Consider the following 72,089-nt stretch of genomic DNA (forward strand, 5'->3'; position numbering starts at 1 on the left):
GGCGCTCCGTAAATCCTAACCCTAATCGCACGGCCCGGCGGATGATCAGTTCCTGAGCATGGAAACACTGCCGGAGCCGCTTCGTTTGCTTCCAGGGTATTAACAGCCACCACGAGAAAGGCTTCCATCCATGAGCTGCTTTCTGCTGCCTGAAACACAATGAAATCCCTTTGCAGCAGCCGAAAAAAAGTGTCGAGACATCTGTTCAGACAGATGTGCGTTTATAATTTTTTAATTAAACCAAGTCTTCTCTTTTTTGCATCAAATGGATAGATTCTTCTTTTGAATTACTTGATAACACCATTTCTTAAAGAACACAGTTGCTTAGGTAGTCAACCATACAGTGAGGTAGAGAGACTTGCTGTTACTGTCTGCAACACAATAACCAGTCTTCATAAGCATCTGCTTGTGTATAAATATATATTTATTAACATTTCAGTTTCCTAATGCATTACACAGCCCTCTTGCCTTCATAGATGATACTTTACAGGATAATGTTTTCCTCTTTCCAGAATGAAGCAAAAGGGTGATACATAGAATATACAAATCGTGCTTCAAGATAATTTGATATGTTGTAGCACACCTTGGACATACACTGATACCACATTTTCATTATCAGTTTTAGAATCTCAAGGGTGCATTCTCCATTGCTCTTTGATGTTCTGCTTCCTAGAAAAAGAAAAAAAATAGCAATTAAATTAAATTAAAACCCAAAACAACAACAAAACAAGCACATAAAAAATATCATCATTCCTCGCTGTCTCCAGGTAGATAGAGTGTCAAGCACTTCACACAGCTTTTCAGATGGCTGAGTTGCAGATTCCCCCTCCCCCCCCAAACCAGTCTCCATCTTGTCAATCGACTCCCAAATGGTAAAACGTTTGAGCATTCAACAGACATACCTGGCTATCACCACCTTTGACATTCAACAGGTCACCTACTCATATGGAAATTAACCCCCCCCCTTCTTGCAGCCACAGCTACACCATCCGAATTTCCACACTAGGAAAACTTTGGGGGTTGGGGAGGCACAGAAGGGTGGAGGGGGGATGGAGGGGTGTTTATTTAAGGAAATTTCATTACACCAGTGCAGAGGCAAATTTGGACTCTGCGTTATTACAGAGGGGACCTCAAATTATTTAGTAATTTCCCCTTTCTCATTTAATCAGCCTTAGTGACACAAAATGCAGAACCCCTCCTCTGAAAAGGCCCCCCGACATTGATTTTCCCCCCTCAGACATAAATTGGAGCCCAAACATTTCAGACCACAGGCACTCTTCCATCACCAGAGCTGGACAGAGCAGAGCTCGAAAGAGCACGAATGCACAGGGCAGGAATTGACAGGATGGGAGAGGACGGGACAGGACAGGGCAGAATGCTTTCAACACCTTGTTGAAAATGAGAAAAAAACCCCAACAAGTACTAAAAGGAAAACCCAACAAACTTCTTGTCTTTAACTTTGTTTTTAACTTGATAGTTCGATGCAGGCCATGTTCCCTCCTAAACTGGCAGTATGGCAATGGGGCAGGAGCAGATGTGGCAAGAAGAGCTGGGGCAAGGTCACCTGTGTAGCAAAAGATGAACAGTTCAGGGGGAAGCAGCTTCGTGTGGAAATACACTGCGGGGCCGAAATGCACCAGCACAGAGTCCAGCACACATTTGACACAGTGCCCCCCTCATCTCTATCAATCGTCACGAGACTTTTTGCCTCCCCGGCCGACACCTAAGAGCATTTTAAGACAGCTCCACGATTCCTTCACATCACCAGAAATTTACTGCCAAAAGCAGACAAAACCGGCGAGCGGCAGCCCGTGACAGGACGGGGCTCAAACTCCCCGCCGGCTCCCCCCCTGCCGCTTCCGGGTTGGGGGGGTCGCTCGATCGCTCGCTCGCTCCCGGAGGCGGGCGGCGCGGCGGAGCGACCGCAGCCGGCGCCCCCCCGCCGGGCTGGAGTTCCGCGCCCTGCCCGCCGGCTCCGCCAACAGCGGCGGCAGAGGCGGCAGGAGCGGAGGCGGCGGCTCCGCACCCGGCGAGAGGCAACCGCGCGGCAGCAGCGCCGCCATCACCCCGGAAGCGGCGCGGCATCACGCGCCGGCTGTGACGATTCCCCAGCCCCCAAAGCGGCACCGCAGCCGCACAGAGCCCCAGTGCCCGCGCTGTGCCCGCAGCCGCAGCCCCGTGCTCTGCACCCGGGAACGGCCGCGAGTCAACAGAGAGCTCGGCTCCGATGCCGGTGTCTCTGCCTGCCTGCCTGTCTGTGTGTGTGAATGCACACACGAGGGCAGGGACCGCCGCGGTCCCGAGCTGTGTCCGCAGCGCACACACTGACTGTAAAACCCCTCCCGATTTGCACCCTCATCCCCTCACAGCCCCTCAGCTTGGCTTTCACATGACAAAGAATCTGGTAGAGAGAGATGGCAGAAAAAACAGCGGGTGTCCAAGCTCAAGGAAGCTGCAGATGTCCAACAGTAAGCTTGCAGACTTCCACCCTTCAAACAGCATCCTCAAATACGCGGGGGGAAGGGTGAAGATGGCTTCTCGACAGCCGACATTCTGGGAAGCACCATCATCACTCAGACACCCAAACCAGTATGCCCTGCTAAGTCAGGCGCCTTTACAGATACGACAATCTCACCAGTAATGACCACAAAGCATTCAAAAGTAGAACTTGAAATACATTACTGAGCAAGTCTCCTCAAAATTTAAACTCCTCGCTAGTTCAGAACTCACTTCTCCAGCTCTCTGCCAAAAGCAGCATTCTCCATTTCAGCTCAACTATTTTTGAGAAATCTAACAACCTGAAATACAAACCTAAAGCTTTGTCACCTGCCTCACAAGAGAAGTCAATATTGTTTTTTAAGACAAGAAGGGAAATGGGATCAAGTTATGTATGCTGGTATGTTTCTCATACCTTGAGAAACCACCCTGAGTAACAGAGGGAATGTGGTGTTCATTTGCCATGTCTTGATTCTTTTGTTCTTCTCTTGAAGAAGGACAGAAATAGACCTGGGGGCAGGTTCAAGAGCTGTCGTTCAGCTTGCAGTATAGCAATGAGAGATCCCAGCTTAGTAGCTGGAAGGGCCAGGGCTAAGCAGGGAATGCTGATTCAAACCCAGGCATCAGCTAACTACGGGCGGGAAGCCCTGAGGCTTTCGCAATTGCTGCCTGGAATCGCTGGAAATTGGCTGGGGGAAGTGATAGGCACAATCCTGATAAAAAGAGACAGTGCTTTTAAAATGATTAAAACCCAGGACCCTGATAAGAAGGATGCAGAAGCTATGATGAGGAATCAAGGAGAACGAGAAGAAAAAATGGAAAACTGAAAGAGATTCCATACTGTTTGCCTCCACCTCCCCCTCCCAAACCATTTCCATCTTGTCAATCGACTCCCAAGTGGCTGTCTGAAGAGCACAAAGGAAGAAAATTCACCCCAATATAATCCATTCAGGTAAAACATTTGGGCTATCACCACCTTTGACATTCAACAGGTCACCTACTCATATGGAAATTAACCCCCCCCCCTTCTTGCAGCCACAGCTACACCATCCGAATTTCCACACTAGGAAAACTTTGGGGGTTGGGGAGGCACAGAAGGTGGAGGGGGGATGGAGGGGTGTCTATTTAAGGAAATTTCATCACACCAGTGCAGAGGCAAATTTGGACTCTGCGTTATTACAGAGGGGACCTCAAATTATTTAGTAATTTCCCCTTTCTCATTCAGTCAGCCTTACTGACACAAAATGCAGAACCCCTCCTCTGAAAAGGCCCTTTACAATTTAAAGCCAAGCCTTCCTTAAAAAGATACAACAGTACAAATGTGACATCAAAGACTGTCGGGAAACAGCCTCCCAGTTAATGCTGCTTTTTTAAAGCGACATACTGCATCATGAGCCACGAACTGGAAAACAAATCACAAGCACCTCAGCTACCAGCTTGCTTACTCTCCTGAAATGCACCATTATAAAGGACTGAGACAAGATACACGGAGTCATAGAAGCACTGACCGATTTTCATCAGCCCTGGAGTTTAGCCACAACTTGATGAAAATTGATCACCTGGCACACATTGTGCTCTTGTGCTTGCAAAAGCCTCTGAAACAAGAGCTGCAAGCTGCGGAAGGAAAAATTCTTACTGCAAAACACACAAGTTTTTAGCCCATCAGAACCATTTACCAGACACTGGCTGATCTCTCAGAACTGGAGCCTCAACAACTCAGCACTGGATACCTCAGTGGTCAGACTCGTGTCATAACGCTGATGCTAAAAAGCCACAAACTTGTGGTTGAGACAAAAAAACCCAAACCAACAAAACAACAACAACAAAAACAAAAAAACAAAACAACAACCAAACAAAAAAACAAACACCGTGTGCCACAGCATCTATTTCTTATGTACAGGCTTTCCCAGTCTTTCTCAATACTTGAAAGAGTACCTGAAGAAACACCACAAAAGTTCCTCTCCACTTTCAGAAGTCAAAGAGTTGAAAGAATTTTCAGAACTTGAAAAGCACTTTTATTTAGCTGGAGAGGAGTGTGATATGTGACAACACTTAGTGAGAAATTATTGCAAGGGCTTCTCGGACTCAAGCAGAGACTCAGGCAGCCTCAGATGTCTCCTCCAGGGCTCAGCAGACATTGATTTTTCCGCCCTCAGACATAAATTGGAGCCCAAATATTTCAGACCAAAGGCACTGTTCCATCACCAGAGCTGGGCAGAGCAGGGCAGGAATGGAGAGGAAAGGAATGGACAGGAAGGAAAAGGCAAAGGGACAAGGGACAAGGGACAAGGGACAAGGGACAAGGGACAAGGGAAAGTGCAGAAACAGGAAAGAGGAAAGTGCAGAAACAGGAAAGAGGAAAGGGCAGGGAAGGAAAGAGGAAAGGGCAGGGAAGGAAAGAGGAAAGGGCAGGGAAGGAAAGAGGAAAGGGCAGGGAAGGAAAGGGCAGGGAAGGAAAGGGCAGGGAAGGATCGGGCAGGGAAGGATCGGGCAGGGAAGGATCGGGCAGGGAAGGATCGGGCAGGGAAGGATCGGGCAGGGAAGGATCGGGCAGGGCATGGGAAGGGCATGGGAAGGGCATGGGAAGGGCATGGGAAGGGCATGGGAAGGGCATGGGAAGGGCATGGGAAGGGCATGGGAAGGGCAGGGAAGGGCAGTCTCTAGCCAACAATCTGGCTAAAATTTTGCTTAACAAAAAGCTCTGATGTTCGACCCCTCCAGGACACACCCATTATCTAAATAGGACTCCAAAATTCCAGATAAAAGGGCTTAAATAAAAAACATAGTGTGACAACTGAAAACTTGTGCTGGCCCTAACCCTCACGTGGAAACCTACCCACAGACCCACCAACAGTCTGGCTACCACTTTTGTTTTTGTACCACATACCTCCAATATCTGACCCCTCGGCCGCCCCCCCGACGTTTCGCAAGATGGCTCCAAGATTCACCATAAATGGGCCTAAATAAAAAAGGAAAAAAGTGACAACTGAAAACTTGTGCTGGCCCAAACCCCCACGAGGAACCCTACCCACAGCACCACCAGCAATCAGGCTGCAACTCTGCTATAGTACAGAAACCCTCAAATGTTCCACCTCTCGACAGCACCCCCTCTCTATCTAAATATGGCTCCAAAATTCCTTATAAATGGGCTCCGAATAAACATCCATCGTGTGACCACTGGTAAAAAGGTTTGCTGGCCCTAACCCCCACAAGGAAACCTACCCACAGCACCACCAACAGTCCAGCTACAACTCTGCTTTACTATCAAAAACCTCAAGTGTTCGACCCCTCAGCCACGCCACCAGCGCCGAAAAAAAGGGAAAAGAGGAAAAAAGGAAGGGGAAAACAAGAATAATCCCAAAATAAAAGCGCCTCGCAGCGTCCCTGTCACCCCCTGGCCCCCGCAGGACCCATTTAACCCCCCCTCAGCGCCCCCAGCAGTCACCGGCGCCACCCAAGTGCAGCTCCAGCCCTCCCACGCCCCTCTCCCAGTCGCTGCCCGAGTCAGGCATCTCCCCTTAAAACTGAACGTCTGCAAAAAATAAAGCAAGCACCTCCGGAACCGGGTTCACGGCTCGTCTTTATTGGAGTCCAGCAGCTGACAGGTACCCACCGTACTACACAGATGACCTCCACCTTTCCCTCCCCTCTCCTCAGCGCCAGGATCTTGCCCCGTCTCCAATACCACCCACCTCAAACCCCCCGCCCCCCCCCTCATCCCCCCAGAAAAAAAAAAACACCCCTCAGGCTACAGACCCCAGCATCACTGCGAGAAGACTCAGATACAGTCCTAAAAGTCAGTCCCCTCCGTGGCCAACACACAGCCGCCCGCCCCCCAAATCTAGCCTCCTCCCCAGTTTCTTCTCCCCTTCTCACATTTCTTTACCTGTCTGGCTCATACCTTTTCACCAAGGTACCAGAACCGGGCATGTGGGGAAAAAAGAGGGGAGAGAGAGACGTACATCAAATGGCATCACTGACACAGCTGACAAAATAAAGCTTTTCTAGGCAGCACCTGATGCAGCACAAATCAGCCGCAGCCAGAGCAGAGGCTGTGGCTGAGGGTTTTGAGGGAAAAGATACTACAGTTTCTTTCCTGTGCCTGTGCCGTACAGCTGGATTCTTCTTTACAGTCTCGAGCAAACCTCCTCCTTCAGCAGAAGATGATCTCTGGTTTTTAAATAGTGTCCTGGTTTGGGATAGGAGAAAAAGGTAAGTTTCTGTCTTGTACTGCTGCTTTCAGCTAAGACTCTTTTAAGTAGCTGGACTTGCTGAAATTAACAGCAAGTTTCCCAGGCAGTGCCTGCTTCTAGGACTGGCAACACTCGATGTTTAGAGTTACAGCTAGAGGTTTTTCCCTCCACCTAAGTGCACTGAGCTGGCAGGCTCCTAAGAGATGAAGCACTTACCTTCAGTTGACCCATCTGAGCTGCAGACCTCCTGCAGAACCCAAAGCCTCATTATTAAGTACTCACCCTGCGTGCCTGGAGTCGCAGTTTTCCAAAGAAGTGAGGGCCTTTGGCGCAGAGAAGGCAGCAGCGGTGCTGGGCTTTGCAAACAGGTAGCGTGGCTGAGATTCTCGGGGTTTCCAGCGTTTCCACTCCTCATAGAAGCCCTTGGGAACTGGGCCTCCAGACCAGCATGGGTGAGCCTGGCAAACCTGCCGCTGAGAGCATGGGAAGGTTAGCAAGGCTGAGGAACAAAGATAAATAACTCACCAGGTGCTGCTACTCGGTACTCGCCCTTTTTAAATACCATGGTATTTATTGAGATGATTCCCTAGCACTGCACTCCCAGGCACCAGATATACATCTATGTGCAGCTCTTGCAAGTGCAGAATTACAGAACCTCCTCCCACCCCTCCAAGCTCCGCGCAGCAAGTTCCTCGCCCTGGAGGAACCAGCGAGCAGGAGCCGGCGATAGGACGGGGCTGCTCCCCTCCAACCCCGAAACTCCCTGCCGGCCCCGGGACAGCGCTCGGTACCGGAGCGGAAAGGCCCCACTCACCGTACCCGCCGCTTCCGCCCTCCTCCTCGCCCCGGAAGTGGGAGCCGCGGCGGAGCGACCCCAGCCCGCCGGCCGGGCTGCAGTTCCGGGCTGCAGTTCCGCGCTCCGCCCGGCGGCTCCGCTAAGGAAGGCAGGGGCAGCTCTGAACCGGGCGACACTGAACCGCGCGGCACCTCCATGACTCCGGAAGCACCGCTGCGTCACGTCGCGCGGTTACCCGACTTCCCCGTATCCCGGATGGGTGACTTCATCTGGCGCTGCTGCGCATGCGCAAACCTGGAATGCCAGCACTGCAGCACCGAGCTGCAATGTCAACGTTTTGCCACCAGGCGGCGCAGGGTGAATGGAGCACGCAGCTGTCCGGGAGCGACGGGAGATGGAACGTGGGAGAGTGGTGGTCAGGGGCAGGAAATGACTCTAATACTGTCGAGATACACACATATTAACTTCACTTCTTATACATCTCCAATCTCTGGTTCACTTCTTAACTTCTCCGCCCTTCTCCTTTTTGTACCCACGCAGATAGCGGTGCAGCGCTGCTTTTCATTATTTTTATTTATAACCGCCATAAGTGCTACTGGCATCTGGGGAAAAATCGTAGCTCACTGTATGCCCATGCGCACTGGCACGCCCTGTTACTCCGGATTTAGTACACGAGCGTTACAGCCTTAAGGATCCAGGAGCCACGGAGTGGAAACGGACGCGCATCTCCGCGGCCGCCCAGCGCTGTTTCGCCGGTGTGGCTTCGCCTGGCGATTCGATTTTTCGCCACCGGATAGCGTACGGAGCCCCGCTAAAAAAAGTAAATAGGAAAATAAAATTAAAGCTCGCGCGCGGCCGCATCCTTTTTTGTTTGTTTTTTTTCTCTAAGCATCAGACTCAGGGCGCTGCGCTGCAGTTGACCAGCCGCTCATCTATCACGCGCAGCAACGGCTCAGAGCGCACAGAAAGCACCGGCGAGGCGAGGGCAACGGGCTGGGGCAAAGGGACAAGTCCGAGGAGCTCGGGGCAAAGACACAAACGCTGCCAAGGTGGAACCACGGGCGGGGAAGCTGCAGCAGGGCTGGAGGACTGACATGCTATAGAGAAAGCGTTCGGAAGAATGACGGCGGCATTTCCATCTTCCCCCGTCGCACTTATCACTGCGCATGCGCTCCCAGCCTAGGCGCAGCGGTAAGTGTCGAGTTGTCCGGTCTGTAGCGAACACAGGAGCTCCGATCTTCTCTGGGTGCTGTCAGCATCACAGTTTTTAATTTGGCCCAGGACGAGATGATGCAGCACTCAACACTGCAGCTTATTCCCCTCAGCGCGCTGCCCCGCAGTCCTGGAGCTTCCCTCCCTAGGGGTATCTGCGCTTAGCCCTGAGCATCAAGTACAGCGAAAACAGCGGGAACCGGGAACCCCCCCCAGCCCGGGACAGAACGTGATGCAGGCACAGGACAGCAGCACCAGCAGACACCACAAACACACGCTTGCACGGACACTTCTGTGAACACACAAATGCTCTGTGCTGACACAATCACTCTTGTGTGGACCCACCAGGGCTTGCACAGATGGGTATCTCACAGCACAGGTACAGACTACGACAACTCCTGCCTGCTGCCAGCCTCGGCCATACTGTATCGGGAGTGTCTGGAGTGCCCAGGGCAGGCAGCTGAGACCGGAAGCATTCTCCTCTCTAGTCAACTCAGACCTTCTGCTACTCACTCATTCCACCCCAGCATTCACCTGTCACTCCTTCATTCACACTGGAGCTTACCAAGGCAGAAAGGACAACCAAGTGAAAATTCACTTGCACTGAATTTGTACACAAAATGCAATTACAGGAAAAAAAAATCAAGTCAGCCTTTGATTAGGCTATCAGAGCTCACACTTACAACTAAATGTATTGATTGTACAAGAAATACTGTCTGCTTCTTCCGTATGATGTTTTATTAGGATATGCCAACTAACTCTGAAAGGATTAAACACAACTTTTATTATAAATCTGAATTAACTTTCTTCAGAAATGAGTTGTAATCATTTTCACATAGGCCTTAACCTTCACTTTTTAAATAAATGTTGCAGAGCTGTATCTCAACTAATTGCTGCAATGATACTTATGTGTGTTGGTACCAAATATCCAATGCCTAAGGTTACCAGAAATGTGCTATTTCCTTAGCATTCCTTTTTTGTTGTTTTGTTTTTGTTTGGTGGTTTTTTGTTTGTTTGAGTCTTGCTGGCAACAGGCTACCCCATGTAACACTAGTGAACTCTCAATCATGCGAGTGTGTTTCAGTTAAGGCATTCCCTCTCTTCCACAGGTTAGTTTTACATCCTGTAACAATAAACTAAAGTATTTCAACATACTGCACTCATTGCAGATACATTATTACTGTTGTAATTTAAAAAGCTAACAAATATTTATAGCAAATATAATTTCATTACATGTATCACAATTTATCGTACCACCATTCATATAAAGCACTTAAATCCAAAATGGTCAGAAATACTCTTAAATATCTGCATAAGAATTTACAAAGATTAGTCAAGATATGCCACAGACTACAGCTCTCTAAGTTTTCAAGTGTTAAGTTCTGGTAGATATCCATGTCTAAATAAAATGGACAATACCAGTGGAGATGCATACCTCTATTGTCTTTATTTATAAAGAAGTGACAACACTAGAAAACACATTGATAACCAGTGCTTTGAACAGTGAAGGAGTGATCTAAAAAAGTCTGATTAAACAGAACAACCTTAGATCTTTATCAAGTTGTGTGTCTGCCAGGAATGCTGAAATGCAACTTTATACCTGCAATATTCCACATAATAATATCAAATATAATCTCCAATTTCCAAATTGGTACATAAAAAAAGCCACCACTAACTCTAGATATTAGAAGACCACTGCAAGTTCTTATTGCTTTTTGAGTAAAATAATAATCTTCAAATAAATGAAAACTCAAATAACCTCTACAGTATCTTGCTCAACCCCCTGTTCATTTACTAACACTGGAAGCAATCAGTTCTTGTACGATGTGGCAACCGAGGCATTTAAAAACCCCCAAACAAAACCTATTTAATACATGGACATCCCCACCCTCCCTTCCCACCCTCACCCTGAAACCCACTTTAACCATTTAGTGCCAGTAGAAGAGCAAAACTCAAAAGACAAAATCAGAAATCTGACTACAGTAAGAAGGAAATATAAAGGAAAATATAGCTTCCTTGAATGTTCAAAATCTGGCATCTTCCAAAACAAAGCACATCATCCTCATCATTTTAAAAAGGTAAGTTGCTTTATGCATATCAAATCCTCACACATGCTGAGTAGTTCTCAAATTCACAGAGTTCCACTGTGCAGCAGCTGATTTTGAATTCAACAATGCTTTAAAAATTACAGTAATATTCAATGCGCTTTTACTGAGGGGAAAAAAGGGAAAAAAAAGCATGTTGATGACTTCCTTGCCAGATCAGCATTTCTGCAGCAATTCCATTTGCTTCTTGCAGCATGAAAGTTCTTCAGCAGCATCAGTCTTCAGAATCATCCTCAGAAGCTGCTGGAACAACACAGTATAATCATAAACCTTGACAAGGGACTGTAAAATTAAAGCACTTCACAATGAGTAGTGGAAATTAAGCTAATTTTATACTGAAGAGCAGACTCTAATACCCGCCCAAACCTCATGTAGTTACATAGCTTAATTCTGAAACGCATCTTGTGTCTGAAAAGTAAATTCTTTTCAAACTGAAACTCCAGTGTCCTCCTGCTGTTCTTCCTCAAAATAAAAGGAAGAAAAATTAATTATGCCAGAGATTCAGCTTTCATGTAGTTTTTACAGTGGACAGTTCCAACAGTAGTCAGAGGAGAATATATTCAATCCATGACAGCAGCACCCAACAAAAGGGAAACTACTCAAAAAGTTAACCATTTGGATACTAAAGTATCTGGAAAGGTTCTGCAGTCTAAACAGACAGAAAGACCAAAGAAAAAACAATGCATTTTGCTCAATGCAATTAAGTCAGGCCTAATTGAAATCAGCTCCTCTATCAACCTCCACTCTTTCAGAATATACAAAATGAATATAAACCACACATATTTATAGGTTTTTGTGTTGCAAGGTAAATTCAAAGACAAACTTGCACTCATCAGCTATGATTTAACAAGTCAATACACACACCAGCAATATGTTTGTAAAGCATTATCTTGACTAAGAAATTTTTTCCGTGCCCTCAAGCAAACTCTGGAGTCCAAGAAGTCATTACACTTGAGTAATTTGTTCCACCTCTGAACACAGAGAGGTCTGTTTCCTCACTTCTGCAGTTCTTAGAATGCAACTACAGTAGCATCAACAATAGACTTAGAATTCAGCATCCCTCATCTGCATGTTAGATAAAGCATGAATTAAATGCACATCAAATTACTGTGTACAATAGCACTCATGAAGTTTCTTTTTTGTTTTAAACAGGATGCATGGAACTTCAGAAGAAATCCTGACTCCAGTCCACCACTGCGTGCTCTAAATGCAGAAATAATCCTCTGCTCCTTGAACTAGAACTTACAGACACAGACACACACACACCATTCCTTATTGTGCTCCAAATGCATACATTCTATACAGTGAAAATTCTTATACAAACTTTGAATGTTAACAGAGATTCACAGGCACGCTAGGGAAAAAAGGTAGATCCATTACCCTTTTATGACCTGTTCATTATATCCAGAAACAATACTTAGATTCAGCATATATTTACCAGAAGTTAGCATATAGTTTTTAATTTAAGCACAATAAAGAAGCCATTAGGTGAGAAGTAAGCTAGTTCTTTGCCAAAATTGACAACAGTTAAATTTCATTCTTGAAGTTCACAAGGAGTCTTGAAGTCTACACAAGGAGTGTAGACAACCATTCAATCAAAATACAGAAGAGGAAATGGCAAGAAAAGTACAGTCATTTAAGAGCAATGAAATTCAACTTCAAGCGTTTCTTTTCTACCAGGCCTCTCATCTAAAATGCTACCACCTCAAGGTCAGCACCAATAACCAAGCTGTAATTAATAAGGAATCTTATTATCACTTGTAGAAAATATTTCCATGGTTCAAACAACTCTATGCCTGTTGGTAAATTCATCATGGACAATTAAAAACAGCTCTCTCTCAGAATAATTCTACGGATAACGGAAAAAGCACTGCTGGATAAAGTCAAGTTTTCAGCAATTAGGTTTGGTATTATGAATCTTGGCAAGGAGGATTGTACTCATTTAACTTTTGAGTTGACCTAATGGGAGGGGAGGGGAAGAGGGGAAGCACCTACTTTCAATATCTTCCATATGTGCCTGAAGAGTTCTTGCAAGGTTAATAAACTAGAAACAAGGCAGAAAGAAAGTAGTTTAAAAGTTGCAAAGTTATCTGCAGAAATTTGCAACAAGTTAGCAAAGTTTTCTTCACTTTTTATATCCCAAAGCTTCATCCCAGAAGTTGTTTATCCTAACCCATTTCCCCAACTTAAAAAAATCAATTCAAATTTAATTTAAATCCCCACACATTAGACTTCAAACGGTTATTTGAGCTTTCACTCTATGTCAAACGTTTCTAATAGCAGTTAGTAGAATCATTTTCATGTTCTACAGTCTGTAAAACATCAATTTTGAAAGTAGCACACATAATCAAGTGCCAGTTTTCATTAAACTGTTCCTACATAATAATAAAAACATCTGTAAGGACTGCATTAGCTGGATACACTTCACTATTAATGTGGCAAAGCAGAGCCCTCTGACTGAGGTTAATGAAAAATGCATAAATACACTTAGAGAGTTTAACTGTAAATAAAAAGTTGAAGAGCAGGATTACAGTTGGACAATAGTGGTTATGTTAGAAGTATAGGCTATCAAAACCCAAAGCCACAATCCCCAAGAATACAAATTCCTTAGGCAACTTGCAAAGTCTCAGCCAATTGTTTTTTTCCTGTCAGTCAGCATCTACACCACTGTTTCAGTAACAGTCCAGATGCTGAGACACAGCAAATATAAAGAAATAGAATATAATGCTACAGTTTCCATAGCTCAGCTGTATACACTGATGCTCTGGCTGGTTTAAAGTGCAGCATCACACACTGCACTTCAATGCTGCCTCTGAAGAAAAGTCTGTAAAAATGTCTTATTTCTGCAATGCCTGTAAATATTTTTTATGTATCTACAATTTTAGCAGCGAAAACTGGACATTTTGTTTGTGGATCATAGACTACAAGCTTGACATTCTGTGTACAGAGAAGAGAATATCACTGAGAATATCACAGAATATCAATACAGAGAAGAGAATCACTGCTCTAATATAGTAAGAGAATAGACCACAGTCATGCCTCTACCCCAAAGGCCTAGTACTGGCTAGCTAACATTCCAGTAAGCACTGAACAAGCTTGATATTCTCAATTCTTTATATGTAATTAAAAAAACCCACATCTTTTCAGAAGTTTAGTTTTCATAGAGCACCGAATCATCCTCTAGTGTCAAATCAACCATACACCATTTCTGAATTAATCACTATGCAGGAGTAACTCTGTGTGATCTCTTATTGGTATAATGTGTGCTTACTTCATTTCTAAGCCACACTACTTAAATTACAAGAATCCAGTCAAATACAACTAACAAGAGCTTTGACTAATGCCAGAAAACCAAACTAGTAGTAGCTAGTCAGTTTCAGGATGCAATATACAAAGTATGTATTAGCGTGAGAAACAGCAGACAAACACTGCAAGGTCTAGACGTCTGCAATGTAGACAGGCATCATGAGAAAAATTCATCAAGTGAAACAGTCCAACATTCCTAACTGCATGTTTTGTAAAACAGGATGCTCACCTTCCCGTTTTGCATAAATTCACAAGAACACACATGCGAAACAATGAATTACCAACAACTCTGATAAAAATGATTTTGCAACGCAGTAACTGCAATAAAGCAACACCCTGAGTTTCACACTAAACAGGGTGTTACTGCATTGCCAAACCCATGCCATTTTAGACCTGTACAAGCAATTTGTGCCAAAAAACAACTGTATACTTACTCTGACTCGTGTGCTGGCCTCACTTGCAGTTCCCAACATATCAGAAAAGCGCTGCTCACATAAGTGTAACAACACTACAAGGTAGAGACCAGAGCTGATAAATTCATAGTCTGCCTTATAAGAGATCAAAAGAAACATTCAGAAGGTCAGTGACAGGTCTGCATATACAACGCAAGAAGTAGAAAAAGAATTAAATTTTACTAAAAACATTCTGTGTAACACTAAAACAATTTTAAGTACTGAAAAACTATTCATACTTCCAGATCTTCCCACCCACCCCAGATCTAACATGTTATCCTTGAAGAAAAATAGAAAAAGTTCTACAAAAAAAACCAAATGTCAGTCACCATGATTAGTTCACAGGAAGGAATCTGAAAAATGAAGTCTTACACCGCTCTGGGAAATAAAAATAAAATAAAAAACTGTGCCAGTTTCTTTTCAGTGGTCTCAATGCTTTACAGATAATAAAACAAAGGGAAATACTTTAACAACTTTTTACAATGTTTTAAGTATGTTGAGGAATTATTTTCCTTTTTTAAGATAAAATTTCCAAATGCTACTGAACTTAGAGTCAATTTAAGAAAAAGTTTCAAAGCTCTTACTTGCATCAAAGTACAGAAACAGTAACCAACAATCAGTAGTGCTAAAATACAAGATGACGGCACTCTCAAGACTTTTCAGGGTCTAGCAGAACTGACAGGAACTAAAGCACTAGAATAAAAGCTTACTCTAAACAATAATAATATTTGTTTGGCCCCAAACATCAATAATGTTGATGTTTGGCCCCAAAGCTGGTGTCACTGTGCATGTTCTTTCAGCTTCTGAGGTAGGCAAATTTTATGAGTCTTTCTATAATCACAGGATACAACCCACAGAATAAGGAAAATCCTATGAATCAAATTCATTAAAATAACACCAGCTTTTTGTTACACAATCCAGTAGTTTTAAGATAACGTACTTTATACAACACAAGTAATGCTAATGGGCCTTCAATTATTTTTATATTAGGAAAGGACTTAGAGGAGCAGAAGAGGAAGCTGCTAGAGAGGTTAATTTCTAGCCACCCCAATTAAAATAAGTTTTTAATGGTACGTTTAAAATAACTGCTCAACTATGTTAAAAACAGCCAGAAGCAAAGACAAAGCATGACTTAATGAGAAATTGAATCTAGTCATACTAAGCACCCACAACACCTATGTGGCAAGACACTGGACTGCAAAGTTGGATAACAGATCTGCAACCGAGGACAAGATATATTACACTTACTGAAAGCTCAGCAATAGGAAGCACAGCAGAAAGAGAATCTGTCTGAATACTGAGGAGAAAAATCTGTTCCATGCTGACATCACTTTATGTGCACAACAGTTCTTCTGAAAAGATGCATTTTCCTTCTCTAAAGGAGAACACCCTCCTAGCACTAAACCAACACTTACCAAATTAGCCAAAAATACTAACTTGTTCATTTGCATGTGCCCTATACAGCTCATGAATGTCAAAGTCTTCCAGATTCAGATTCAACTTCTCTTTGCACAGTTCACAAGTTGTTACTGCTTCCAAGGAAGAACCTGGTGGAGAGGGGCAGGGGGAAAGTCAGTGTCAGGCTGCAACAACATGTACCTAGGATGTAACTATACAAGCATTAAGAACTGTAATTCTTAACTTTATTTTTGCGGAGCAAGGTTAGAAGAAACAAAAGCTCCTAATACTAATGTAGTGACTATCTGCTACTGTCAGATTTAAATGCTTCAGAATATTTCTTCCCTATCCATCTACAGGTATTTTGCCTCACAGTCATTCTGAACACCATATACCTCTGTTATGCAAAGTCTGGCATAAAATAATTGCATAGGCTGTTTAAATTTTACAGTGCACTCCAAGTATACACAAAACTAACTATAGAATCAGATAATCGTATAAAAGGTACACTGGAATAGCTTTAAGTTATCATAATAGTAATATTTTGTCTTAAACATTTAAAAGAAGCTGCTTCATAAGAAACAAGATGAACAAAGCAATTTTATGGTGGACTTATGTCTTGTATAGTTTAATACTGCAATTTATTTTTCCCATAGGCTGAGGCTTCTAGTACATCCCTATTCTGATGTGGATCCTCTGACACTGAGTAAACAAAGTAAATAGATGCTATAATCTTCCTTTGGTAAAGAGTATTCCAATAACACCATGTCTTCTACAAAGCCACCTTTGAGACTTAAAAAATTCTACAGATAACTTAGAAATGGTTATCCCATTTGTCACAAAAACATTTGTACAGTGTGCAATTTTTGAAGTGTTTTAACTGCCCTGAACAGGAGCTAGTATCTTATGGTTTTACATATTTATAAGTATAGTTACAATAGAAAAACATTTTTTATTTCCTACCACTCAAGAGTCTTAAAAACTAGAACCAGATACACGAGGAAAGGTGGGGAACAAACTCACCTCAAGTGGCAGAGTAGCTCTCAAGTTACACTTCTGCAATGTTGTATTTTGTCTAGTATCTGAGTAGACAATTCCAAAAATCTAATTCTCTGAATGACAAGTACACTTCTTGGAGCTACTCACATGAAAAGCTGCAGAGATATACAAACAGCCTAGAAGTGCAACACTGTCGTTTGTCCCCAGACTCTCGTTTTTCAAATAAATAACATCAGGAAGAGTAATCCTTCTGATCAGCCTACCAATGTAACTTGAAGTCTCCCTCAATCTCAAATCTGCTTTACCTGAATTAATCTTGGACTGCAACCATTTTTTCATGCACTCCTGGTGAACATACTGCAGACTTCCAGTGCATTTGCACGGCTCTATTAAAAGGTTGTCTGAACTTGCAGAGGACATCTGACAGATTCTGCATAAGTCACCCTCTTCATCTTCGGAATCTTCTAAAAGCAGGCTGAATAAGAAGGAATATCAGCAAAAGCTGTGACACACTTCATGTAAGAGTTTTTATAAAGACAATTCCATTCATCAAATTGTCCTCAATCCTATGAGGATTCAAACATATTTCTCTGAAGATAAAAGTGAGAATACAGATGATGGAGAACTGACTTGCCACCTCCTCTGAAGGAAAGCCTCCTTTTAACATCACGGCTACAGAAAACCCCCAGACCCCCTCATGTTATGTCTGGCACATTATCTCAAAAGAAAATACTAAATTACCTCTCTTTAATTTTTTGCAGTCTTTCTGGATCTCTTGAAGGTGGTATTCTAGACTTGCCACTTTCTTGTCCATCAGATTGACTCCAGCCAGAGGGAATAATATCTACAGTTATCATAAGATTGTCAGACATACTGCTTCCTAATGTTGGAGGCACTGCAAAGCGAAAGAGAGAACCAGGCAGAATTCCAGAACTTCTCCTACTGTGTGCTGAATCTGATGGGGAGGCAGTAGCTGTAGGAATACCAGATACTGCAGATGGTGATGGTCTGCTAACAGAAGCCCGACGAGGGCTATCTGATGCTTCAAGAGATGTCTCCTCACCTGACTCTCTTCTTCTGAAGACATGTTGTGATCTGGCAGTTGTATCAGAGGTAGAGATCCTTGCAGATTCATCTCTTCCTTCTCTTCTTCTTCTGGAAAATAGTGGTGTGCATCTGTTCCTCAAAGATGATGATAACCAGGATCCTGTGCTTCTACTTTCAGAGTCTGGTCTGTAATTTTCTCCATCTGATTCAGAGTTATGATTGTGTGAAACTCCTGATAAACCCCATCTTCGTCTAAGAAAACTAAATCCCTGAGAAGCTTCAGATGTCTGAAGTCCTGGAACTGCTGGAGTCGCAGCTCCATTACCGCTCGACAGAGAAGCTTGAACTCTTGGGACCACTATTGACTCTTCAGAGCCTAATGTTCTTGTATGCAATGAGTCTTGGCTAGATCTTCGAGAGAAAAATGTAGAAGACATACTAGAGGCTAAGCGAGACAGCAGCTGTCTAGTTGTTCGCCTCCCTTCACTGTCAGCTGCAGGCTCATTCAGTGACCTTTGAGAAGAAAAAACTCTTTCAGAACTACTAGAGGAAGGAGTTTCATCCCTAATAAGAGAACATGATGACTGCACACTCCTCTGGGGAGATTCTAATTCATTTCTCCTTTGTCTTGAAGGATAGCTGCATCTTGAAGAGCTCATGTTAGAGTCTCTGTTGAAAAAAGCTGGCTGATGGTCAGAAGGCAACTGGCGGTTCACAGATGCATTCAGCCTGAAAGTGCTTAATGAGTTCTCTTTTGGTCTTGCTCCCTCTGCATACGAAGAGGCAGGCCTGTCTTGAAGATCTGTTGCAAAAAAGCAGAGGAAAATACTATGACAAAATATGCTCTAATTATTACATTTCAGATGGATAACTCTTATGTGTACATGCAGAAGTTCAGGACTTTGTCACCCTTACTGAAAATCGTTTCAAATTTGGTACAGACATAGATTGGCAGAGAAATAGATTCTGGAGCAATATTAAGTTTAAATATTGCTAACAGAACTCTGAAGTTACACTGAAACCTAGACTGGTTTCAGTCTAGTTTATCCTTTTGGAGCCTGACACACCAAAATATTCAGATTATCAAGGTATCACTTACTTTGTTACATGCAAACATGAAATTTTTGACCATGTGTAAGAAGTCACAGAACAACAGCATCTCAAGAAAAAAAAGCAAACTACATACAGTACTGTTCATAATTTAAAGGTCCATTCTGCCTGTAGGCAGAGAAAGACAGGTTAATCCAGATTTCAGCAATGTAGCAGACATCACAGCACCAAAACCAAATGCATGGATAAAGCTATATAATGGCTTAAGCTAAGACCTCAGAAGTAAAGACAATTTAAAGAAACACTAGTAACATCATCTGCTCTCCCAATTACTTTTATTACCTATAGTCAATTAGATCACTACATGTTTGTGTCCTCCCCTGCTTTTTAGGTGGATGTTTGATCACTCAGTGCTTCCCAGTGGTCTGCAGAACCCCAGAAGCAATTCTGCCCTTCTCCTCTGCTATGGTAAGACCCCACCTGGTGCACAGCATCCAGCTCTGGAGTCCTCAGTGCAAGACAGACAGGGACCTGTTAAGAGTAGGTCCAGAGAAAGGAGGTGAAAATCATACAAGGGCCTCTTGTATGAGGAAAGGCTGTTTAGAAAGGAGTAGATCCACAGACACCTCACAGTGGCCTTTCAAATGGTTAAGAGGGCTTATAAAAAAGATGGGGACAGGGACACACTTTAACAGGGCATGTAGCAATAGGGCAAATTTGAAACTAAAATAGGGGAGATTCAGACACAGTATGAGGAAGAAGTTTTTCACAATGAGGGCACTGAAGCGCTAGAACAAGTTGCCTGGAGAAATGGTAGATGCCTCATCCCTGAACATTCCAGTCAGGTTGGACTGGGCTCTGAGCAACCTGATCTAGGTGCAGATTTCCCTGCTCACTGCAGTGGGTTGGACCAAATGACCTTTAAAGGTCCTTTCCAACCCAAAATGTTCTATGACTCTCAGAAGTGTATTTTCTGTATATACTGTGTAAGTACCTCAACACACTACGAAGAATTCTACTGCAGCTGAACTGCAGTCAATATTACAAGCACCCGAGCAGGATAATATCAGTTAGCCTCCTTCCTCAAATGACTAGATTTGAGGATGACAGAGAAAAGGAACCAGCTGAAGCCCTCTCCTCTCATAAGGAAACTTTTTCAATATCTTAACAACTTAACACATATTAAAGAGATCAAGGTAGGAGACAGAAGCTTTCTCTAGGTATTCTGGAATTGAAACCTTTCATATTTGTAGTTTTGGTGGGGTCTTGTTGTTTGGTCTTGGTTTTGAGGGCTTGGTGGGGTTTTTGGTGGCTTTTTTCTTGATGGATTCTGCATTACAGTCACTATTTACTATGGAAAATGAGCTTTACCCAGTGTAACTAAACAAACATCTTCACAGCTGCCAAGCATCTGCCATATGGTTTTAATCACACAGCAGGGAACACAGTTAGGAGTTAATTTTTTAGCACTCAACAGTGGCACTACCAAGAGAAATCATGTTAAGAACTAGAATTGAGAAGAAAACAGGCTCACTGACTGTTCACAGTAAGTGGCAAACACTGACACCATTTTGTGACTGTATCTACAAGCTAGACCATGCATCCATCCTTTGATAGTTTAGCCAACACATGGGACGTTGCCAGCCAACTTCATTTAAAAGAATACCATAAAATGAATAGATCTTTTGGCTTTGTGCTTTGAAGAAAATATTAAAAGAACATGTGTAGAAACCGACAGGCACACAACCTATGAGTTTACAAGCTTTCAGTTGTACAATACATACGTGCTGAAGATGAAAAGTCACTATTTCTGTAGCTGTGATCCACCAAGTTATTAACAGACAGATCTGTTCTTCTTTCTAACTCTCTTCGCTCTCTCATCAGCTCAGTTCCAAGGGAGCCAAGCATCACTGATGAAGATCTAGGAATCCTACTGTACCTCCAAGAAGAATCTATGAAGAAAAATTTAAATAATTAAATAATTAAATAATTCCCCTGGTATTGTAGTAGTTTTATGCATGCATTTTGGTTATACCATACCAAGGATGAGTCTAACAATACTAATAAGCCAATCAAGTGGCCAGCTGCCAACATAAAGCCAAAGATAAGCAGCACTCTGCTGATGCTGGCACTTACTCAATCTTGCAGGGAGTTAAGTTCTGAAAGCTAACCCAGAAAAAAAGTAATATTACTTTCCTGAAGAATCAGACTCAGTAACACTCATACAAGACAGGAGGAAGAAGAGAAATACCATCTTCCTTTTTAATTGTAACTAATTATTAAAAAAGCTTCACAATATGGCTAAACAGCACTTTGAGACTTAGTAAACACTGCCATTCTAATGATGCTTCTTAAAGGCTCCTATAATTCATTTACCAGAAACACAGCTGAAACTTAAATGCAGCTTAGACATATCTTTAAGATCAATGACTAATACTTCTCTTGCTCATACTGCACAGTAAAACACTTCAGTTTAAAAAGGGATCTTGTTTTTTTGCTAGCAGCTCCAACAACTAAATAGGGAACTGTACATACTTTGTCTGTGAACAAAACTCTTGTTCCAAAAAGTGTTCTTCAGTGGCTCTGAAAAATCCACCTTGATTTTGTCATACTGCTAACTTATAAATTCTTATTTAAGCATTCATTGGTCAGCAGTGTGATGAGCAACCAACCTAGAAATTGAAAGACAGATATTTCTACAACATAATGAGAAATGTTAACGGTGGTAATTTTATTAACACAGTAGAAAGCATGAGGAATACTGGGGTTTTGAGCAAGAATTTAACACCTTTTATTTGGATGGTGTATGTATGGTTCCTTAAGGATACAGAAAAAGAACACTGAAACATATTCCTAAGGGTAATCTGAACAGAGCTGTCTGTTTCAAAATATTGTAGAAATAAGTTCTATATAGGGTTTTGATCATTATTTCCTGACCTTTAGACTTAGCATATTGCTTACCTACATCTATCCAAGTATCACATATTTATTTGTGCTTTAATGAAAATCTCTTTTTGTCCTGAAAGTCCTCCTAGTTCAGAATGCTTATTCTTCCCTGGCCTGTTAGGAACAAATTCTTTGCTGTGAATGTGGGGAGTCCCTGGCCCAGGCTGTCCAGAGAAGCTGTGGCTGCCCCATCCCTGGCAGTGTCTCAGGCCAGGCTGGATGGGGCTTAGAGCAACCTGGTGAGAGGTGTCCCTGCAGATGGGTTGGAAGTGACCTTTAAGGTCCCCTCTGACTCAAACCATTCTACAGTTCCATGATTTTATAAAGTGAGTTTAGGCCCTGCTAAAAAAACTATTTCTTCCCTCACCCCTAACAACAATAGTCTAACCAGCCATGACAGTATGCTTCTTGAAACACAGAGCTAAAGTAGATTTTCTTTCTGCTGTTCCTGGTACGCGTAGGTTTGCGCACAATTTGACTCATGAAGTAACAGCAGCTCCACTCATTCCTTCCTTGAAATATCAACCAATTAAGACATACTAGAGCCACGAAGTTCAGCTTTACTGCAAACAGAATAGGTACAGGTAATAATTTTGAAATTACAAGAGTACAACTGGATTTTCAAAAAACCATGTTATCAGCATTCTCTGTACACTAGATACTGCTATGAGTATGAACATACACTTCTGGTAGGCATAGGTTTTAATATTTAATAATGATAAAAGCATAGAATTTCAAAGCAAGTCTTTAAAAACTTGATCTTACTACTCAGACGACATTCAGGCAACTCAGCTCTGGTAAGCAACATCTCACCTGAAAAGGGAGTCAAGCTGTTACTTCTCACAGAAGAGGCAGAGGTACAAGACAGCTTAGGTCTCTTGGAGTCACTATCTCGCTGCTGGCTATGCAGTCTTGAATATGCTCCCTGAATTCTCTCAGACTCACCATAACACCCAGATGTAAAATGAGAAGACGACGATGTAGACTGAAATAACATTTTAAAAATTGCAGACACATTATTTCAGATGTGCTTACACCGAAGGGAAGTGTATGTAATGTAAGAGTCATAAAAATTGTGAAGAACTTTTAGATGCAAAGCCTTTTTATTTAAAAATAAAGCAGGATTTATGCTTGTGTTCTTGATCATTCCCAGTTTTACTCAAGACAACAGTTTTACTCTACCAACAAACGCCAGTTTCTTTAACAATCAGCATTTTTCCCTTTATTGATGGATGAGGCTTCCAGGGGAAAAAGACATTTCTGACTTATAATATGCTATAAGCATGTAAAAAATCTCCTAGGAAATGGAATTTTGCTGTCCAGAAACAGCACACAATGATCAGCTTCCTTATTTTATTTAAAACTTTAACTAATCCAGCTATTTTTTTCCAACCTAAAATATAAATAACTAAGGAATCAGCTCTATCTTCTAGTAAACTGTTTAGATAAGATGTTTTGATTACATTAAGTTCAATGCAACTCAGTTTGGAGTAAAGAAGGGCTACAAAACAATTTTTGCAGAGTACAGCACTGAAATAAAACAGTTTTCAGAAACTAGTATTAAAAAATAGAAAAAAATGGGACAGCCTATAAAGCTGTTGGCCTGGTTACCTGCAGCCAAGGCATCCAATTTCCACTATAAAAGTTTTGCATTTATTATTTTGACACAAAAAACTTGACCTCAATCAAAAAGTTCAGTTCAGCCATTGCCCTCCCATGAAGTATCTACAACAAAGATCCTTACAGATAACCAAATCAAAGTAGATGTTACAGTTCTGTTTTGGGTTTTTTGTTGTTGAGGTTTTTTTACTAAGCTTATGCCCCTTCTTTTTTAGTCTTTAAAAAGAAAAAATATCTGACTGTTTCTCTTATCCCATCATAAAAGACAAATGGGGAAACACAAACACCACAAACTGAGTACAAAGCAAGGTTAACCTCCCTCATAAATCACCTGTTTTGTTATTTGGTAAATGGTCACTTGCAGTAGAACTTAAGAGAAAAATTAACCTTGATGTAGAAAAAAGAAAGTACCACTAGACTTAACTAGATCTGTTACACTTTCAACCACAGACCCTATCTGCATTTCAACTCCATCTAGGCACCTACCAAGACTTCCTCTGAAGGCCAGCACTGCCACTCTAGTTCCTCCCTCCCTTCCACTTACCTCCAAGTGTCTTCACCTTTAAGTTACAATAAGAAAACAAACACCTGTTTAAGGTGCAGCACTCTCATGTACCAAAACATCTTTCAGCTTGCCATGAAGCAGAATTTTCACATGTGCACTACCTTCCTGCCAAGCAACTTCAGATTTATGTTTTTCCCATCTTAATATTTCTACTGCAACAGAAGTGGCTTTTTTTGTCACTCTATCCTGCACTACATTAGGCATTATGAAGGCACATTCTGAAGCCCAGTTAAGGCAAGGTGTTTAGGCCTGAGCCTTGGATCTCAGTCAGGTGACAGTTCATTTTTTTTTCAGAGTATACTGTAAGCAGTATGTAAGCAATCACAGACTATGAACCACTTCTACTCCACTACATTTTCTAAAGTAGGCCTCCAAACCCATGAACTTTATGTTAACTCACCAATCTGGTACCATGCAAAAAACAGACCACCTAGAAATACCTGATGGAACAAGCTGAGTATAAACTAATTTTGCCACCTCTATGACTACGACACAGATGAGATTCTAATCACCCTTTCCCTTTTAAATGGATACTAGCAGATCACTATTGTCATGCTCTGAATCATTTCTTACCATTGGTATCCTCTTGCCTCTGCCTTCCCTTCACATCCTGAGTTAATAAAAAGCTACTTACCTAGAAACTTGACAGTGAACCCTTTGTACCAGCTTTTCAGACTAAAGTAAAAACTGTTTGCTGGGGGAGAAAACTGTGTGTTGAGGGGTTTTTTTGTGGTTTTGCTTAGGTTTTTTTTTGGCTTTAAGTATTACACATTAACGATTCTCACCAATCTGTTTCTGCTTCCTAAAAATCTTCCAGAATGTGGATGATCAAGTGTCCCTGAGTAGCGAGTTGGAGAGGATGCTGAAAGCTTCCAAGGAGTTTCATGGGCGTCTCGTTCTCCAATTCCCCAGTCTCTACTGGAACTATTCAACACACTGGATTCCTGAAGAACAACATGCTTATCACATGCATCCTGTAACTCAAAATTAACTCAGTATCTGATCTGAACATTGAAAACAAGGAGAAGTACAGGTATTAAGAAAGCTCACAACCTTTCATAAGAAACCTCAAGGCATATCCAAGAAGAAATGAAACAGGCTTAAGGGAGAACCACTGGCAAAAAGGAATTTCAAAAGTATTCTAGCCAGTTGTCATCTCCTTTATCTGTCCTTTCATTTGACTGTAGGCAATAAAAAGCTGAACTGTAAGGGTTTTAAGGCATTACTCCTACTTAGATACTCCAGCAACAGGGCAGAATTAAGGACTTCACTTTCAAGTGTGAAGTTTAAAAAGAACAACCCACCCACAGAAAAAGAATCTCTGTGACAGCCAACGTGCCACAATAAAAGTGGGGGGTTTGGCCCCTAAAGCAAGCCATCTGTCTTGTCATGGTCATCAGCTTTAACATAAGAAAGAGTGGGTGCATAGAGAGAGGGGGAAAGAGGACAAAGAATATTTTAAGCCCACTATCAGATAATTATTTTTACATAAGGAGTGTGATCTGTCCTAGTAAAATTGAGGGACAACAAATGTAAACTGTCATTACGTTATTATTCCTTAAAAATACACCACACTACTGCAAATTACAAAATACATTCTCCAAGTCTTAAACACTTTCATTTTACCACTGCTTACTTCAGTCTTTTCTAAAGATCCATTATTATGCTATTGGTAGGGAAGGTTTGCACATTAATCATTACCAATTCCAACTGCATTCCATGCAAGCAGCAGAAATAATTTCCATTTTTCACTATAGAATTGAACCTTTTGTGTCCCTTAAGTTTCTTATAAACCACTGATCTTCAAGACCACCATAAAATAGTAAACAGAACTGGGTATAAAATCACTTTGGCCTTAAAAAATAAGATGAACAGTTCTAGCAGTGGATTTTAGACACAGAACAAAAATAGCCAATCCAGTCTGATAGATACAATAAACTAAGACTGTTTGGCAAAACAGTCCTAGGAATAAACATTGTTTGCTGCTTTACCTCAGAACAAAGTGCTCAGATTATTTGAAGTCTGATGTCTGCAAGGCAATGACTGTCCCTGTTTAATGTCTTCCAAGCTAGTCAGAAACTCTAATCTTTACCATGACTACAGAGCAAGTTTCCAATAATGATATTGGAAATTCTTTTTAACATACAATTCCGTCTAATTTTAACAACACTCCTAGTTTCACTGAATTTAGTGAATAGGTGATAATTAAGGAAAGACACTGCAATTTAATTTGCTCTAGTCACCGATATTAGTAAAATCAATAGAAAGAACAGACCCCCAGCCATTTTATTACAGTGTTTGTAAGTGACTATTTTTCCATCCTCTTTCTACAAACTACTAACTACAGTACTTTGTCACTATTTCTTAAAAGTGGTATTAGAATTTAAAAAGCTGAAGAAATGTTCATGCTCAAATGCAAAATTAACCGTGAAAATAACTCATCAGTAAGTTTTCCCACATTTTAGAATCTCGGTAGGTTTCCCTATTATTTCACAGCTGGCTCCTCTCCCCCACAAAAGCAATTGGCTTAGTGTAAAATGTTACACATGAAATAGTAAATGCCTTTACCCCAGACCTATTGGGCACAAGGCCTAAATGTATAAACATACTGGCAGAACAGCATGGTGTGTAGGCCTAATGGTCCTCTTGTTATCTTGAAAAAATGCAAAGAAATCAGGTACTGCAGTACAGTCTACTGTCTCCTCTCAGAACTGCAGCAGATTCCTGTACTTTTTGCACCATCCACATGTGAAGTGTAATGCCCTTTACATACCAAATTTCAAATAAAATCTACATTTTACCCCAACAGAAAATTCCATTCACCCAGGCTGGACCGCAGTGACTAACAACAGAACCTATCCAGAGCATCAGGAAGCCCTTCACTCATTGAAAAGCAGGTTTAAAAGATGAAGATACAAACAAAAGCAGGTAAAGATGGAAAACTTGGAACTACCAGTTCAACTGAAGAACACTGTCACTGGCCTGGTTAAAAAATCCTTACATTATAAACTCTTTGGTTTTTTGGGTTTTTTTTCACAAATGCAATGCCCTAGTAGGGACTTTTCCCTTTATTTCCCTTTTTTGTGTATGTGTTTCTTGCTGAAAAACACACTACATGCATTAATAATTTGCAGAAAGAGACAAAAAGCATTACCTCGTATCCAGATTCTAATGTCCGTGAAGATTCTCTTGCTCCATATGCACTGGCTAAACTGTTCCCAGTCAATGTTCTAGATCCTAGTGCAGAGCTGGAGGCCTGAACAGATATTCTTCGAGGAATCCTTGATGGTTTTGATTCCATTCTTTGTATGCTGTGCAAGGACATAATGATTATTTTTTTCTCTTAGAAGCAGGGACCAATGTGCAAAACACACACAAGCCATTCTGAGTATCATAAATATGACTCGCATATAAAAATTTTTAGAGGGCTGTTATCTGCCCCTGCATCAGCAAGATGGGGAAATTATTTCTTCCCTGGTTTTTGTAACCTCTTCTTTACATCTGCTCCTATTCCATGTTAGAAAACTAGAAACACAGCCCCTTCTGCTCAACTTATTACAATATATTCTTGCTATTATATTACAAGTGTGACTCCCTTAAGAACTCTGCAGCACTAGTATTAAGACAAAATAAACCAGGAATCAGGGAAAGGCCTCTCACATTTCCAAAATACACATATAATTTTTTTATTAAAAAACTGTATCTCAACACTTGCAGAAAACACACTCTTGACTTATTCTTCCAAGTCAAAACTACGAAACTCCACTCTCCTGTGGAAAAAAAAAAACACATGTAAAGTCTGCCTGCCTTGAAGAAATACTTAAAATTCTTCAAAGACAACCCTTGAAAATTTAGGTATACAAAAGAGCACATGCTGTCTCACAGATAAGTTTACCTTTGAGTCACTTTTGCTGTTTTTGGTATTTCTATGTATTTCAAAATAAATGCTGGTGCCTTTTCCACAAATCTTGTAGTCATTACTGTCCTTGAAGGGATATCTTGACTTAATGGTGCTCAGATAGCTGCTCCAGATAGCTACCTAACTGGTTCGTAATATTCCCACATCCTGCTCCTCAGAATGGCACAGACAGACTCAGACCTCAACAGATAGTTCTTAAATTAAAAATTTAAGAGAACTGCAGTACCATCAGTGGTATGGTGCAGGAAGAGTAGCGTTTTAACTATCAACTCCAAAATCGATGACAATGCCCCCGGTACAGGGTGATTTGCAGAAGTGATACAATCTGTTTTATTTAACCACTTTTAATCCTGGCCTTTCTGACAACAGGAATAACCTAGACCAGATAAAAATTATCAACTGGTCAAAGGACTTTTCTTTGAACTTTTTTTTTTTTTCCCTACAAGTCAGCCATGCTCATCAGTAACAGGCTGAAAAGCTGCTGAATCAGTCCTGATGTACTTTATGTCTGGCTGCAGTTCCAAAAATTCAGTTCACATCCTCAGGACTTTCAGTCTTAGCCAAAAGTCATGCTGCATTATGTCTTCTGCCTAGTGAAAGTTTATACAGAACTCCATGGACCAAACAGTTAAACAGCAGAGACTAATTTTGTTAATGAAAGGATTTTTTTAACCACTGTCCTGGTGCATGTTCAGTTACTAGATTTACAACACAGGTCACAACAGAAAGTAGCCCAAGTGCTTAATCTTGCAAGTAGGACTTTTTTTTCTCTTTTTTTTTTTTCTCTTTTTTTTTTTTTAATTTGGGAAAAAAAATCATAACATAAAGCATAAAGTGAATGTTTACATATGTGTACCAAAGCACTACTGAGTTATACTACAGAGAATCACACTACCTTCTAGACCATGCTTCAGACATTAGCAACCCATTTGCTTTTGCCAGAGACATCACCAGCTTAACAAGACCAGTTCAGGAACCTGAAACTCTCACTTACCTAGCTTTGGATTGGGAATTTGAAATCATTAATTTATTCAAGTTCCAAGATCACATTTAAACCTCTAAGTAAATACTGAGCAATTGTACCCAATTTTCAAAGCTGTAACTACAGCAATATTGATTCCAAAGTCCAGAACACTGTCAGTCATGGAAGTTTACAAGGAATTCAGTAAATTCAAATCTAATAATCTAAGATACACTACTTCAGTGGATCACTTGTGGGGAAAAAAAAAATATTGTATTTCTTAATTTTTGTGACATTAGAGAAGACACTGCAGTAATGGTTAGTGCCTTAGAGCAATCTGCCATGAAGTGCACTGCAAGCTTGTCCGAAGCTGCACCGAGAGTGAAAAAGTTGCAACTTCAAGTTGCAAATCATGTTATGTAATAAAAACTAGGGTGTATTTTGCACAGGCTAACTTGATGAGATCTGACACCCAAAGCACTGTTTATCTACGGTTTATACTAGTACAATAGATAAAGGACAAGCATGCAGAGGATGTCAGTGCCTGACAAAGCGCACCAGAATTACTGCTTTTGTTAAGGATCATTCTGACTCTATGTCACTTTGCTTCCAGGTGTGGAACCAAATGAACTAAATAATTCCATTAAAAGTCAGACAAAGGTATCTGTAGGTTCTAGAAGGAGGAATTGGAGCTCCTACCGTAGCAGTTAATGTCCAAAATGACTAGAGGGACGAGACAGAAGTGAAAGAAGTTAGAACTTCAAGACCAAAATAGAGATCATCTAATACTAATAAAATTGCTTATGCATAATCCACAGACAAAAATAAGAGGATTCAGACAGAAAATTATATGGTGGAAGACTGGACACCAGAACCAATGATCTCCAGAAGTTGAAATGGAGTCTAGGATTAGCAAATTTCTTCTACAAACATAGATAAAAGGGTACAAGAGTAATTTTATCCTGCAGCAGTAACCCCAAGAGGACAATGTGATCAGCTTCATGTAATAAATTAGCACACCTTGTGATTTCAACCTGAATATGTCAGGTTGATACTATGTACATCATTTTTTTTTTCCTCTAAATAAAGAAATCTTGCATAAACTGTGGATAAAAAAGATCTCAGAACTAGATAAAGACAGCACACTAGAACATGCAAAATTAATGTCAGTTCATGCATACACATTATGATTAATTTCTTTAATACAACCATACTCCTGGCCTCAGCCAGCAAATATGGAAGATCTGCTATAAAAATGAACCAGAATTGTGTAAGAACAGGCACTTGACAAAAGGAATCCTTCCATGTTGGATGCAGAAGTGGAAAGGTACTGAAAAAAGGCCTTGCAATCTAGGCAAAGTTCTGCTGGAGGAGACTGGATTTTATCTTTGCTTTTCAACAAAGATGAAGTGACATGAATGACATGAATCATGCCATTCAGATTAATACACGTGTGTATATCTGCCAAATGAAGTCAATGGAGCCATGACTTGAATATATTCAACAGAACCACATACTAGGCATCTCAAAACTAGTTATCAGTACTACTAAGAAGTCTTCTGGGGTTGTTTTGCTTGGTTGATTGGTTTTGTCCAGACTGCTTTGAAAACCGTTTAAAATACTGTATCTCAGAAACCAAAGCAGCAATCCTCTTCATGGTTGGATTGAATATATACAATACACATGTAAGACTTACACTGATTGTAGTAACACAAGGAGGTGGTCAAGGTAAACCTGCTAAGCTACAGCAGATCACAAGACAATGTGAGACAACAGTATCTGTCTGCAAAGGGAATAATGTGTTTGGATAGGATATTTCATAATGAGAATGCTTCTCTTTCATGCAGAGTATTAGCATCTTGAGGATTTTTTTGAATGAGCACAAAGACACTCAAAACCTCAAACATTTTGTTTATCGATACAGGGATTCAACAAATCCCAAGTGGTAATTAACATACTGGAATGAATTCTCTAACAACTAAACAGTCAATTTACATAGAAGGTATTGAAGCTGAAAAATATTTAAATGATTTATCTGATAAACAAATTAAAAAACCAAAACACACTAAATTGTCCTGCAGTCTGGACTGATTTAAAAGCCTGTTGTTGCCACAATGGAAAAGAATGACTTACTCAAATATCACACCAGCTGTGACCTTCAATGAGCAACTTCAACATGCTAATCTGGCAAAACACACTTCTTGCTTCTCCATCATTTTGACATGACTCATGCTGGTACCCAAAAACAAAGAAATGAGAAAGGGAACAGCAAAGTGTGAAGCACTCTTCTCATCAAAGCAACATATGTCATGCCACATTATGCAACTTAGCAATCAGAACCTCATGGAACCTGGAATAAGGGATACATGTTGCCTCTCAAGACTTAGCAAGAAAGAAAGTTCTGAAATCAAATTTCAAATTTGAAATTGTACCTGGGAAACAATATGACCAACTTGTAAAAGAAGGTGGAGCTGAACAGTCTATTTTCGGTACATGGCTTAAATGTCCTGCTGTCATCCCTCCAACTACATTATAAAAGATCAGCTAGACCTAATTGAGGTCTAGTAGAGGTAACAAGAGATAAAGGATCCAAGAGGCCTTTGAAGGAAAGCAGCACAATCTCAAATGCTAAAAATAACACGAGTAGCCAAGTATTTCAAATAATAACTTCTCACTCCTCCTCTTTTGCTTTGACTCTCTTTACTGAAAAACAAGTTGCAATTTGAGGTAGTAATGTCTATCAATAAGAAAAGTCTTTAAAAGCTTCTACTAAGAGCTTAAGGCATTCTTGTACCCTCAGCAAGACAGAAACACAAACTTCACTCCTAGCTCCTACATCCAAGTTTTCTAACCTGAAACCCTGTGGTTACACTTCCACCTTGAGCTTTTACGTCTACAGTTTTTTGTATGGTTTGATATACAACTTTTCAGAATACTTTCTCCTGAGCAACTTGCCATCACGTGTCTTCCTCGGTATATCATCACTGTCATGGTTCTTTATGATAAACAAAATGCACGGTCTGCACATTTCTTTGTACAGGATCCCTTCTCAAACTTCAATCAATGAAGACTAAAAGAAAACTCAGCTGCCCCTCAGCAGTACCACATGCAAATAAAAATATTTACAAATCCCAACCGTCCGTCTACACTGCAGCTCCTGGTGCCATGACGCTGGGCCGTTCCCCCAGACTGGAGCCAAGTGAAGTGGGCAACAGTCCCTCCTCCTCTCCAGGCTTCAGGGGAGAGGCCCGGACAGCGTGGCCCAGGCTCAGGCACCGGCCGGGAGCTCCCGGACCGCCGGCGCTGCGCCGCCCGTTCTGCTCCGACCCGCAGGGGAGAGGCTGCTCAGAGCGAGGAGAGGAAAGGAGCAGAGAGGGTGTCATGCAGCTCCGCTGACAGAGAAGGCGCGAAGGCGTATGGCCATCTAAGGAGCCAGGCACCAGTCCCGAGACAAAATGGTTCCCCCCAGCCCTGGCGCGGAGCCGCCGGCCCCGGACATGGGCGCAAGCGGGACCATACAGGGACACCTTCCCCTCCCTCGACAGCGTAAGCAGTCTGTACTCACTCTCGCGGCACAACCCTCACGACGAAGACATTCAGGAGCGCAGGATCCACCAGAGGGGCCAAGCCAGCCCACGAGAGACACCTCTCCCCACCACACAATGGCGACGGCGCGGAGACTGCGCGACTGCCCCTCACCGCCCGCCCCCAGATCTCGCGAGAGCAGAGCGGCAGCAGCGGGGCAGGGCGAGGCGCTGAGGGGAAGGCGTTCTCGGCCCGTAGCCTCCTCCCGCCGGGCCTGGCTGGGGGTCACCTTCAGGGAGTGAGTGTGTCGGCAGCGAGTGGTTCTACCAGGAGAGCCAAGATGGCTTTTAGCACCGCTCACCTCAACTGTTAGAGATTAAAATTATGGCGCTCCGCAAAAGGAGGGCGGCCTGGAAAATCTTCATGTTAGAGACAGTATTTCTTTTTATGTAGAAATATCCCAAAAGCACGGTTTGAATCGGCTTTCAAGTTCAACATTCAGCCTTAACACTGCAAGCAGAGGCTTTGGGTTTCCTGTGCCACATCATAAGAGTCATAGAACCATAGAATGGTTTGGGTTGGAAGGCACCTTACAGTTCCAAACGGCTGGAGGGACAGGGACACCTCCCACAGCCCAAGTTGCTCAAGGCCCCATCCGGCCTGGCCTTCAACACTGCCAGGAATGGGGCACCCGCAACTTCCTGAGCAACCTGGCCCAGGGGCTCAGCACCCTCAGAGGAAAGACTTTTTTCCTAATGTCTAGCTTAGGTCTCCACATTTTAAACTGTTGCTCCATGTCATGCGGGACAGTGTGGAATGCTTTGCACAGGTTCTGGTAGATGACATCTGCTGTTCTGCCTTTGTCCACCAAGGCTGTGACAAAAGGCCACCAAATTAGGCAGGATTCGTGCATAGTGAAGCTGTGTTGGCTGTCACCAATCACCCCTTTGTTATCTACGTGCCTTGACAAAGCCTTCAGAAGTATTTGCTCCATGAGCTTACCAAGCATAGAGATTGACTGGCCTGACTGGTGAGGCTGACATAATAAACCCACTGTACCTCACGAACAGCCATGCACAGCCTGGATTCAATATCAGTCCTCTGAAGGACTTGATGGGATGGAGATACTGCAGAAAGCCTCCTCAACTGCAAAGCAAGGGCAATTAATACATTTTAATTGTATTCCAACTTCAGTTTTGCCCTCTTGAAAGTAACAGACATCAGTAGACATTTTTACGTGAGGGAAAGATACTGCATAATGTAACGAATCATGAGACAACCTTAACAAATGCTGAAAATTACAACTAGTCTTCCACAAAAACTCTGTCAGTGCTGAACAAATGATGGTCTTCACTGTCACTGCCCTGTCAGAGGCCTCAAACTGGTGTGTTTTCTGAACCAGGCTCTGAAGAAGTCATGTTGCTTTATTCTGCGGAGTTTAGGCTTCTGTCACTGCAGTCACAAATATTCATATTGACTGACCCTGTCGCGGTGAAGAAGAAGGAGACACTTAATATAAGAATCCACCAAACTCGTTTATTGTATTCCAAGTTCAGGTTAATATACTCTTGTTAATTAGCTCATATATATTGCAAAAGCTGAGCTCATGATTGGTGCATTAGTTTGAAAGTTAGTTTCATTCTCTGTTTCTCTTATTCACTGATACAGCCTTTTCTTCATCCTGCTTTACTGATTACAATGTGTTGAGCAGCACCTACAAGGACACTTGTGACTCTAAGGTTGCAAACTGCTGAACTTGTGCAACCTCAGCAAGTCAGAGAGCTTGCACTCTGACCCTTGCTAAGTTGTCTGCAACTTTGGTCAAGTCGGTATGCCCTTGTTCGGCTAACCAATCCTCCACATGACCCAACATCCAAAGCCCCCCAGCAGGGCTTTCCTGAATCCCAGTATCACAGCAAGTGCACTACACTGCATCATTGCAAGTTAGATAAAGGGGTAGTTGCCTGACCATTCTTGAAGGGAGAAAAAAAGATAAAAAGAAACCAAACTTAGAAAACAAAACAACCAAACCAAACAAACAAACAACAGAAAATATGACCAGCCACCCTGGCACATTTCCACAACACCTACAAATTCAACATATGAATGCCTAATTGCTCTGACAGATCTGGGACACGTGTAAGACCAGTCAGGCTAGTTAGAAACTAGCCAGGTGGCATCTCAAATTAAAGGCATATCCTATGTTTAGCAATATCCTTTATTCTGTTTCCCATTAATGCTTTTAAATATTTTCCATGTTCGGATTGTGATGGGGTTTCCTCATGGATTCTCTTCCACAGAGAAACGGTGGTCAAAGTACTAGTGAATTGGAGGCATGGACAAAGCACTGGGAAGATAAGAAAGTTGTCCTCAGTGGACAAATCCAAATCATAGCCCACAGTTTAAAGAAACCTTTTAAATTATGACCATGAAAAATTCATTCTAACCACCTAAACTGCAAAGTACACAGTACTGATTTAAAAGAAAAAAAAATTATAAACAACATAATTTAGAACAAAGCCTTAAAGAAACTACCACAATACTTCCAGTGACAATCAATGCATAATTCTTATAGAGATAAATAATTTATCAAAACACATCTACTTTACAATGCAGGCATTTTAAACATAGTAAGTTTTTTAAGACAAGGTCAAAATCACTGCTTTTACACTTTTTGATCCAGGAACCTAATAGAAATAAAATCTAATTTTAGTATGGGAAGCTTTGAAAGTAAGACTTTTAAACCTTAAGTAAATCAAACTGAACTAATTTTAGCCTGCATAGATCCCAGTTTTGGGGGATAAGGCAATGTGGTGCACACCCATTTTTTAAAGGTTTTCTTCTTGTTCCTTTACTTCATAAATCCATACTCCCTTTTCAATACAAAGAAAAAAAGTCCTCGCGGGCTGCTCCTAATAATTAATATTTTTAACCATAAAAACATTTACTTTATTCTGTTGCCAATTTATTTTAATCAAAAAGGGGTTTTTGTGCCTTCTGAAATACATCTGTTCCTGCTTTAAAAGAGTGTGAAGAATTAAAGAGTATGAAATAATTAAACCATATAAATAGATTACATTTGTCAGGTAATAATATTTTGGGTAGACAGACCAAGCATACCTGTATCTTGTTACAAAATTTTAGTATTAGACTACACATATATTTGGCAAACTAGAAAATGCATCTTAAAAATTACAGAAATATTTTAGAATTGTAAAAAACTACTTGTTTGTGTTTTATAAAGGTGGTTTGTTTTATTTTTATTGTAGTTACTATTTCTGGAATTCTAGTATTGCAGAAAATGTCAATGTTTTAAAATCTTTGTTCCAAGTCCACTTCTTTCAACTGCATACTGCAAGTCAGAAAAACTCTAAAGCTCCATGAGGCAGAGAATTTAACTTCTAGTAATGTTTTATTCACCAAAGAGCTCTTAGAGCTGATCTGAATTAAAACCATTTATCAAAATGCTTCTGATGGTTTGTCTTCTCAGAACAGCTACATCCTTTTTCATTAGTTTCTGTGGAATAATTAGTCTTCTTTCTAAATCCAGGGCAAATATTAAATAGAAATACATAAAAAAAAAAAAAAAAAAAAAACCCAACCAAGCACAAATCAGAATTAACATATTCTTCAGCAGACAACAGGAACCACAGCCACCTTTCTCCTTTCCAATAGCTTTTATTATATGCTAAAAAAACCTAAACAAACACAAAAAGCATTTGTATACAATATCCTAATAAATCAGAAAACTTCTCCATCTGAAATTGCATATATGGACTGATTTACATTTTTTTAATAAATTAAGCTAACTGAAGTCACAAAACATTTTAGAGAAAATAGAACGTTTAGACATACTCTCTTCCATCTTCCACGATGATGTCTTCACTTAGGGACAGTGCAGACGTAAGAGTACCTGACCTTTACAGGTGCAGAAGAACCCATGTGCAGTTAATTTCTATTGCTTAACCCAGGCTAAATCAGTGGAAATTATTCCTTCAAAGACTAGAACGTCTTTGCTTATTGCCATTTAGGAAGAAATTTTTGCTACTGAAAACTTAAGAAAACTTGGATAGGTATCTTTCTATGTTCCAAAGTTGTAAGAATCAAATATTTGCACAAAGCCAACACATATATATAGTTACATAAACATATGGGGTTAAAATTTTTTTAACAAGTATAAGATCAGTATAAGATTTTATTGAAATCTGAGCTCTGTTACAGATTATAGTATCTAAGTAGGGTGGAGAGTGCAGTAAGGTTTACTACTGTGTTGATATGAATGAACCTGAATCCTGGAACAACATGATTATTGTTATTGTGTTATTATGACCAATTTAGTGGTAAAGCAGAGAAGGAAGTGGGAGGAGCAAAGAATCATGAATTATTATTTGCATGTGAACACAACAAGGGGATCATTGTGCTTTTCCTGTAATTGAAATACAAGCAGTAGAGTTGTCTCTCCCTCTCAAAATAACTACTTTATTTCTTTATTATCCTTAATGTATAACATGTCCATCATTTTTATGGGTAGAAACAAATTACTATGTCTAAAGCAGAGGAAATTTTAATCTCTGGTGAAACTCCAGTTCTCTGTTGATATATGGTTGAAAAGATTAATATTCCCTTTCTTCAGGTTCAGATTAGAAAAAGTCAAAATGAACAACAGTGTTTTGCTGTGCACTTAATGGGACCAGAGCAAATCTCTTCTGCTCATGCCTAACACATATGAGAAAATAAATATCAAGAAGATTTGACATAAAAAAACAAGTGTGGGATTAAGAACACAGTCCTGGCTTCTACTGTTGCACCAGAGGTGTATTTCACCTGTGGAAAAGCTGCTCAACTACTCTGGCTTCCTGTCTTTCTTCTGCTTTACAGCGCAGACATGGTAGACAAAGGAATGTAATTTTAAAAATATATATATCACATATATATATAAATGTATAATTGTTGATTTAAAATGAAAGGGTGTGTACAGCAAAGGCCTAGTCGGAGTTTATCTGATAACAAGTGATTGTCAGTACAAAAACAAACCATATTTTCTATAACCTCCATTTTATACCGGCTTAAGATTAAGAAATCAGAGAGCATTTTGTTTTGAACAAGGATGGGAAGTGTCCTGGCTTGGGTCAGGATAGAGCTACGATTTTCTGTCTTGTGATTTTGCTTTCAGCAAAAATCAGTGTCTGATTCTAGGACTGATAACGCTTGATGTTTATAGTTACAGCTGGAGACTGGTATGCAGAACCAAGGACACTGCTCAGCTCTGAGGAACATCTTCTGCTCTGTAAAGAGAAAAGGAGTCAAGGGGTCACACCTGCAGCCCTCCTTTAGGGAGGAGTGGACAAGATAAGTGACCAAAATTTACCAAAGTATTCCATCCCATACACATCATACTCGGTATAAATTTGAGGGATCACGAGGGTCAAACCCCTTCTGCCCTCTTTCTTCTTCCTTCCACCTTTGTCTGTTCCTGTTTGCTTCAGCTTCCAGGGAGTATTACATCCATTCCTCTGCCTGTGGTCCTGATCTGTGCCAGCCTGTGTGTTCTGCCTCTACCTCCCTACTGCTGCTGACCGCAGGAGTCCAGCCAGGACTTTCCCAGGGCTGCCCTGCAGCCTTGGTGGTGATGTGAGAGTTCTTGGGGGGAAAGGGGGGAGGCACATGGTATCATTTTCCTGTGTATTTTATATATTTACTAATTTTTCCTTTTTATCATCATTATTGTTTCATTAAAGCTGTATAGTTTACTTTCCAACCCATCAGTCTCTCTCCCTTATTCTCTCTCCTTTCTTTATCAGGGAGGGGAGGGGGATTAATAGAAAGCATCTGTCATCCCAGCATTAAATCATGACAAGGAGCCATCAGTCAACAGAGATGGGAAAGGGGCAAGAGAGGAGATGAAGTGACACTTCTGCTTTCAGTGTAAGGTACTCTTGGAGGTTTCTATCAGGGAGGCTCATGTGGGCATCAGACAGCAGATCTTCACCTCTGCCTCCCAGAGAGAGGACTGGAAGTAACAAGAGAACAACATAGACAACACTGGAAACAGATCAGAGAGTAAAGATGCTCCTTGGCTCCATGGGATTTTGGACAATGGAGGTGTTTTTGTTGCATTTGTCACTGATGTGATGACATGCACTATCAATGTATCAGAGACTGTGATACTGGACACTCCCAGTGTTGGTGGGAAGAGACATCAAACACCAGACTCACAGCCCAGGTATCTATGTTAAAAACAGGTAGAGACACAAATCTTCAGTCTTCTTTTTTATGGTGACTGATAATTTTATCCTCACAGATGGAGACATCTTCTATTTCTCAGTGGCCATTAAGGGTCAAGCAAGATCATAACTGGTTTTAATGCTTCGTGTCTTTTTTCTAAGAATATGCTATAGGCAGGTTACCTGAAGTAGGCTTCTACCTTCCTTTACTTGAATGAACTGAGAGGAATCTTAGACAGCATAGGATGCTTCTAGTCGTGGACTCCTGCGGGCAGTGTGCAGTCCCAGCAAGCAGATCCAGCCTTTTTTTTTTTTGCACTCTCCTACTCGTTGTGTGCTGAATCACAGTAAGTTTTCTGATCTCCATATAAATGTTCTCATTTATTTTTAAGCCTCCTAATGCTCCCAATGGAAGAGGCTGCCCACAGCATACTGCTACAATATCCTGACTTTCAGGATCTGCTTTTTGCCAGTACTTCATGTGAAGTGAATAGAACTGCATTGTATTGGCAACAGAAAAAGAATTATTTCACACTAGACAACCCTAAAATATTTTCACACTGAAAAAAGTGTCTGTTTGCTGTACTCATTATTCCCCAGCAAAGTGCTCAGTTTTGCTGTTCCTTTTCACAATCCCACACTCTTCCCTGTCAGAGCCCAAATCTGTAGGCTGTTGCATGACTGTGAAAAGCTGTGTCAGGAAGAGGGAGCTAGACGGTGTGTGTGTGTGTGTGCATCAGAAAGGGCATTTACAAATAAGAGATGTGGGTGTTAATATTTCTTGTGACTAATGGATCGGAAATATTAAAGGGCAGCATACCTGTGCAATTGCATTCCACATTGCTTGTCATGACTAGTAAAGCCCAGCATGCTGTGCACGTGAGCAGAGCTATGCCTCGTTCTGTTTCCAAAAATAAGTATGACAAATAAAAATGCAATGTGTGCCTGAGCACACATTGTGTGCCTCTTCACAGGGTAGATGGGACAGGAGGGTTATCCAGCATGTGCCATTATGAATGACGTAGCATGTGCCCAGCCTGGAGACATCATTTTCTTGGGTATTTTTGGCCAAAGTCTTAGGAATAATACACAATCCTTACTGAATATATGGCCTATTGCTCTTACTGTGTTCCATTTACAGGTCACACACCAGTGACTCAGAGGGCTATGTTCTTCATCCTGGAATCAAGACCTAATTTTGAGAAATAATTAAATTCAAGCTCCTCCTGTTTCACACGCACCTTAACTTTATATTTACAACTTGTTTTTTAGGAAAATAAGAATGTCTTTTTCTCCCTTATTTTCATGTAATTTATTTCTGTTTCTTAATTTTAAATGTGAAGTACGGTATAAAAGGCTTTCATTTAGGTGTTTTGTATATTTTTTGTTTTGTTTTGTAAATAATAAATTGCTTTTATCCCATGCCTACAGCCTGAATAACAAATGTATAGCATCACATTCATAAGATAGAATAGAAAAAGTATACCTTAGATTTTCAATCATATTCCTAATACAATCACTTAGCACTTCTCAACCCTTTATTATTAGTGCTTAAGACTACTAACAAATCTATTGCTTCCTAAAACAGTCAGGGGAGGGTTTAGCCACAAGCTGTGAAAATAAGAAATTACCACAGCAAATAGTAACTGCTTTCTTTGTAAATGTTTGTTGGGTAGATGAGAACTAAAATGTTAGTGAAGCAATAAGAGTTTTCAATGTGATTCAAATTATTCTTATTTTTAACATCAAAACCATGTTTTGACTGCTGATATAGCTGTACTTGGCAGACAGTCATAGAAAGAAAATGCATGGCAGACTACTATAATTTTCAATTCTCGTTAAGATGAAAAGATTTTTTAAAAGTCTAAAAATACAGCCAGTAACATTTTACTCATAAAGCAAGGACATGTGGGAGAAAAGGCTTTAACAATGGGAGCAGCTCTTACACGCTGAATAGCAGCTGGTGGAGGCCTATTTGGAAGACTTTTGTGTGAATACTATGCTGAACAAAATGTGGAATTTAAGCTGTTGTTAAATGCAGATAAAGGTCAGAGATCATGATCTCCAGAAACGATCATTTGCAATATTCCTAACATCCTTTATGCACAGGAGGGATATGCAATGCAAAAAAAAAAAAAAAACCCAAACCTAGACAAATCACTGCAAAATAAGGTTTTCTTGGTAACCGGGAGGAATTTACTGCTCCTAACAAAGACCAGCATACAAATAGGTTTGAAATTCAGACACAGACAACTGTTGGAAATGAATTGCAGAATAGTATTTGTCTTGCTTTAGCTGTCTGCTAGGGAAAGCATATAATCTCTTTTTTTCTAGGAAGCCTCCCCTTCATTGCTGGAGCTCTTTCTTATGAGTTCATGCTTAAGAATTTGTAAGCTTCATTTTTAGTTATAATTTAAGTAATTTTTTTAAACAGCAAATGCACATAGCAAGGATTTTGTGCGTGAGAATGCATGGAAGTGCTTACAAACATCTCTGCTTATACTGCTTGCCTGTAAGCCAGAGAGTAAATGTACATAAGACAAATTACATCTATTGGTCACCAAATCAACATAGTTTATTTTGGGTTTCAGGAAAGGCCGAATTCTTCATGCAAGTGGTTTCGGAACAGATGTGGTTTAGTACAGGGTTATAATACTCTTTTTACACCTGTGTTATAGCAAGCTAAAATTCTGCTTCAGGTTTCCCTTCAAAGCTCCCTACATCTGCAACACAATGGCACTTTGACATGAATCAAAATAGGCAGAAGGAAAGATGATTTTTATTCCCCAAAAGACCAGTTTTATGCCAGAGAAGCTTTTCTGGTTTTATGGCAGATAAACAATTAAATAATTACAAAATGTAAACTTGTTTCCGCAAACTAGAAATTCACATTCCTCTGCTCAATTTTAATTTGTGGTCATTTTCAATACTGGCTACAGAGGCGATGGATGATGCTAACATACTTTGCCCCAGAAGAAATAGGAGGATCAGCTGAAGACAACTGATCCAGTTTTGGTGATTGACCAATTTCCATTTTTACCTGACATGACACTTCTGCAATTCACAGAAGCTTTCTCCTAGATATTAAATCTCACTACTGGGTCACATAATTTCCGGAATGTTTTGAACATTTGTCCACATCAAGATCCTGCAACTTTTTTGACTGAAATATATTTTGGTATACTGAGATTCAGTGTATGTATTTCAGTATATTGAGACCCAGTGTTTTCAGAGCTGATATTCAGGCAGATAAAGTTTTAGTCCTGGATTTAACTTTGGCAAATCTTTTGGCAACCCAAACTCCAATTTCATTCACTTGTTACATAAAAACTCACAATTGATTTCCTTCAATCACATCTCCATTCAGTGACCCTTTCCTTGCATGGTTGTAGTATTATTCTCCTTAACTTTGTATCTATATGTACAAAACTCCTCTATATCCAATGTATTACAGTTTGTTTCATTACTTCAGTCTGTTGTTTTTAATTGTTTTGAGAATGAATATCAAACTGATTGATTTGGGATAAAGTAAAAATTGCTTGCTACCAAAGTTCCTTCCAGAGCTAGATGTGAATTTGCAATGGACTAATTTAAAGATCTGTTTTACTTCAGTAAATATTGATGCATTGAGTGAGGAGTGAATGTGATTTAATTATAAAATTGAGAATTACTTATCAATGTAATCAGGTCAGAGTCCACATCCCTCTCAAACATGCACTCATTATAATTTCTTTTTCTTTCTTAGCTTGTACTGCCATTTCTAAATGAAGATACCTAATTCTCAAACCATACAAAACTGCAATGTAAATCAATGTTTTTTGCCCTTCTCTATATCCACCTAAGAAAAAATCTGAAAACCAACTAAAATGTTACTGCAGTACGTTGCCTAATTTTTTTTTCCAGAGAATCCATTTCAAACCAGAGAAAACACAAAAAATTTACTTGCCAAGCTACTGGCATCTCACTTCTTCCTCACAATCACATCACATTCAAAATCCCACTTGGAGTACATTTGATTGTGCTCATGTGATTGACCTGCCTGCTTATGAGTACCACTAAACATCATCTTTCATGCATGTGATTTTTCTTCTATTTTTCACATTGATTAAATACAAAATCTCAAAATACTTTTGGAAACAAATGCATGCAATCTAGTAGCTGCTTAATGCAGTGTCAAAAGATTGAAATGTGATTAAAGTGAAAACATATCTGTGTCAAACTGCATTCAAAAAATTAGCATGAAGTTTTGTTTTGCAGAATCCTTATGACTAACTATAAAAGTATTATATTATTAACTATAAAAGGTATTATGGTGTAGATTTTTTTTTATGATAGATACACATATTTCTGCTTAGCTTTTGAAGTAACATGCCAACACAAGGTATAAGGGCCTATGCAAACCTGCAGAATGATTTACTGACTTATCTAACCAGTTGAATCACTTTTAAATAAGAATTTAAATGGTTTTCACCTCTTTGGAGCAAAGACTTAAAAAGAAGAGGAAACAAGGGGCCTGTATAGGGGAAAACATTCTGAATGTGGTAAAGGCAGAAACTTTAAAGCACATCTGAATCAAACCTACAGACCACTAACAGAGTTATTCTAATTAAATACTGATAGGTTTTTAATACTGGTGTAAGGTGTTACTTCTACATGTAAACAGCGGTACATATATATACACAAAAGCTGGAGCTGTAGTAGCTGGGAATAAGAGTGAGTTATTTGGCTACATGAAGTTATGGCAACAGTCACTTTGATGTTGCAATCTGCATCCCATTTTAGTGTTTCTCAAAACTACACCTGTGTTTGTGGTATGGATGCTAGAAGCAGGAGATATGCAATGTATTGAGTTATGACTTATTGACAGAAACAAGTTCTTGGAGCTAAACAAGATGCCGCTCCTTTGCTGAGTTATGTGCAGCCTGGCAGAGGGCCCAGTCTCAGACCATGGTAAATATTAGGTGATGCAAGCTAATTTAAGCCTCTTCTCTTTCAATGTGAAGTCTTAACCTCACTATTATGTAAAGTCAGTAGATGGGAAACAGGACACTAGATGAGAGTGTATTTCTCACTAGATAAACAGTTGACTCAGCAAAAGGTAGTCATATATTTAAAAACTGAACCCTGATCCAAATGTACAGGATTAGTACATATGCTATATATATTTAAGATGCAAGTGCTTCAATACATCTAAATGCAAGATTCTCTTTATCAGGAAAATCCTGGGAAATTAATTGCTTATGTGGATCGGCAGTTCAGCAGATGGCAGCCTTTCCTCTGAGCAACTTGGGTACAAACATCCTGCACTGTAATGGGGGACAGTGTTCTTCTATTGATGATAGGCTAGTGGTGTCTCAGTTTGGATATATAATCAAGATACTCAGCATGTATTATTATGTATATATGCAAAAAGTCATTATTTGCAAAAGCTAAAACTGATACTGTGTATTCCTTATGTCTTCATCTGAGGAGTCTCTGTCTTACTTTTTCGCAGTTTCAGGTTTTACACTATTTCTCTTTGTTTTAAACTGTCCATATATGTCAAACAGATGTTGAGTTCCACTTCAAGAATGGATTCAGTTAGCACTGAGTGACAGGACTCCTATATACAGCTTGCTTTTTGGCTTGCTTTGTTGCAGTTATAAAATACTTTGATCCTTCAGGATGAAAATTGCTAAATATCTGTGATAATTACTGCTGTAACAGAGATAATCCAAAGCCTGGGTAAATAAAATGCATTTAGTTCTTAATTGAAATTTCAAGTATAAAATAAAGAAGAATGTAGCCAGCAACAAATACAGAGAGGGTTCTAACCGTATGGGCTGTCAGCTACATAAAGCCATTGGAAATATTTAAGACTGCTAAGTGGGACTATAAACAACAGACTATTGATGTTATTTGTTAAAATTGCTAGATTTCACTGAAATGTTACATTGCCAAAAATGTAATCTCTGGGAAATAAAGAAAGCAACAGTACACCAACAAAACAGAAATAAGGCTTTCGCAGCAGTTTACCTACTTTAAAATTACCAAATCCCACATGTAGTAAGAAAAAGGTTTCTAGAACATACTCCAGATTCAACAACCCTATTGCATACTCATACAATATCATACTGCTCTTATTTTTTTTTACTTTTTGTATCTTAGTATCAATTTTCCGCATCAATGCAGCATGTTTTTTCTGACTGGTGAAATCAGAAACCTTGTGCTGCAGTAAAACCTGATCTTTATATACTTTTCCTATTTCTTTTTCCTCTTGCAAGGAAAGGTTGAGATGATGAGTAGACCTTGGTCTGGAAAGCTACACAACGAAGAAATTTTATAATGGAATTCTTAGGGTATAAAGAGGGGCAAGACCACACAGCAAGACAAACTGAAATACTCTCAAACTGCTTTTAAATACCCTTTGAGAAATTGCTTTTTTTTGCAAGACATTATGCTGCTTTGTTGTGTAATTTATGCGTACCTTTAAAATCCAATGTGAGAAGGACAAGGTCACTTATTACATCACTGAAATGGTTGAGTGTATATTCTGGGTCTCAATTACCTTCTTTATTTCTTGAGCATGTCCCTTCTATCTTCTAATAAATGTAATCATTTTGTCTCCTTTGCAAATAAGACTTGCATCCATGTAACTGCATGCAAAACCACCAGTCTTGTTTATATGTCATTATCAATATTAAAGATTCTTTTTATGATCTACTACAGACTTTTTATTCAGTTACAATCACAAAGGTTGGTGTTATTTTCTTTTTGTATTCTGAGCCTCAATCAATTAAGTTCTGGTCAGCTTTGAAATCAGTAATGGGTTTTTTTAACTGTCTCCGGCTTCATCTTCAAGATAATCTGTCTTCTCAGCTCAGGCTATAATAAAAGTTTAGCATATTGCTGAACAAGTAATATTGTCTGGAATTTAAACAATGTAGATCCAATAAGAAAAATATTTGCATTTCAGGAAGAGTGGATTGAATTATGGATTACTGCTTATCTGTGAAGTTAAAAGTTCAGCTTCAGAGAGCAAAATAAGGATCTAACAAAAAGAAAGCTTGTATCTTCAATTTTTTATAACATAACTCAGTCTACTTATATTTACTGTGCAGAATTATAATATTCTTACACTAATATATTTAGATTCCTGTGATTATGTTTGACATAATTAACTTTAGAATGTGTTTTGTCTGTGCTATTTAGCCTCTGCATTATTGTTGCTCTAAGAAGATAAAGAACAAGTAATACTTGTTCTTGTAAGAAATAGACATAATTTCTCATCATTTCATGCACATTCATGGAATTAGTTAAATCACTTTATACATTTTATCTCAAAACCAGAGGTTCTTCTGCTTACCTTCATAAATAATCATGGCTGACAGTTTCATATGAAGAGATAATGCAGGGGAAAAGAGAACACATGATTTTAGTTCTGTCACCACACTTTATAAGCTGCAAGGGAGAGGTGAAAATAAACACAGTACTCCTCTAAAATAATCATTCTGCATTTATCATTGTCAACTCTAAAATAACTAATTAAAGGTAATGTTTCTTTCTGATACAGTCATGCAATTACCCAAAACAAATATATACAATTAACATTGATTATGGTCCTGAACCCAAATAGTCATTGACATAAAAAAAAAACCAAAAAAAAAAAAGGTAAAAAAATGCCAAATGACCAGGTGAACTCAATTTTTGTGTATTACACCCTTTCAGCAATTTTTGTCAGAAATCATTTAGGCAACAGTGCTAGACTTTTAAAAGCCTTAGGCTCACAGGAGCCTACCCATTTTGGTTGGTGTAATAGTAAAGGCTTAACAAGAATATGAATTGCTGTTTTATGCTTAAAACTAAAATAAAGGTTATGTTTTGTCTCTCCAAAAATAAATACTAATAGGCTTGGTGCTTTCTGCAGTGTTTTTTTCATCAGATGTGTGGTTATTATCCTGGCCTGAGATAGCAGTGACAACCATCTCTGATATCATCTGTGGGACTCTGAGGGCTCGCCCTCCCCTGTCATACCCTGCTGAGGCACAGCACCTTGGCTGATCAAACATTGGTACAGAAGGCCTCCAGTGCGAGGTAAGCCCACTGCCAGCAGAAGGCTAATGCTTATGATGCTTACTATCTGCCAGAAATGCTTCTGAATTATGGAGGAAAAGGTGTCATATAACAATGGGAAAAATTGATCAGTAATACAACAATTCACTTAACTATCATCTACTTATTCCAACCAACTTCTGTTGCACATTTCTTTCTGAAGTTAGTAAAACTGCTCTGTGTTCTTTGCTTTCTCTCCGTTGTGTATACATATGCATTTGGGAGTCTTTTAACATTATGTTTGACAGACTACTTGTTTTACCTTTTTTGTCCACTTTTGCTAAATATATGCTTAAATATATGCTTCTTTCTATTGGTATTTTATAATGATATATACATAATGATAATACACAACCTTCAAGGACTCTGCAGCTGACCATATGCATCCATTAAGGACCTAGTAAAACAGGCAGTCCCACACTGCTGGAAAACATGCTACTGCCAGGAGTTCACTGCTGCCTTCTTACCATTTACTTACTTAGAATTAAAGCTTTCAGAAACTACTAGCCAGTGTGTGCATGGCAACCTGTCTGGAAAACTGCTAAAAGAGTCTAACACCTGAGCCCAATATAAAGACAACACACCTGCTTCATTTTAAATGCTGAGACAGTCTATTAGTTTGAGTGCACTGTGTCAGAGTACATCTTGGCAAGTTTTACCTCCTGCTTAGAAGATCAGCTTCAAGTGATAATTGGAGACAATCTTAAAAACTTAGTTGAAACAAATTTTGATGGATATGCCCTTTCATAGCCCTAAGTCATTTTTACCCCTAATGTGCTGCTTGAGTAGGATCTTTTGCAGATGTCAGAACTCATAGCTTCCCAAAATACCTGTGTGGTTTTGCTTGCCTTTTTCCTCTGTCTGTGCTGCCTCCTCACAGCTGCCTCCTGCTGTCTTTCCACTAAGGCCCACTTTCAGACTCTCTACAATTCTTTATCTTTTACACTTGAAAAAGAAAAGAATAATTGCATAAGTAGTCTACCAGTTGCTTTTTCTTTAGCACATCTCTGTCTAATGTAAACAATTACCATACATAAATTCCAGTGCTCTGGTATTCTGTTAGAGACTTCTTGTAAAATCAGGAGTGGCCATGCCCAGATGGGATGGTTGACTACAATGGTGATGTGTTCTCAAAGAAGAAAACTGTATCTCTGCTTACCCTGGAACTGGAGCCACTCTGACCAGCAGGTCACTATCCTGCTTTCCCAAGGAAAGGGGGCTCAAACACCCTGTCAGTCACATTCTTCAATGTCCTGACTAGTTTCAACCCAGTTTTAAAGATGGATAGAAATCTGAAAGACAATTCTGTTCCTGCAAGTTTTCAGAGAAATCAGTGCCTGTGCAGAGGTGAATGTATATATTTCAGGGAAAACCCCAGCGTGCATGGGATAAGAGATTCCCTAGTCTGAACAGACAGAAGTTGCTTGCTGAGACACATGCTCAGTGAGGGTCCTGGGAGAGGAATAAAAGCAAACAGCAAGAAAGTTTTACTAGAGATCTCAGTGACTGGATCTTTCCAGGGATAAAGGAGAGTAATACGAATGAATACTTTCACAGAGAGGAAAAGATCAGCAGGATACATATGCTGTTTGTTCTGGCTGGAACAAAGCTCCTGGCCTATCAGCACTCATATGGATTTACATTAGTGTAACATAAGTTGTCTCCTGCTCTGGAAAGGGTATGAACAGGATCCTGGGATAAACTGCATTACTGTGGTAAAAGAGGAGTCAAGGGACAACAGTCCATAGAAGTAATGCTTTCCTGATTATTCTGTTCACTAAAAACTTGTATATTGTGCAAAAATACTCAGGTGAATATGTTGGCTTCAGGGACACCGATAAACACAAACTAGCCCTACAACAACTGGAATTAGCAAAGCCTACTTTCCTTCTCCTCTTCTAGGAGGCAGCATGGAGAGCAGAATCGATGCATGGGTTATTTAGTTTTTAGACTAAAATCTCAGCTTTTTTTCATTCAGTTTCCTTGAACAAGTTGGATTTTTAAATCAGAACTAAGATTATATGGAAAGCCAAATGTTTAATCAATAAAGAATAAAATACTCCCCAAATTAGTAACAAAATAAAATAGACCATCCACTTTTTTCTCAAGGGGAGGACTTTGAGAAAGTATTTTTATTTTACTTTGCCATGCTTACAAAGGGACAGTAATAAAAATAACCTTTAGAGAGGAAAGTGATTCTGTCTGAAATGCCAACATTCTGAGGGCCTGAATCTTTAATTAAACTACCTCTCCAGTCTCAGGTCTCAGAATGCTTCTATGTAATATTAACAATGTCAATGCACATCAGATTACAATGAGATATTTTTGACAAGTCTTCGTACATTTGTTATTGCACTGACCATAAATCAATTGCCCTGTTTGAAGCCAACTGAAGTCAAACTATGAGGCTAGATTATGTTAGTAACTGTTTGTGTATACAAAATGAAGAACAGTGATCTGCACACAAGAAAGGCACATTAGAAATTCATCAATTCAGAGGCAAGAAATAAGCTGTTTAATATTTTTTTAACTGGTGAAAATTAATCTGGAACAAGAGCAGACATGAATTTAAAGTAGATTCTTTATAATATGGTACCTAGGCCATGCATGAAAACCTTGTTTGCTCCAGAATTTATTCTGACCAAAAAGTCCTCATTTGGCATACCAGTTTATAGGTATTACAAATTATTTTCTCATTTCTCATCTATGGCATTTGAAATACGTATCTGTTGATTTGCTTGACCAGCTTGGACACTCAGACTAAACACCTACATTTTGTCAAGATCTTTGCTCAAACAACAGCTCTAAATGTATGTAAATTGCAGCTGTGAATACCCCATACTTTCAGAAAACCTGTGGTCTGACTTCATGTTTAGATAACGAAGATCAATTACTGACAAGCTCTGAAAATTAAATTTAAAAAATAACATTTCATCTTAGAGATGGAGATAGAAAGCCTGCTCTCCTGCATGATGTTCATTTTCCTTAAGACAAACAACTCAATATTTTATTAATGCTATGCTTTAACTTCTGCAGCAATTCAATAGACACCTAGATCCTTGGTGTCCAGCCCTCATACTCCACCAAACCACACTAGACTAAGTTCATGAGCACAAGAAGGCCCAGTTGATGTCACACATGCAGCTTTAGTTCTGTTTCTTCTTAACTTGGAGATAATGTCTCTGCAGTCTTGACGCTTTTTTCATTTTTAAATATAACAGCAGACTGTAAGGCCAAAGAAGAGGTACATGTTTATTTCTATAATCTACGTAAATGTTTGGTCCTTAGGCATACTCAGCTCATAGATGATTGACATTTAATAGCTCTCAACTTTGCAGTCCCATACAGGAAGTTAAATGTGAGATCTTTGTCTATTTGGTTTACTGAAAAATTAAAATCAAGGGAATAGGAATCAAAATTGTCAGCTCTCACTGCTCCCCCAAAAAAGTCTGTTCTTTCTTTCTCCTTTTACAGTTGCCACCCTGGATTCAGTAATCCTGACCTTTCCTGGTGATTCAATTCTCTACTGAACTAGGTGTTACTACAGACAGATCAGTGTATAGTTGCCTTCTGTGCTCGCTTGCATCTACGTACCCCAGTACTGCCCTCTGGTGTGGATTTTCAAGCATCCATGACAGAGAGGTGTTTGGAATTTTTACTTTTATGGATCAAAAAACCCCAACCACCACCAAACTAACTCAAAAGTTGATGGACAGTTGCACTTAATATTCTGCATACATCTTAATATATGCCAATGAAGACAGAGAATGTGAAGCCAGCAGAGCTGCACATAGATGAGATTGAAAGGGATCTCATTAACACCATTTGTAGTCCACTCAAATTAAGAACATAGAGGCAGGTGTAGAAGACACAATTTCCAGGGCTGACTGCCTCAAGCCAGCCCTTCAAAACCTGAGTTGTTATAAGTGGGTTGCTGTGCTGTGCTTTCAACCTAGCTCTGGTTGAAACCCAAGCAGTGATCCAAGATGTCCCACCTGAAATATTTTAAAGGGGCCTTGCTGCTACAGTGTCTTGTGTGCAGTCTGACCTTCTGGATTATGTTCCTTAAGTGCAACCACCGTAACATCCCAAGCTGAAGATCCAAAAATCCAAGTGTCCTGAGTCTTACAGGATATGTGAATTTCTGAGGGTCGGACTCAGTGACCTTAGAGGCCTTTTCTAACAGTGATGACTCTGTGATTCTGTGGTAGCGTCTGAACAAAAAGCCTTTCCCAAATTCCTCAAATTGCCTATGAAGCTTGGGCTTCTTAGACCAAGCAACCTGCATCCCAACATATTTTGATTCAAGAGTGCAGATCAAGGTAAGTCTCAGACTTCCTTAAGATGTAACTTAAGAGCTAACAGTAAATACCCGCTGGTGTGCTTACAGTATCCAGGCTTCTATGAAAGGACAGAGTATCAATGCAATCAATACGATGCAGCAAAATTATGGCAAAGAACTCAAAACTCAGACTACTTTTGTCAAATCATTTGACCTGAAACAAACTGGTATAAGTTAGGATGGCACAGAGAACTGAACTGATACATTTGACACTGGAAAAAAAACCAAAACATTTTTATCCAGACTCCTCAGCCAGGTCACTGGAAAAATATTATTAAACAATACAAGGTCTTGGAGCAGAAGCATACCTTTTTGTACCTTGTAAGATGGAACATTAATGTTTAGTAAGAATGGCTCCAGAAACTCAGTGTTTCCTTAGTAAATGTATTTTCTTTATAAATGCCCCATGGATGAGAAGACAAGACTATTGAGAACTTGCTTAGTGGTAGATTTCAAATATACCTACAGGATTTCTTTGCTAGCAGTTTCCCTTGCCAGCATCTAGAACTCTTGACAGGAGCACTATAATGATACTATTAAGGTTAGTTCTTAAAGCTGTCTTCAGATTTACCTTGATCTGTTCTCCTGCAGTCATCAGTATCTATGTATTTTCTGGCTGTCTTCTGTGTGTACTGAAGTATATGGAATAACATCATTTGAAGTTAATCTGCAATGGAAAAATTATTATTATTAATTGAGAAAAAAAGATCCAAAAGAGACTGGGTTTTTTCCCTGTAAAATTTAAGATTTGCAAGCACGCTTAGTCTACAGGCATTATAACCACCTTTACATTGGCTGTGGTGACACTGTGTTAAATCTCAGTTTTCTTGGCTCCATAGTTTAGACACGTACACCGAAAATCTCAACTATATTGACCCAAAAATGTTAACAAATGCTTCCGTAACCTGTTATTCCAATATCAGTAATACACTGGTAAGAGTTTCTGACATACCTTTAGTACTGTTACTGTAGAGTTTCAAGCTGCACCTAGCAAGTGAAAAAGGTTAATAAATATGCCTAGTCTAGATTTTTCATAGTCCTTAAAAGGCATAATCTTTTAAGAAGCAGTTACACCTACACCCCTGTAACTGCTTTGAAAAATGAAAAAAAAAAAAAAAAAAAAAAAAAAGTATTTTGTTTTCTATCTACCCTGTGGTGATGGCTATTCCTTTCCCTCGCGGACTGCCTTGATTCCTCTCTGTGCAAATATGCTCTTACCTACCCTAAACATCCACATACTTACACTGAATACTTTTATGTACATAAAAGTACAAAACTGAGATGCACCATCCTCTTTGACACCTTGCAACATTTTAAACAAAGTCGCATAAACTGGATTTCACGGCATTTAGAACAGTTGCCAGTGAGTGAGGTGAGAAAATGTAATTGTGCAATAACCTGCTCCACGTGAGCCTGAGGTCAGCTCTAGCTGATCCCACGGTTGCAAAACCCAACTTCAAGCAGAGATCTGGTTTAACAATCCGGGCAGCACCTGGTCCCAAGTATTTTCAGGCACTCGGAGGCCGGTCCGATAGTGAAACACACTCTCGGGAAAAGCGCCAGTCACCTACACCCCGACCTGTCCAACTACACCCCCAGACACAACGTGCCTCGGCCGGAGCAGCATGGCGGCGGCTCCCACTGGGGCTGGCCCATCAGCACGCAGCAAGCTCCGCCCCTCCGCCTGGCCCAGGGGCTGTGGGGCGGTGCCTCAGGTGCTGTGTGCCGATGGCGGTGAGGGCGAGCGCTGTGCGAGCCTCGTGTGAGCCTCGTGTCGGTGTGGGTGGGCCTCGTTTGGGTTGTGTAAGGGGAGAAGTGGGGGACTGGGGGGCAGGCGGGGGGGCTGCAGTGCAGGGGTTGCTTGGCCGGATGCTCCGCGGGTGCTGCTGCAGGCCAGAGCCGCTCTGTGCTGTCTGACAGGTGGAGAGCAAACCCACGGCTGCATGGGCTGAAGCCGTACGGTGAAGTCAGAGAAAAGCGACAGGGTCCAACAAGTAACTCTACAGGTGCTCCACTATTTGCTCTGACTTTTATAGCCTTTTGGATTTTTTTGCTAAACTGCTGGAATACCACAGAAAAGGAGATGTAATCATATAGCTTATCAGAAGGGCTGGGGAAAGCATCGAGGGCACATTTGGCTCTTGCATTCTATGAATGTATGTAGTCTTCTATGTCAGATGTTGTGCAGCTGTATTTTTGCTGAGTGTGATTTAATGTTGAAATTCAAGACTAGACACTTGGAATATTTTGGGAGGGGTAGTTTGTTTTTTTTTTAGCATTTCTCTGTTTCTGTTACAAAATACTGACATGAGAAGTATTAAAGGAACCTTGTGATTTCCTTGATCAAGATATGATCCAAAAATTAATTTTTAGAAGCTAAGATTTGGATTGACATGTTTCATTTGAGAACAGGATCTATTATAGTAATAAAAATTTCAAACATTATACAATTTCCCCACTTAATTTCTTACGTGCTTTCACAGAACCACAAATTAGTTGTTCAGCCATGCCAGCAAGTGCTTTAGGCAAGATTTTGTCACAAAGTTTTGCCAAAAGCTCTGTAGATGATGGTAATGAATATATGCAGTTCCAACATTTAGGAAAGGAAGTTAATATAATTTAACAGGCAAGTGGGAAGGAAATGGTAACAGAAAAGCCAAATTTGAGAAAGTTTTGATTTATCAAGATGCATGTGTCAATCCCCTAGTTTTCTAGTTACTGTAGGTAGATTTATGTTACTACTGTTTGACTAAGATACCCTCAGATATAAAAATTGACCCAAATAATTTTAAATTTTCAATAGTAAATAAAAGGTCTTTTTTGTGCTTGCTTTCATAGCAAAAAAATGCATGTTATTTGATGGACAAAACTGTAAAACTTCCTTCACATATTTTTCAGTCCTTTAGTAAAGTTCTGATAGCTGCAATAATTTCTAGGTCTGCATTTCAGCACTGTAGTCTTGAGAGAAGTCTGATACATATTTGGGTTATGTTGTGCCATGCATGGTGATGATGTTCTGAGGGTTCTAAGAGAGTGTGAAGGGTTGAGAAATCTAAGTGATGATGAAGGAAATGTGCTCAGATTAAGAAACAGACAATTATCAAGAGTTTCTGAAGACATGGAGATGGGATAATTTTTTGGTTTGTTTTTTGTTTGTTTGTTTGTTTTTCCCCATAGTATTGCATTCAGAAATTACACTTCTGAACTCATCTAAAACTGCATTGTTATAAACCAAATTTCTATAAAACAATCAGTTTCTGGAACGTGTATTTTTTTACCAACATGTATAACTAACCTTAGTACAAAACTGTCCCAGTAAAGTTTTATGTGTAGTGTTTTGAAGGTAGGACTTAAAATCACACAAAAAGCTTAATGTTTTCATCTGAGTTTTGTCTACTTCAATCCTTATCTATACTGATAATCATTGGTAGTTTTAAAACTTAAGGACTACTGTTTGTGAGGCAATGAAGAAAGGACAAGAAATTGTAACTTTGAAGGATCATTGATGTTTTTACCTTTGAATCTAGCTCTCATGTAGAATAGCATTTATGATATAGGGGGAAAATGAGGCATACTAACTGGTCGATTCTGTTGTGTTAAGGACATTCTTCAGGCATTATGCTGTTGTCTTCTTTATTTCTTTAAAGTGGTGATATTGTTGGAAAAAAAAAAATATTATCCCGGTGGCTGAGATGGGCCAGAACACTTTGACACATTGAGTACTTTGTCTTAAATTAATTCACCAGTTACTGTGTTCACCATATATTAGCAGATCAGTTATGTTACCTGCAATGATACAGTATGCAGTTCATTTAAATAATTTTCTGGGAAAAAGTAGCTGATAGAGGCCATTGTTACTGCAGATTTAATTTGATCAAACATCAGTGTGTGTTGGGTGAAGTGTGTTTTAGGATGTTTTTTAGCTGCATGAACATGGTTTTGTAAATCCATCTTATTTATCATCCAGGTTAGCTTTCTTGCAGTTACCTTTAATCTGCCTTACATATTTTCTGTCTTATGGATGTGCCACCAAGTCCGTACAAGCGTCTCTATAATGTCTTTAGCAACCTTGTTTGTACGCACAATAAGGAGGGACCAAGAGAAGAGCTAGAAGCCAGAGAATCTGAACTGCATGAGCAAAGACAGTTTGTGCCTCAAAGCTAAGTTTTGCGGGCACTATAGATCTTACTCAAATGAATTTTGGCTAATGTACATCTCTTAAAAAAAGAACAAAACAAAACACAAAATCCCACCAAACCAACCAACCAACCAACTCCCCAAAAATCTCTGTTGTGTCATTGTATTGGTGAACGTTTAAAAGAAATTTGGTATTATTCTCTTTTACTATGCTAAAATAGGCTCGACAATATTTTAAATTTTGATTAGCTAGCTGCATAGTATTTTATGGGTAAAAGTACAGTAAAGGCAACTTAATAGCCCAAGTTTAAGTGGAATATGTATACACTGACAAAATCATTTGTGGTAGTTTCTTTAACGAGTACTGTGCTTAATGCAGCACTAATGTGCTGTGCTCTCAAATAAGGTTCAGGGACAATTAATGAAGAGTGTGCTGAGCTTTTTGCTTAAGAGTTCTTAATCCTTGTGACCTGGCCAGGGTCCAAGTTGGATAATTACATAAGGTTATTTCCTGCTTGCTATAGCTTAATAAGAGATGCCATCACTTCCTGTCCTAAACTATTGTGTACTCTTCTCTGCTGTGTCACAGCTATTTTAACTCCGCCCCTGGAAGGGGCAAGGTTGGAATTTGAGAGACACTGATGAAAAGAGGCTGGGAGAACAAATGATGTGTTTCTCTATCTTTGAAAAGCAGAAGTACCTTTTCACAACAGAGAACAGGAAGAAAATAGAGTAACTTGTAGCTAATTTTGTCTCTTTTACAGTGAGATGTGAGGTAAGAGGAGTGCACTTTCTAGAAAGTGTATTCGGTGAATTGTAACATAGGCTGAAGCAGAAGATTTTTAGGCTTTCATAGTATGTGTGAAGTTGCAGTCTAGATTCCTTTTCATCCTTTGTAAGTTCTTATTTTGGCCATTGTTTAGATGATCTAATTTACAATCTGTATTTTCTGCAGTTACAGCTGTTCTTCTGGGCGTTCATTTGCCTCAGCACCTTTGCAGAGCTTCAGAAGGAAAGCTACTTACATACTGATTTCTAGCAATTAAGCAGCATTTCTTAATGGAAGCAACGAGGTAGTGAACACATCTATTCAGTTGCAAAGCTATTACATTTGTTTCATATTGTTTATAAACTTACTTGTGCTTTTAAAGATTATTTGGCCTGTTGTACTTCTGACATTTTCTGACATTTCTGACAGTGAGCAGTAGATCAGCAAAACCACTATGCTTTTAACCAGTTTACACTGTTACTACTTTTGAATGTGTTTTAAAACCTAGATTGTACATAAGAATTAAAAGAAATACTGTTTTTAAAGATAATTTATTGGCATGCATTAAATGCCAACTGTTTCTTCCCTTTATCAGAGGAATGAATAGTCCTACTAACCTCGCAAAAACGTCATTGTTTTTTCTTTGATGGTAACTTCCTGCTGGTCCTTATTATCTGTCTTAATATATTTTACATTTTACAAGAATAATAGATGCTTTGCAAACACTACTCCCAGACATCTGTTAACAGAACTGCAGGGTACGGATTCTAGCCTCTGGTGAACACTGCTTAGGTTTTTAAGATACTTTCAGAAACTTTTTGTGTGTTTAAGTGTTTAAAAATCTCTGCTTAGACTAGCCCATGTTGCAAGATCAGAGTCTGGAAACATTGTGTGGATTTTAACTTGAGTCACTGAGCTCAGAGGGTAGCCCCGCAGACAGCTCAATTGCTACAAATGATGGGCTGTAAAGCTGTGCTGTTAACCTGTGAATAGGTGGGGAAGAGAGGAGCCTCTTCAGCTGTCTTTGCCTTTGGGGAGGTAATCACGGTGAACTCCACCTGCATAGTCCCATAGGAATTTTAGGCTTGACCTTCCAGACGTTTATGTATTGTAAGTAAATGGTTCTAGTGACATCAGTGCAATTATTCAAATGTGTAAGGTTACATGTCTCTAAATATGGTGCTTACTTTATTTTATTTTTGTTTTCATTCTTGAGCAATTAAGTTCATAAATGCATTGGTGGGTGTGCTTAGTTAAGTAAATATTAATGATAAGGTCAATAAGCATCTCAGAAAAGACAAGAAGACCTACAAAACAATACTCTGACATGATACATTGGGGTTTTTTGTGTCACTTGCACTGAAAGCCTGAAAAGAATGCCAAGGCTAACTATATTTTTAGTTAATTCATCATACTAAGACAGCAAAAGAAACAAGAATCCTGGTTTTGTAGTATACATGCTGCAGTTTGAATTTCATCTATCAGAACAGAAAATTACACCTTTAACACTGCCTGGGGTAAATGGCCATATTGGAAAGCTAGAAACCCTTCTGATGTAATCGTTAATCACTTTGAATGCATCAGTATCATCCACTAACAACAGCTTCTGATGGATAGAAGTATTAAAACAAAGGAATTGTTAATAGCTTTTTTTAAACCATTGGAAGTTTTGCAGTAATAAAATATGTATGTGTGACCAATGGAAAACCAGTAACTTTTACTGTAGACTATAGATGTAAGCTATAAAATAGTATGTGGTTACCTAAAGCTATTTTAAATTGTTGACTGAAGGCCAAACTAGTATTCAGTGCTAAGAGGAAGATACTGTTCATATCTTGATGTCAAATACATCCCAGTGGTTTAAATTTAGATTGTTGACTGAAGTTTCTAAAGAGAAGTATGTGTTGGGGCCTGTGGTTCTGTATTCAAGTTGATTAAATTCTGTCCTGCTCAGCATTACAGAAAAGAAAGGTTACATAACTTTGTATAAACATACACATGCCTTTTTTTTCATAAGATACTATGGTCTGGCTTCTTAACAGCAAAAAAATATATTGAGATTGGCTATATAGATGCTAGAATTTGTTCTAAATGTTATAAGCAGAGGTATTTAATATATAAGTAACAGCCAGTCAATTAGATAGTGAATTATCTAGATCCACTGTTTGTTTCCCCTTATAAAATCCTGCCATCTCCTGCATGACAATATTGTTTTATTGGAAAATGCATGAGTTCTTGGTGCATAACATTCTGAGCAAAACAGCTTTTTATTGTACTGGTACTCACTCTTATCCCACACTTTTTTCAAGACCATTATTAGTAAATTTTGAGGTTAGAGAGGTACTGACCCAATCAAACATGTACAGAGCTTGGCCTCCAAGTTAATTAAATATGGGTTAATAACATATTATAAGGAAATCATTGTCCTTATTACAGTTATTAGGTAGTTAGTCAAATTATAGCTTCAAAGGAATGCAGAGCATGGAGAACTCAGTACTAAATTATGCATTTGAACCTTAGGCCAGCTTTTTCTGTTGAGACAGTTTGCTGCTAAAAGAAATCGTGTGTCATTGAAATTAAATGCCTTTCTGGGGATGGAAGGTTCCAGTTTTTAATGAAATTACTGAGTGTGGTGAAGTGAAATGATTAAAATCTGTATTCCGGGAATGTGGCGGACAAAGAAATCAATAAATGCTAACAAACCTTTTCTGCTGGATGTGGATCTTTGGAATGAAATATACTGGTACAAAAATAATAATTAAAAACATATCAGCACATTAATGTATTTAGCATGAGTCTAGTCTCATGCTACGTTGTCTTTACTAATTTTTAGCATACATTTTACTGTGTAATGAGAAGCCTTCTTTTCTCATAACCGTATTAGGCAGCATTTTTGCCCTTCCCCCAGCGTTCCCGCACTGCAATCATTGTGCTTGCACTTATTATGTTACAAATGACCGAGGTAAGGCTGACATTCTCATTGCATGCAAAAAGAGCTGGTCTGCCAAGCGTTTTTTTTCCTAATGAAGCAGCTTTGTGAGATCTCCCCATGTGTTAATACTAATGAAGATCCTCAAGCACAATTAAAATCACAGCCAGTGGCTGAAGAGGAAACTGAAAACAATGACATCTTTCTACATATGCATATTTCTTTATGCTGAGATCAGCTTCAATAGAAATAATGTTGATTTTAAAAATACTTGTGTGTATCATTTAACAAAGTTATCAAGCTGTACATATTCTGGTACGTATTCTGACTGAAATGACTCAGATGTTCTTCTCTGCACTGTGGTGTAACTTCAAATCTATAGCGTTACGGTTTGTAGGGAGCAGTTCTTTGGCTCTTGAAGTGTACTTTACCCCTGAGTAAGTTTGAGACGACGCCAGAGGAAGAAAAAAGGGGGAGGTTACCATATGTGCGGTTGGAAGGGTTGGTGGCGGGAAGTACAGCTTTTACTTCACAAACAACCCGTGTAGGTTGTTTCAGACATGGGGAAAACAGGGGTATTTAAAACAGATTATGAGGGGTTTTTAAAATTCTTGTATTACAACCTGGTGAATTTTAATACTTACCCATAACTGTAACTTAATTCCCCCGCCCTTGTTGCCTGTTTTACCTCAATTTACCTCTTTCTTCTAGAACATAATAGTTGAACGTGGCTTCCACTGTTATTTTTTATTTGCTGTGGTTCTTTAAAATGCCTCCTCTTTCGGAAATGGGTCACCTTTCCCAACCCCCCTCTCTCCAGATGGCTATTGTTTGTATCATACATTCTTTGTTGCTATGTTAAAAATCTGTTGTTGTTGTTATTTTTTTGTATTTTTTACCTGAACCTACTCTGCAGTGTAAAAAAAAACATAGGTACTTAGGGTGGTCAGCCGTGTTTCTCCTTGGATCGGTTAAGTCATCCTTGAGAAATGCCCCAGTGCAGACTTCTATCCCTTTTGTCGTCGTTTAAACAACACGAACTGTCGGTAACTTTTCCCGAACACAACACGACGGCGCCGGAGCAAGCGGAGGCTGCGCCGGGAGCCCGGGACGCAGCTGGCTCGGCAGGTCAGCGTTACCGGGGCCGGGATGGGATAAACAACCCCCGCGCTCTCCCGCCCGTTCAGCTGCCGCTCGCATTGTTGGGGAGCGACGGGCCGGGCTTTGCTGACGTCACTTTCGGTTGGTGAAGCCACACGAGCGGCGGGCAGGAACCGGCGAGGGGCACCGAGCGGCCGCCGCGCGCGCCCCCGCCCCTTGCCCGATCTGCGCGTGCTGCGACAGGCTCCGGAGAGCGGCGGGAGGGGCGGCAGCTCCCGGCCCGCCGCCACCTGAGGGGCTGGCAGCGCTCCGGGGCCGCGGAGGTGAGTTACAGCCGCTCCACGCCCCCCCACCCCCCCCGCGCCGTGGGGAGAGCGGGGAGAGTTTTCCCTCGGATGAACGCGTGATGTGTTACCGCGTTCTGCCCCGTCGCGCTCGCGTTCCCAGTCCGGGCTGCAGCCGCCGCGCTGCCCTCCCTCGCCGGTGCGTATCCGTCGCCTTTGTTGTGCTGGGGCGGCCGCGTCTGGGCGCCAGTGCGGGTGCCGCCATGGGGCTGTGCTCGGGCAGCGCTGCGGCCGGGGAGCGGAGGGTGGGTCCTGGGGAGGCGGCTGGGACGGGACGGCCTGGGTCCCGAGCGATTTTAAACTTTACTCGTGGCCGCAAGCCCGTGCCTTGGCCGGGCCGTGCCGGTCACGTCTCTGCTGGCGGCCGCCCGCAGCCTCTCTGTCGGTGCAGCGGCTGCCGGGGCGGCTCTTTTGTGTGGCGCGATGCGGTGCGCTCCGCGTCGACCCTTCCGTCCCCCCGCCTACGCTCCCGCTGTCCTCTCGCTGCCCCGCCGGCTGGGGCTGTCAGGCCGGCCCGGGCGGGCCCGCCGGCAGTGCGCGGGCGCGGAGCGGTGTGGGGCGATCGGCGCGGCCGCTCGGAGCTGCGTGAGGGAGAGGGGAGGGGGCGCGGGGGAGCCAGCGTTGTCTGCGCACGGCCGGGTCTGGCCCGCGGGCCCGCTTGGTGGCAGCGCGGGTGCGGAGGCGACCCCCGCTCCGCGTAGTGTGCGGGCAGGGCGGCGGGTGGGGGCGGCCCCGCAGCCAGCGCCGTGCCGCGCATCCGGCTCACTGCGGGCCCCTCCGCCTTATCTTTTGTGCGTGTTGCATCCTTATGAAGAGAAACAAGCAGCTGCAGCCCTGGGCCGAGTTGTTGAAATTTATCCCTTTGTGTATATTACAATATCCTCCATTTTTCTGCCCTCTAAACAACGAGCCTTTCGCCATCTTGGGCAAATTTTTATTTCCCGAGTTGGTCCGTCTCGTTTAGGAGGGAATGAGTGGAAATCATTGGATAAGACTCAAAGTTTAGCAAATGTTACAGGGACGGACAGTGACGTCATGTAAAGTTTAAAGGAAATTTTTCCGAGGGTATGTGCATTGCCTCGGAATTCCTGCTATAACGTGATGTAAACCACACTTTATAGGTTCCTCGTTAAGACTGCACGTTCACGGAACAGTAAGAATGTATTTTATCTGGTGCCTGTTTTTGTAACAGGTAGAGAAATAATTGTGCTTTCGGGTTTTCCTTCCTCCTCCCCCCCCCCCCTTTTTTTTTTTTCCCCTCATTAGTTAATATGTAATGCTCAATTATTTGGTTGTTTAAAAGAACATTCCAATGATGTTATATTAACTAATCATCTGGAGAGCTGCATTATTTTTGTTTACGGAGTGTATTACAGAATCTTCCTTGTGGAATAAAGTTTCTACTTGGGATAAAGAGCATCGAAATACACGGTAGCCCCAGTTTTAAATGACAGATTTGTGGGGCATATTTCAAAGCAATTAGCTTACTAAGATACTTGTGTTTAAAGGTTCTCCTTGGAAAGTATATATATATATGTTAGGTGTAGCTTGGGTTACGTTCCAGATACTGTACGATATGGGTTGCAAAATATTGTTAATATGCTAAACTTATTTTTAAAAATAAATTAATCTCTTTACCTCTGGTTATGAGCTCTATGTAACCTGTTGTGAAAAGGGAAACAAGAAAAGGTACCGTTGTTCTTATTTACCTGTGACTTGCACTTCTTTGTTTTTAAAAATCTCATTGAAGTTTTTCTGGTCACCTGATATGAGTTAGTGAAATAGATGGGACTGGATGAGGAGTAACTGCTATAGGTAGTTTTGTTTTGCTGTTCTTTTCCATGTACTTGCCTTGTGATGTATTCAGTCACACTGTTTACAGTGGCACTAGTCAGACCATGAAGCTGCCTGTATTTAATTTGTGTTGTGCCTTCAGTGTTGGGAAAACCACTAACAGTTAACATATTAAATAATAGTTGTTAGTACAGCAAGAATTTTTTGTCTATCCAAGTCCACCTAAAGTGTCCTTAAGGTTATGGTGGAACAAATGTCAGATGCTTACTCTGAGGGTTTGTGTTTATGGTTTAAGGTTGGTTTTTGTTGTTGCTAGTTTGTTTTGTTGTTTGCAAATGCATCAGAAAGTGTGGCTGAATTGACTGTTTGCCATCCAGGTGAATATTAGGTAGATGAAAACGTTTAAGTAGCTGAAAGCACGTACAGCAGATGGTTCTAAATTATACATGCAACAGAGGTCTTAGAAGATTTGGCAGATTATAAATGGTAAGCAGCAGAGGATAAGTAGTCTCAGAAAATGATAGTCTACTTGACATCTCATACCTGTAATAAACTATTCATTTTTGAATACACGTTTTTATTGCAATGCTGCAAAATCAATAAAGTACGTAATATAAAAAAAATGGTAGCCAAGGTAATCTTTGTAAAGTGTGTGTAGAGGAAGCATTAGGGGTTGCTAAGGGATCTCTTTGCTCAATAAATTTTATTTAATGTAAATTTTTATTTCACTTTAAGCAGGGGATATTTATTTAATCAGAGATGGTATAAACTCCTTGTAAGAAAAGGAGTATTACTATCAGGTTTTGGTGAAGTTCTTAATAAACAGAACTCTGGAGTAAAAAATATTTCTCTAGAGGATCAGGCAACATTCCCTTTTAATTACTGATGCAGACTGTTCTGAATCGCATAAAATAAGGTTTTGTGACTAATGCATACTGAAAATAAACTGAATTGCACTGTCACTTATCATAATTTTAAAAAATCTAAATATCACCATGCTGGTTCCCTGCAAGTCTGTGTTCCACAAAAAGCAATTGTTTTAATATTAATCTTTGCAGATTATTGTAGGTTGTCAGTAATATTATAGAGTTTTTGTAATAGTGTTGGAGAAAGATAACTAAATACGTGCTTTGTAGCCTCTGAGGAAAAATGGTTAATTTTTGTGAACATGTTATAAGATGCTTTCAGCTTGCAAAAGACAAATTGGTAATATTTTTTTTAGAGAATAAGCACTGTTTGACCACGGCAGTATATGTTTAATCTTTATACTGACCTTATGATAAGGAGAAACTCTAAGACTGAATTTTTGTCTTTTGAGGAGACACTGAAAATGCAAATAAGAAAAGTCATCTTTTCTAGGTCCTGTTGCCCTTTCCCTAGTTTTCTTTGTTTGTATGTTTATTATAGAACTGCAGTGTAAAGGAGCAGATGTTTTGCAAAACATCCTGATGTGTTGCTTTTCTTATGGGAGTGCATAACTGTTCCTTCTGATGCATCAACTTGACAGCTGGTTGATTTCATGGAACTGCTAAGAAGCCATTAGTGGTGTCATTGAATTGAAACAGAACAGTCACTCCCAGCTTGAACTGCAATTGTTAATGTCTTTGTTGCTACTTTCCTGTTCCTACACAAGATATAGAATATCACAGTTGCAAAGAAAAGGAAGTTTGTGCTCTGTCTCATATCCTTGAATTAGGGAACAATACACATTAGTAAGTGACTGCTTTTAGTTTTATAATATTCTTATAATGGCATATTTGGAATTAAGAGCTCTTTGCTGTTGGGAAGTGGACTTACCCGAAAATGCAGTTTGCTAAACACATGGACACTGACACAGAAGGGGAATCCCACAGTTACGAGCACTGTGATTTCCTGTCCCTGGCCCCAATACAGGCGTCTTTAAATCAAAACAAATAGGTTACATTTCTTTGGCTTGGGTGTTTGTTGTTGTTGTTGTTGTTTGTTTGTTTGTTTGTTTGTTTTGCTGTTAGTTTTTCATTCATTCATTCATTCATTCATTAGTTGTTGTAAGCTTTATTCTAATAGAAGAGTATGGAAGATTGGAGCTTTGTGTTTTCACCACTTAGACGACTTGGCCCAACGAAGATTTCCAAAGTCTTACCATTTTTTTCCAAGCATGATTCAGATTCTGAGTTAATTTTATTCTCCTACAGAACATTGTGTAAATTGTGTCATACCACATTACAAACTAGGTATGAACTTAGACAAAGATGTGCTGGGCTTGTCAGTGTCCATTTCATTCTTTCAGAAGGATGATGCCTGTTGCCACTACTGTGAAATCTCTCCCACTGCCTTCCTACTTACACCCACAAGGGCCTCCTGAATGTCTTGTTTTCTGTGTATAAAGGATGTAAGACTCTCTTTTCATTTGATGTAGGTCAGGCATTGTAACAAGCTGAATGGGTTAAGCCTTGGTAGTTTGCAGAAAGGGACTCTAAAGATTTTTCTAGCCCCTGAGGGAGAAATTGTACAGAACTTCAAAATTCAAACTACTAAAAATGTAAAGGGACCATCTGAAAAACTGGCTCACTTGATGGACTGTTTACATTAGTAATGATCCCACTGGAATCAGTGGGATGGTGAAGTAAAAATTTCAGGCAGTATGAAAACTTGGAAAGAAGGGGGATTTACAAATCATGCAGTGACTGTCAGATAATGTGTTCTTTTTGGAGCATCACACAGAACTTCTGGAATTGTTGTAAGGGAGAATGAAGAACTTTAGTTTTTGTGTAATGGACAACTCGACTATTGTTTTCTTGCAAATTACAGGAAGTGTAAGACTTTCTTTAGAGTATCTAGTAATTACAGTGCACAAAATAATCTGCTTCTTGAGCTTGAATCCGAGTTGTGAGACTGTCAGATGTGAAGCTAAAACTTTGAAGTAATCTAGGGAATATTTTTTCCTTTACTTTGAATACATATCTAACTTTTCTGAATTAGAATGCTATTAATTAATTGGTTTTTATTAATGAATTCATGTTTCTCTAATGCTGAAAGTAATACTGTGTTGCATGTTATCAGATAGCTCTTTAAGAACAGTGTTGTGTGGTATCCAAATATAATCAGCAATATAACCCTACAGCCCCCTCCTCAGCCTTAAGTCTTTTCTTGCACAAAAGAAAACCAGTTTGACAGATATTATGCAGTGGTCTGTTGGATGTGTAGGGTTGTAATTTGGTGGATTTTGCCCCATTTTCTTAAATTTTTCCACAATCATGCACTCATTAATCAAAGACACTCTATTCCTGCTGACGGCAGAGAGGTTCATCAAACTGGCAGCCTGTTTGGTGTAAAGAACAGTGTACTGAAGCTCTTAACGTGCTAGGACATAAATAAATCTAAGGTCTTTGTATGCAGACCCTGGAGGTTAATACTGTATAATTCAATGCCCTGTCTTTGTTTTTATGATTGATGTTTTTAAGTGTTTGAAGCTTGATGCAAGCCTGCAAGCAGGTCAGGGATGGCCATCTGATTGGCTGGAGCAAACAAGTGTTAGCTTTGCAGAGGGGCTTTCATGTATGCTGTGGATTTTTTTTTTTTTTTTTAATTTTTATTTTATTTTATTTTTATTTTTATTTTTTGGCTGGGAGATAATTGCAGTATTGCCTAAGCTGTTGTAGGAAAGTTCTGAAGACTGACAACCCCTGCTGTGATAATGGACCTTATGCAGGAAACACCAACAGTTTGGTCCTATTTGTTCTGAAGCTTACTGCTATTTGTATCTTTAACAGAACTAACATGTATAACAAGCAAAAACTATTGGGATTTCCCTCTAGAAATAGTGCTGGGATTTGGCTTTAACATGTATTGGTTGCATATTCATAATTTAAGAGCATCTGGTTACAGCAGGCACATCTTCATTTGCAAGCTATTAGAAACGATTCTGTTCCTACATGGAGGGCTGTTCTTGGAGCTTTTTTTTATTGATCTACCTGCATTTGAAATCTGGTCACTGCAGCCACAGAGGCCTTTCATTTTAGTTGTGCTTGCATCATAGAACACCCTCAGTATTAGACATTTAATTTTAACTAAATACTGAGTAAAATGATAAACTGTGAGCTTTGAAGAAACATGGTGTCAGGGTAGGCAGTGATGTACATCTTAAATACAAAATACTGTTATTTAAGCCACCTATAAAAGTAACACAAGCCAGCCTTTGTAGTCCTTTGGTAGCTTGTGTTGTTCTAAATAGACATCTTTTTTAGATTTAGTCAAGGTTACCTTGCTCAAACTGAACGTAGTTCCTGAAGTTTGTGGTTCTCATGCATTGTACGCTCAGTGCTTTTGGAGGAAAACCCAGATGTGTAAGTTGTGATTGTATTACACAAAATGATAGCGTAGTTAAGTACTAGTAAGAACAGTCTTGATGAGTATCACATGGATGAAATAATGGATATATTAGAAATCATTGTACTCTTACATGGGTAACTTTATCTGTTGTTATAATGTGAGACATAGAAATAGTGGTTAGTAATATATATAAGTTGTGTTTGTAAAGTTGATTTTTAAATCTGCCTTCCTCCCCCCCTTTATGTTTTGGTTTTCCAGGTTAGAAATAAGGTGAGGTATTTCCACTAGTTTATACACTTATTTTGATAATCTCTATTTCTGCTAGTCCTAAGGACTGGAACTTCTCAAAAGAGAACTATACTTTTGACTGTAAAAATCAGTTTTTTGGACAGCCATATTCCTCTCTCTCCCAAGGCTTAAGTGTATAGGAAGTCATCTTCACTGAACCAAAGGTATTTTTGACCATGAGTAGTATTGATTCCATAGTTGAACTTTGTCCACAGGGTTGGTTTTTAAGTAGTTTTTTACAGTTGCATGAAATATGTTCATTTTGCAAAGGAATAGTGAAAGGGTGAGTGGAGGATAGAATTCATGCTTATTTTAGAGTAAAACCAAAAATGTTAATTGGACTAGTGAAGTCATTTAGTTATGACCTTTTTGTCCTGGCATTGGAAACTAAAAGGGACAATTACATTTTTATTTGAATGTGATAAAGATACAGAACAGTTTGAGTACTTTTCTGGTTTTTTGAGAGATTGTTACTATGTGTAAAACTGTTTCTGATTATCATTGAGGTAAATTTATATTATTTTGACTCCTGCAGATGCCAGTAAATTTTCATTGTTAACAGTGATGATGTTATGGATATACAAGATATTGCAAAGTTTATTGTGTTGATATAAGCCGTTTATACAGAGTAGCATTTAAATGTAGTCTACAGTCTTTATGCAATCATGGAAATGCATTATGTACTGAGAGATCCATTTATAGTGTAAAGACTTTATGATAAAATAGGCATGTGGGGATGACAATCATTTTTTTATTTCTTTGCTTCTAAATCCTTAGTTTTTATAATTACGGTAGTTTTGGTATCTTGTGAAGTGCTTAAAATAAATGCACAAGCAGCCATTTTACAGAATTATCTGTATTCTGCATTCTAGGAGATATTCGAAATGCAGGTAGGTGGGATCTCTGACACACTTGGAAAACCTGGGGGATTTTTTGCTTCATACAATGAACTCGACAGAACTGTCCTGCATTGTTTATTTTATAAAACTTGGACTGAGGGAAGGCTTCATTCTTCAGTGTTTGTCCCTGTTGCTTCCAGCAGCATAGGCTATAACATAAGAGTGCTTGGGTAGTTATGTGATGTGTATAAATTGTCATTATATTATATTCTATTTATACACAGAATCTTATTCTTTAGTTCAGCTGCCCCTCAGAACTGTTTCCATGTATAATTTCAGTGATTCACAACTTAATAAACAATTTTTAGTTTTCTGCAAAAATTTGGTTAAATTGTAAAGGGCTATCTGAGTGCCAGATTTCAAGTGTGGTTCTTTGTAACAATTTAGTTTTTTAGAAAAAAAACCCTAAATGCTAGCTTCTGGGGAGGCCTATGACAGCAACGGTGATCCAGAAATAGTAAATCAGTATTCTTGGCTGAAAGTGGAACTGCAAGTTTTAATATGTTGTTTAGCAGGAACTGCTGATTGTGGAACACACTGACACCTTAAGCACGTTTTTTTCCAGAGATGTCCCAGGAGAATGTTTGCGATATACAGTATCTGATGTTTAGAATCTGAAGTTAGATTTTATTACATTAGGATTTATCAGCCTGGAGAGGCCAATGACCACTGTTTTAAGTGCAGCGTTAGACTGATAGAGTGTTCTTACCAGCCTAACAGAAACAAAGGAACAATTTAGGGAAATCACTTGATATTTACTTGTGTTACTCATGATCTGAAAATGTTATGGGTAGAACTGAAGAGTGACTCGTGTCATTCTGGAGGTACAATCATCTTATACTGTATTGAAAGGTTTCTGTGGCTTGGTAAGAAGAGATAGTTGCTGATATGACTAATGGTAACTTTTTTTCACTTACGATTTTAATTCTAAAGTTTGCAATGGCTTATTTGGAGACAAAAGTAGGGTGTCAAGTAAATGACTGGTACTTGTGTATTGTTTGCCTGTCTTACTCCCCATGGAAAGACATTCACTGAATCAGTTAATGCCAGTTTTTCAGGTCAAAACTATTCAAACCTAAACTGAAAGAAGGGCACAATGGGCCTTTTATTTTGTGTCTCTCCAATTTCTTGAGAAGATAGTTATTTCTTTGGTGATTTGGCCTGTCAGTCTAGCCCTGAGCCCATTGGCTGTAACCTGTCCCACTGGAGTAGTGTAATAAAATTTATGACAGTACTTGTTTATTGAACATCTTGTTTTGGTGCTTACGGACAGAAAAAGGTAGAACAGACTCTATAATGTTGCATTATGTAGGCAAAGGGGCATCAGATTACTTGTTGTACATAACCAGTTCTGTAAGAAAATTTCAGTTTCTGCATGAATGTGTCAAATGCTTTATAGATTTTGGTTTACTGAAATTCTGACTATTTACAAAATTCTAGTCTGAATTATCATCAGCAACATGTAGGTTATAAGTAAGAATTCATGCTAGTTAAGATCTTTTGAACAGTGTTTCAAACAATATACTTCAAATTCATGAGACTGGTACTGATTCCTGCCTATGGGAAACTTGTCGTTATAATGAGTGATGTCATATTTTTTTGATGGCTTGGTTAGGGTATTTTTTAAAAATAGGATATGATTTGAAAGAACCTTACAGGGTACAGGTTGCATTTATCTGTTAATGAAAAAAAAAGACCCAACAAAAAAAACCACCCCACCATGCTTATGAAAAGATCAAGCTGAACTGGAAGAGTCAAGGAAAACTTAACTGGATGCATGACGTTAATTTCAAGTAATCCACATGGAGCAGAGGAAAGCAGGGAAAATGACATGACTTAAACACACACACTGATGGTTGTAAATTACTTATCTGCCATCAGGTAGAGATATTGGACTCATAATGCATAGTTCTGTTAAAAACATCAGCTCAGTAGCAGTCACAATGCAAGTTTGACACATTAGTGGGAGAGAAAAATAAAAAAAGGACAAAAAAACATGTAGGACACTGTATGAATTCAGGTCACCCTGTCAAGTAAAATAAAAAACAAATAAAACTGACAGGACTAATCAGTTTTGAATCATTCTGTATGATCTGGGAGTACTTGGAAATCTTCAGCTTGGGCTATGACCATATGCTATAAAGTCATGATTGCAATAGTAAATAGAAAATTTTTTGGCATTTCAGATGTGATTGAAATGTAATAGAGGAACCAAAATAACCCAGTAAAAAAACCCTTGTAGATTGTTAACATAAACCAAGAAGTAGTGCTTTTCACTCGATGCTTGGTTAAATTGTGGCATCATCCTTGGATGCTGTGGAGAGCAAAATTACTGCACACTTCAAATGATTTGGTGTATTAATGGAAGACGTCTTGGTCAGTGGCTGCTGAACATGGTGACTGAAATGCAACATTAGGTTTGCTAAATCTTCATGCTTTTGATTTCTGAGAGAAAGATATATTATTCTTTCTCAAAATGGTTACTACTTCTGTAGATGGACAACCCCTTCCAACCCAAACCATTCTGTGATTCTATGAGCTATGGGGGGAAAAATTAAGGTACTTGAAGATTTTAGGCCATTATCTATTGTTATTTTCAGCAGAGTCAAAAACAAACTAGAAATTCCAGAATCAAACGAGGAAAGCATTCAGAAGTAAAAATGGCCAAGGAAATGGGAGAGTTCAAGAACAATGCATAGACCAAAGGAATACCTTACATTTTGCCGAATTTTACTGGCAGATGTCATTAAACTCTTGTCCAACCAGCAGCCTCGTTCTGTTTTCTTGAGACAATGTCCAAGTATAACTTATGACTGAGCAGTACTTACTGAGAATACTCTGGATTTAATCTCTGTTGATTGTGGTAATTCAGGGCTGAGCTGCTCAGAAACAACCAACTAGAAACAACCTATGTTCTACAATAAGCCTGGGACAAGCTCATTTATTATGGTGCCAGATATGCATGAGCAAATAAATGACAATTATGGGTATGTATTCTTGTATTAGAAGGAAAAATTACAAAGGATTTTGCTGGATGACAGAGTTTTCATGCTGTTCAGCTGCTTTTATAAATGAAGAGTTTGATGCTTCAGATCATACTTCTACGCTTATGCTCAGACTCGCTTGTGACTTCTATCACAGGGTCTCTAATGCTGGAATTCATGTTTATTAGCACATTGAAGTACAGAGGTTTGTTTTTTTTTTTTTTTGTGAAATAGCACTGCTACCCTTAGTTGTTGTTTATCCCTTTTATTTTTTTTTCCTGATGCTACATCAGTTGTCATGGGAACCAAAACAGAACTTGAGAACCAGCAGCCAGCAACTGAACTGTCTTAGTTTCTCTTACTCTTTCCATGGGAACAGATGTTTTAGAGAGAAGGGGAAAGTAAATACTTGAATTGCTCTGGTAACTTCCACTTTACCTTTTTGTGACTCATCTGACTTGGAAAAAAAGCATTTGAGAATGGGGCTGTTGCTACAGACTTGAGGAAAAGGCCATGATAATAATTTGTCAAGAGAAGACAAGAGTTGAGGAGCTGCTTGATTTTTCATTTGACAAGTGATTTTAAGATTTAATACATAAATAAGTTGTGTCTTAAATTGTGTATGTTTTCATAAAATCCTAGAAGTGAGCAATTTTCACTATGGTGCATGTTTCCATAAACACCTTTCAGTTGCTGATTTAGGAAATGTTTGGTAAATCCAAGTACGTTCCCATTTAGACCAGACTGCACAGGTATCTTAAAAGCAAAGTGAACATGTGATAAATATGTTTTGGCCTTGGACTGGATTCTTTCAGACCTGAACTGTTTATCCTAGACTAATTTTACTAATTCTTAAGAGTACTGTCTTGTTTTATAGTAAATTATTGTGGAGTGGTGGGTTTTTTTGGGTGATTTTCTTTTTTTGTGGTTTTGTTTTGTTTTGTTGTCGCTCGTTTTTGTTTAAGGGAACTTTGGAAATTATAGACTGTCTGATGCATTGGGATAGTTGTTACATTTGGATATTTCTTGTTGATTATTGGAACTGATCCCTTCCCAGTTTTTGAAAATTAAATTAAGCTTTGTACTATGTTAAGGTGTTTGTCTTTATTAGCAGAAATAAACAGCTAAATATTTGGACCATAGAAATGGACCATACAAAATGCAACCTTTTCAGTGTGCATAATGCATATTGTAGCTAAGGTATAATAATTTAAGTATTAGAGGTAGAAAATGAAGCACATAATAGTAAAACAGCAAAAATCCAGTTACTGTCTATATTTGGAATT

General features: G+C 39.8%; 2 protein-coding genes across 9 annotated transcripts in view; one reads left to right on the plus strand and one right to left on the minus strand.

Moving 5' to 3' along the window:
* Window positions 1–9,710: 9,710 nt before the first annotated feature.
* MARCHF7 (membrane associated ring-CH-type finger 7) lies at window positions 9,711–32,712 on the minus strand. Of its 8 annotated transcripts, none has more exons than XM_030454327.1 (11): window positions 32,631–32,712; window positions 27,340–27,496; window positions 24,971–25,159; window positions 22,814–22,985; window positions 20,839–21,006; window positions 17,699–18,806; window positions 17,263–17,432; window positions 15,998–16,107; window positions 14,543–14,656; window positions 12,798–12,846; window positions 9,711–11,042 (listed from the first exon to the last, which is right to left on the minus strand). In XM_030454327.1, exons 2-11 carry the CDS (start codon window positions 27,484–27,486, stop codon window positions 11,017–11,019), a joined length of 2,253 nt encoding a protein of 750 aa, XP_030310187.1. In that variant the 5' UTR covers window positions 27,487–27,496; window positions 32,631–32,712; the 3' UTR covers window positions 9,711–11,016. The 8 variants fall into 8 exon arrangements, with proteins under 8 accessions (XP_030310187.1, XP_030310183.1, XP_030310184.1 ...); XM_030454323.1 differs by having other exon boundaries at window positions 10,872–11,045; window positions 14,543–14,616; XM_030454326.1 differs by having other exon boundaries at window positions 10,897–11,045.
* Window positions 32,713–60,392: 27,680 nt separating this feature from the next.
* BAZ2B (bromodomain adjacent to zinc finger domain 2B) overlaps window positions 60,393–72,089 on the plus strand; it is a 112,241-nt gene continuing 100,544 nt past the window's right edge. The window contains exon 1 of the mRNA XM_030454542.1: window positions 60,393–60,506. The gene's annotated coding sequence lies outside the window, so the exon portion shown is untranslated. The remainder of the gene's footprint in view (window positions 60,507–72,089) is intronic.

This window comes from Calypte anna, chromosome 7, assembly GCF_003957555.1.
Source record: "Calypte anna isolate BGI_N300 chromosome 7, bCalAnn1_v1.p, whole genome shotgun sequence".
NCBI lineage: Eukaryota > Metazoa > Chordata > Aves > Apodiformes > Trochilidae > Calypte > Calypte anna.

Bases quoted from the DNA above. Each gene is read 5' to 3' on its own strand.
- MARCHF7 (XM_030454322.1), bottom strand. From the start codon at position 27,486: ATGGAATCAAAACCATCAAGGATTCCTCGAAGAATATCTGTTCAGGCC. The intron at 25,160-27,339 runs GTAATGCTTTTT...TTTGAGTTACAG, and splicing joins CATTAGAATCTGGATACGAG to GATGCATGTGATAAGCATGT. The intron at 16,108-17,262 runs GTAAAGCAGATT...CCTCTCCACCAG, and splicing joins GCAGTCCAAGATTAATTCAG to GTTCTTCCTTGGAAGCAGTA.